Source organism: Mixophyes fleayi, chromosome 5 (assembly GCF_038048845.1).
Source record: "Mixophyes fleayi isolate aMixFle1 chromosome 5, aMixFle1.hap1, whole genome shotgun sequence".
Classification (NCBI taxonomy): Eukaryota; Metazoa; Chordata; class Amphibia; order Anura; family Limnodynastidae; genus Mixophyes; species Mixophyes fleayi.
The window spans coordinates 26617880-26689968 of NC_134406.1; the positions used below are offsets into that span (position 1 = coordinate 26617880).

Here is a 72089-nt window from a genome sequence, read left to right on the forward strand (position 1 = left end):
GTAAGCATTATCTAATTGAAAGAGGCCACTGTCATCAGGGAATACATTGCCATGAAGGGGTGTACTTGCTCTGCAACAATAGGTGGGTGGTATGTGTCAAAGTAACATTCACATGAATACCAGGACTCAAGGTTGCCAGCAGAACATTACCAGGAGCATCACACTGCCTCCGCCGGCTTGACTTCTTCCCGTGGTGCATCCTGGTGGCATCTCTTCCCTAGGTAAATGATGCACACACACACCCAGCTGTCCACATGATGTAAAAGAAAACGTGATTCTTCAGACCAGTCCACTTTCGTCAATTGCTCCATGGTCCAGTTCTGGCGCTCACATGCTTATTGCAGGTGCTTATGGTGGTGGTCAGGGGTCAGCATAGGCACTCATCGTCATCATTTATTTATATAGCGCCACTAATTGCGCAGCGCTGTACAGAGAACACATTCACACCAGTCCCTGCCTCATTGGAGCTTACAGTCTAAATTCCCTAACATACAAACTCAGACTTACAGAAACACAGACTAGGGTCAATTTGATAGCAGCCAATTAACCTACTATTATGTTTTTGGGCACTCTGACTGGTCTACGGCTACACAGCCACCAATAACTTTTTCAGCAGTTTGTGCTACAGTAGCTCTTCTGTTGGATTGGACCAGACGGGCTGGCCTTCGCTCCCCACGCCCATCAATGAGCCAATTCACTGGTTGTCCTTCCTTGGACCCCCTTGCTGCGTATCACGGCATACCAGGAACACCCAAACAAGATCTGCCATTTTAGAGATGCTCTGGCCCAATTGTCTAGCCATCACAATTTGGCCCTTGTCAAAGTCGTTCAGAGCCTTACACTTGCCCATTTTTTCTGCTTCCAATACATAAACTTGCTGCCTAATATATCCCACCCCTTGACATGCGCTTGTCAGTGGTTTTAATGTTGTGACTGATCAGTGTATATCATCTATGTAACATTTGTACAGAATGCTATTCTTTCTAAAGGGATTATGGTTATAGATGTATTTAAATTCCCAATTTCCTCTCAATAAATTGACAAAACTTCTTGCAAATATTGTTCAAATCGATGTACCATACATCTGTAAAAATTTCCTAAAAGATATAAAATAACGTGTTAAAATAATTAATATTAAGTATGAATTCTCAATGGTTCTCGCCAAGTTGGGGCTCCAAATCAAGGAATTCATGGCATGTTAGAACCTCTTTCTTGTGTTTTATAAAAGTGCATAATGATTGAACATCAAATGTAACCCAATAAATGTATCCTTTTCAAGTCATGATTTTATTTAAAATAGCCGTATCTTTAAGAAGTTAATTGTGTTACATTTTTTCAATAAAATGTCAACAAATTCCAATGCATGTGATGTCAGGGAATATATGTCAGCATAATAGTTTTACAAGGATGGTTCACAATTGAATTTTGTTTTTTGTTATGAGAACTGTTTCATTTTTAGTATTGCAGTTTGTGTATTCTCAAGTGGTTACAGGTTTTTTATTTTTATCAATATAAGAAAGTGTATAATGAGACATACTTATTCCCCCTTCTGAAGCTACTTATGCGTATAATAAGGTGAAATAAATAATTTTGATACTCCTATTTGGAGCTTCCATTTCAGATTTGGGGTATTTTGAGGACATGGCAATGACACAGACGTGTCGGTAGTTACACAGAAGACTTCAGGAGGTAAATAGTATATGGGGTAAAATGCGGTGGTCGTCAGTTTAGGTTAGGGTTAAGGTTAATCCTAACCCTAATACCCCTAACCCCTAAAATAATACATGACATAAATGACAGTGGGGTCCGTCCAACGCCGCTTTAAGACAAGTCGTGGTTTCTGATGACGTCATTTAGTAGAGTCAGCAACAGAGCGACTCGTCCCATCAAGTCATCTGCCTATTGGTAAGAAGTGTTTTTGCAGGTTGCTGTAGTATCCAATCGGACTCCTCATGTCGTTTTCTTCGGTGTCGGGGTAGTCAGTACCGTTAATAGGTACTACACCCATAAAATGTTGTACTTATCTTCCTCCAATCCAGAATATGTGGTTGATGAAAAGATGGATGAGATTATGCAATTGAAGGATACTTTTTGCTAGAGAATATAATTATACAAGTGTGATACCAGACTCCTGGTTTAAGTGGTTAGATCCTTCAACCTGGTTCTCAGCAATAGGAGACTGGTTTGTCCAGATAATGCACACCTTAGGAAAACTAATAATTTTAGTGTTTATAGTAATAATAGTAATATATGTAGTTGTAGGATGTGGAGCTAAGATTTTTAAATATATGATGACCAGATTTTCTGAAGGTAATTTGGACATCTACTAAAAGAGTATAGATGTTCCCAGGTTTGGAAATCTTTAGAGGGTGGAGCTGTTAAAGCAATTTTAAGGTTAGAAGATATTTTATATCTGAAGCTTATAACTAAGAGAATAATAAGTGAGTCATTACATAACTATTACATTAGATACAATGTATAATAAGGCATTTGTATTAGATCAATATAAATGTATCACCGTGTATTAGAATTAAGGATGACACTGCATATCCTATCAGCTGATATTTATAGCTTCAACACCACCTTGTTATCAATATTGTATGCTCTAACTTTTGTGCTGAGTTGTAATCCTACAGCCACTATAGGGACTGCCTTAAGTATCTGATCTGTATGGACATTTCGATATGGATAAGGGCTGACACAATGAAGAGTTTTCATTATGTTTATACTCCAATGAAGCAAGACGTCCCTTTTCTTTGAATCTGAAATGGAATCAGCCAATGAATATTGAGCATCAGAGTGTAGCTGATGACTGTGGACTATGAAAATGAAAGAATTGTCCTATAAGAGATGATATCTTGTGTTTTCTTAAAAATAGGAATGTGTGTTAGAATATCATGAATATGTAATTAGTTGTGTAACTTGTAACCCATAAATATCCAATGTCAAGGATGGAGTGTTTGGCTTTTGGACTGAAGAAGTAAGAGACGTGTACTCTCATTTGTTTTAAAATGACTGTTTTAATAGTTAAAATGTATCTCTTCTTGTGAAGTAAACTTTCACTGCTTCAGCCTTCTCTTATGTAGGTTTCGTTTCTTCCACCTCATTAACTTCCTCTTTTTTGTCTCCTTTAACTTGCCCACTTCTCTTTGTCTTTAATTTAATTGTTTCTTCAATCTGTTGTTTCTTTTCCCAAAATTTTCTTTTGAACCCATTTTCAGCCACTATGGAAATCTCTACTTTCTCTTTCACTGTGTCAGTGACTTTAACAGGGCTCCGCTTACTTTCTCTGCCAATGCCATCATCTGTATTACAGACCTTTCTTTCAATTGTGGTTTTCGGAGTAACTTAAAATATCAAATAGAAACTGTTAGTAAGAAGTAACAAACAGCCCCCATATATATTATTATTATTATTGTTATTATTATATTATTATTGTATATAATATTTATCGTTTTATGCTTGTATTATGGACACTGAAAAAGAATCATGAGAAAATATAAGTTCAGAATAGCAAAAAACATGGAAAATTCTAGGGCTAGTAATGGAAACTGTGGAAACCTTTGATTTCTTCATGCTTATGGTTTTTAATATAAAGCTCCGTCCTGATAGCAATTAATATAAAATGTAAAACATTTCCTCCTGTATTACTGATTTGGAAACACTGTTGGCCTGAATTAGAGTTGAACACAAGTCCATTTGCAGTGTATAAAAAGAAGTTTTTTCTGCACTGTGAATGTAACTTACACTTCCAACCACTTGTGCCTGGAGAGGTGGATCGGGGGCAGGCAGGCATACGTGGAGTACTGTAGGGGCAAGCATACGTAAGTCTAGCAGGCACCATGGAGATGCAGCCTCTAAGGAGGTCCAGAAGGCTCAGTGTAAAGATATGTGCTCAGGGTGATGACAGCACCAGCACATACAGTATCTTTACTCATTTCTGTTTATTAACCCTGTTTTCCTAAATGAAGCAGTTCACGCATGTTCAGTTTCAATTACAGAGCAACCGCTATCAACATTTTATATTGTTTACAATACAAAAGTCATTGACATTAATTATATTAACCAGAGAGAATAATGTGTATCAAATAGCCACAGTACGTTCTTCAAATTGTCCAATAAACATGAAATTAACAAAAAATATTTTTACTACAGTAATCTTCTCCCAATACATCCCAAAATATTAAGCAAATATCTCATTGTGTCCTAAATATTTATTATTATTTATCATATATCTGGAGATATTAGGCATAGATCTGATCATGCAGGTTGTATCCTCTGCTGCTGATTTATATCATGTAAAGTTTACAACTCCTCTCTAAATATATTTTCGATGCACAAAGAGACAGAATAATTCCCATTGAGGGTTAGGAAATGTTTCGGTTGGCCTTGTGTATATATACGCGTCTCCAACCGGACAGTGTAGCAGAAACATTTTAAAAAACTTCTTCATTGCAGCATGAACAACTTTTAGAGCATCCCTGTGCTGGCTTTACTTGGTTAAAAACTAAGGGCATTTAAAAAAAACAACAACACATGTTATAGCATGCATATGCAGCTGTCATCACTAGTAACCAGGATTTAGACTAGCCCTGTAGCTGGAGCAAGAGACACGGCAGAAAAAAAGTGCCTTTGAGATGCCCAAAGCTTGAATAAGATGTGGCTGTGTGCGCTCGAGTTTGGGACGCCCTTATTGTACATTGACTACGGGCAAACACTGTTCCCCATCCCGCTCCCTCCCAAAAATCGTAATCTGAAGTAAGTGTCCTTTGCGTACGAAGATGAATTGAACGTTGTTGCGTTTAGCTGTGTATGGTCTGGTTCTAGGCATTCGCGGATTATAAACACAAAATTGACATTTACGGTACTTGATGAATCAGGCCCACAAAGTAAAACCAGCCCCTGCCCAGTAAATATGAAACTGAAGAGATTTAGTTACACAGTTTCCAGTACAGCTTCCTAGTCTGCTCTGTTTCAGCAACAACATAATTGAGACCAGAGGAAATGTCTCTGACCTGTGGATAAAACATTGGCATACATAGCTAAATAAAAATTTAATTATTATTACCTGGATCAGGGGGTTTGTGGACAATAACGGATTGGAGTTCCCCCTCCGCAGCGGTGGGATTTTTTCCTTTGTCCTTTAAGCTGAATTAAAAAATAATGAGAAACTGTCAGTTGATAATAATGTACACAATAAGACAGGCAACTGATGTAGATTGTAATGTGTAGTAGATCACCAGGGCAGGAACATAAGCTAGCTCCTGTAAGATGTTAGTGAGCAGGACCGTTCCTTCCATGAGGTGAGGGGCGACCTTTGTCTTAGATGGCCTCCTGGCCTTCAACATGCTTCCTGTCACCACACTCATGCAGTGACCAGAGGGTGACTGGATGAATGGAGAATAAGAGGGGAGTCAGAGCACAAGCGTCTTAGGTGCTAGAATGCCCCTGTCAGAGAGCAGTGTATAGGGGCACAAGATACAGAGGGCATCATTATCATTTATTTATATAGCACCACTAATTCTGCAGAGCTGTACAGAGAACTCACATCAGTCCCTGCCCCATTGGAGCTTACAGTCTAAACACACACACACACACACACACACACACACACACTCACACTACTACAGTTCAGTTTCTCCCATAATAATGTGGCACAAGGAACAAAAGTCCAACACAGATTTGATTAACCAGTCTACACATGTTATGATTTTGTTTGGTCAATGTCATTATTTTGGCCAATCATTGCACTGAGTGTGGATTTGTCGTACGTTCAAAAGCGGTAGATATCCTGATGAATCAGACCCAGTGTTTTGCTGGTTGTTCAAACCACAACCAGATCTGCTCAATGAATTTCCATTTTAGAGGAGACCACACCCCCTTTTTCAATTATCTATCCCTATCTATTCATTAACTAAATTAGGACAGGCCCAGTAAAATCGGGATTGTTGTCAAGTATGCCTCTGTTTGCTTCATAAAAACAAAATAAAGTCACAGTGGTGTCTTTGTGAGATCCAGTGGGGAGATAGGGGGGGGGGGGGGGATGTCCGTGCGCCCAAAACGCAGCAGGGGAAAATGGCCCCTGTTCTCGTGTGCCGGGCACTCGTTTTACTGTAAAGAAAAAAGTGGAAAATTAAGGAGGGGCAGCTCCACAAGATGAGAGCACCAAGGGAACTGCCATCACCGCGGCTATACTCACGGAAGCGGGTCAACGACGGCGACTCTCCATCCCTTGCGTTCCAGAGGTTCTCACTCGCCAGGATCTTCCGAAAACCTCGTCTGACGACCAGTGCCTGTAAAACAAGGGAGACAAAGCCACACAGAACAATCCCTTCCCCAACACCCCAGGTACTCGCCCAATCCTGAGGGACCACTACGGGACCGTAGCTTTCTTTTCCTCAAATGGAATACTCACACGTTCTTGACCTTTCGAGTTCACTGGGACTCTGTCACTCCACAGGCCTTTGCCCGTGGCCCGATCCCCGGCTGTTAATCCCGCTTCGTCCTGGGGATCAGGACTTTAGGTGCCCTTCCGGATGGATAGAGGGGCTTTGTAAGCCACTCTCAGTAACTTACCCACTAAACTATCAAGGGACCAAGTGTCCCCTATGCTAGCCAGGGACCTAGCATCCTGCTAGACCAGGGCCAAATGCCCACTACCAACTATCAGGGCTTACTGCCCTGCTACTCTGTCAGGAGCCTAGCGCTCCACTAACTTAGAGGCGTGCACCTCTCTACACTGAAGGGCCTTGCGCCCTGCTAACCTCAAGTGCCTGGCACCCTTCTATGCTCTCATGGGCCTTGCGCTCTGCTAGCCTCAACGGCCTTGCGCCCTGCTACCCTCAAGGGCCTTGTGCCCTGCTACCACTGCTTATTGGGCCTTGTGCCCAAAAGCTACTGCTGCGGCTTTGTGCCCCCTACCTGCGCCACAGTCCTAATGCCTGAATTGCCCCCGGGCCTTGTGCCTGACCTAACTGAGGCTTATATACTCACCTGCTCCGCGCAGGAAACTCTGCTTGCCGCACCCTCCAGCCGATGACGCAGCTTCTTCAGTTTGGCGCTCTTCTCCCCGCGGTCTTCGTGGCGGGGGCGCTCTTAGCCCTTACAAGGGCTCCCCGCCGATTATTGCCCTGCCGGCTCCTTCCTGTGCCGCGTCATCTTTGCGTGGCAGGGTAGCTCACAGCCCTTACAAGGGCTCCCTGCCACTTCCGCTGGTGTCTCCGGCTTCTCCGCTGCTGGATATCCCACAACGTTCTCTTTCTTCTTCTCCACTGGCGAACTGAACTGGAGATGGCGGCGCCCGGTGGCTTAGATAGCCGCCGGCACGTCGACGTCATTGGCCATCGCCGTGAGCCAATCATAGCGCCAACACTTCAAATGGCCGGAGGCAAGTCAGGATTGGCTCGCCTCTCCGGCCACTCATTGGACAGCAGCATGAAGTGAGCCCTGACCACCGGGACCTGCAACGAACAAAGAAGAATACTCACCTCTGAAACTCCGGAATGGTGAGTAGCTTTCTTCTTCTTTCTTCATCCTCTTCATGGGCAGCTAATCCACTGGGCACTTCTCCACATCTTGTGTAAAGGGTGAAGTCATAGGCAGGCAAAAATAATGTGAAACCAGGTTTTGTTTATTCTCCTACATGGTCCAGGGTCACAGCAATCATGGCTGCAGGGGATGTGATCACTACGGGACCTAACATCCTTAGTGGGCCCAAAAGATTATACCATGATGTGCCTGTGCTACCATAGGCTGTCTTGCGATGTTGCTCTTTATATGATTAAAATGAAAATGTAGACACCCATGTGACCTGAACATTGCTCAGGTCATAAAATTCTCACAGATATTGTAATACGGTTATAGGAAGCTATTGTCACATCCTGGTAACTTGGGTGCATCAGGTATTATAGGAGAGTGAGCTTTGTAAGATAAAGATGTTGGGTGGAACACAGGGCACTTTCCTGGAAACATTAGAACACATGAGAGCCCTCTACATGATACCACAGGTCAGGATGTCCTTTACCCTTGTCTACTGTGAGCTGCACAGGCTTAAGGGGTACAAAAGGGAATATTGCTCTAAAATCACAATAATTGTATCTGTTATTGTATGTAAGTATTAGGAGATAAATGTATATTAATATTCTTGATTCTTTTATGTGACTTCAGTAAGATACTTCTAAGCAATATTGGGGGGCGGGGATCATTTACACATCTATGTGTATGTATGGTGTATACATTCCCTCATTCCTCTTTTTGGTCTCAGTAGGCATTATTTCACATCTATCACATTCATACCAATCCATTAATTATGGATAATGTGCGAATATTAATGTGCCTCTAATATTATATGTACCTACAGGCGTTCCATTGACAGTAGTGTCTGAGGCCTGATTACTGCCCCCTCCACAAAATAAAGGCCCAGTTGTGTCTCGTCCACAGGAAAAGGATGAAGACATAGTCAGTCCTCTCCAAGGTGGTGTAAATATATGGCTTTTTGTACCACTAGAAAGGCTCTGTAAACACTCACTATAATGGAAAGCCTTCAAACATCACTCTTCACCCCATGAGGTTTATTAGAATATCTTGTGCTGATAAAGGAAATCTTGCTGTGGCATTTGTGGCATAAGCTCACATGTAACCCCTTGCTGTCCCCATAATCATCCATTCCCTTTCATCATAAAGACCAAAATGTACTATACTCCCAAATGACTTCATCTTATCATACTAACCCATGGGGGTATCTTACAAACAGGGGTGACTGCACCTAGGAACTTTGTCCAGTTCGTAGATGAAACCATTGTTTGTTTCTCTTTGCCCTGATTGTCTCCCAAAGCCCTCCTGTCATTATGATTGATGTATGATAATCTCCCCATTGTGAACATGCTGTGATCTCAGAGAGAGCAGGCAAAAGGGAAGCAGTCACAAACTCTTAATTTGTTTTATAGCCTGACTAGAGCAATAACATAAATCTTAGTCTAGCAAATGTGTCTTGCTGTATTAGACACAATTAAAGTGCATCGCTCATCTATACATATTGGAGGCAGCCAATTTGTACATTGAACCTATATTTATGAGATGGGTGGGGTAGGTATTGACGATGACTACAATAACAATAACAACAAGGACACCAACCTAAAAATCGCAACAAGCATGAAGGTGACAGTCAATAAATATCTACTTACCAATATTTAGATAAACTGTCTTTCCGCCACACATTATATCCGTCAGCTGTCAATTGCGAAGAGATTATTCCGGCCACTGCTAACCCCGTCATTTACACTGGTCACAGTGCGATTTAGCGCTTTTAAGGCGGCAATGGGTGGACCCGACGCCTGTATAATGTATTCTAGCCCCGGGTCCTCCCACTGCCGCAGTGGCCGGAAAAATCTCTCTTCCCAATTGACAACTGACGTATATAATGTGTGCCGGAAAGACAGTTCATCTAAATATTCGTATGTAGATATTTATTGACTGTCGCCTTCATGCTCATCGGTGTCCTTGTTGTCGTTATTGTAGTCATCGTGAAAGTGACTACCACCGTATGAGAATGCAGCCTATCAATTCATTGGGAACCAATTACATCAAGGAGGCAATTCATGAATATTCATGAAGCAATGGCTCCTAGTGAATTGGTAGGCTGCATTCTTATGGGTATTTGTTAAGCCCAAAAAAATGGTTTCTTCCACTGTGTGTAGGTGACAAATGCACTTTGAGTAAAGAAGATATTTGAATTTAGCGTGTCTTAATATAATGTATAGACAATGTTAGTAACTTACTGGATACGTATGAAGAGCAAGACTAACACGGCCAGTACGATACAGATGAGGCAAGTTTGAGCCACCATAGCGTTCCTCAAGAATGACCAACCAGAAATCGCTGTTCAGGAAAGAAAGAGTATTACGGATGAGAGAAGCACATGATAAACTTTCAGATGTGTATGGTTGAAAATAAATATGGGAAGATGTAACATCTATAGAAACAATTCTTATCTGTAAGATTGGGATTTGTGTAAGTGGGGAGGTACCTACATATGCTGTGATATTGCAGCTGATATCGGACAATTGTCCTGATACCGCAGCATGTGTAGCCCGAAAACAGCTGAGATGCCAGATAATGATCCTAAGGGCCATGGTGGAAAATGTGAAGATGACTTCTCTTGACCTATTGTGTGTGGTCATTTTGACCACTGTAAGAAGTCTCAATGGCAATGGTTCAGTCACTTGATCCGCTCCGTGTATAAGAGAAGGACATGTACATAAGTATGGGTGCCACCTGTAGAGGTTTAGAAGGTCAAGCCAGTTGACTGTCAGAGGCAGCAACTGAAATTGCACTTTTATAATTTCATTCACAAACTACCATAAACATTTAGATTAAAATTGTATGCACTTTAGGAAACAAATAATCTCATTTTAAGACAACATGGTAAATACCACTATATAAGACTTGGTGCAAGACAAGAAATAAAACAATTACTGTACCTATATCACTGGATGCATTCATTAAGGGTTGCACATCAGAAGCCATTGTAGATGCTTTAAAAATAAACAGAAACATATATATATATATATCAAATGGTCACTTATATGGAACTACATGCGGATAAAACATAATACATAAACCAGCCCTGAAGAAAGATTTTAATGAGTAACAGCTACAGGGAAAGAGCCACTAATGAAGGAGAAAAGAAGGGTGATGGCAGATTGCAGAAATTTATTTGACAAATATAGACTTACCATTGGTTTGTAGGACCCCCATATTGGAAGTGTTCTCATCTGAAAATAAAAATGCATTGAATTTAAACACCATTAAGGTTGAAATTAATGCAGCGTATGGTTGGAAATATAAGTCGGCAGGACATTAAAGTGTCATTATTTATTTTTTCAACGATTTGCGTTTCCACCTCAGCCCACAGTCCCACAAGTAGTTGCACAGAACATTTACATAGGGGCAGTTCCACATTCCAAAGCAGAAACTTGGCGTGTCTCTTGTCATGTGCTCAGTGAGCAGACGATGGGCGTCTCCCCTGTCCTGTGCTCAGTGGGCACAAGATGTAATTGAGCAGGACAAAATAATACACAGTGTGTTGGAATTCTTGTAAAATGGCTTTTACTATCTGTAAATTTGATCCAGAGGACAAGCAGTGTATTTAAATTTTTATGTGTTTTCTAGCAGATTAAGGCACTTCCTAAATAAGGAAATACTACAGTGTTAGGTAGAGTAATAGGTGCATTTACACAACATGAAATGTGCTGCTCAACAAAATTTGCTTAGGAAGAGTAAAAACAAAAGTTGCTTGGGTAAAACAAAATCTGGCACAGCACGAAACTGCAAAAAACAGTGTGGTCACATGATTTACACATTTTGAATGGACTTGTGGCAGTGGAAGAGTTATAAAGAATGAATAGCAGAAGCTTCTATAAGAAGAGGAAGCTGGCCTGGGGCAGTGCAATGCATTTGTTGTCAGTCCAACTTCATTTACCAGATATATCTTACTATCTGCTTGTTGCTTTGTATAGGAAGTTGTGCTATTTTACTCATACTTGCTAACTCTCCCTGAATGTCAGGGAGACTCCCTGAACTAGGGGTGATCTCCGTCACTCCCTAAAGTGTCTGGCATTCTCCCTGATGCTGAGCCAGTACAAGACGTGGTTGGCTTCCCCATTTGTGGCATGATGACACAGTTCAGAAATTGTGTCCTATGTCCATGTATTGATGCCTATGGAGGTGGCCATTTTCATGGAGACTAATATTTAATAAAAGACTGACAGGTAAGACAACATGACTCAGGGGCAAATGCAGGATTTGTAGAGGGGGGTTTCCACACCACGCCACCAGTGGGCGTGACCAGCATGCATGGGGGCGTGGTTATAATTTTAGACAGTGCTTGGCTGCTCTCCAACTCTTCCTATCCCTAATATGCATGGGCAATGCAACATGCACTACTGTTAGGTGCACACAGCTCTCCCTTTTCAAGCAGAGCCATATGAAGCGGTGGCAGGGTCAAGCCACAGTGCCCCAGGCTTGGAGGGGGTTTCTGGACACTAGGAAAAATTGCGTCATCTTAGTGACAACCGTTTAGGGGGTGGGGCCAAAATTATGCTATTCGTAAAGCCCCGCCCCCGCACGCCCACCTCCCCCAGGATCTCCCTGAAACCAACGAGGAAAAGTTGGCAAGTATGATTTTACTTGACTTCAGTTGAGGTGTGCATGTGTGTCTATGGCTGCAGCTGTAGAGCAATCACAAATCTATCATAACCAACCTAGTCTTTTTTTAAAATAGAGATTACCAGCGATGATCACATTTATAGAAAAAAAAAATCATTGCTGAGGCGGGTGATTATGACTTAGCTACCCCAGGGATACTGGCCCAGTGCGGTAATAATAACTTACTGCTTATACGGACAGCACAGTGGTAATGGAAGCTCGGTTTTGGGCTGTCGGTTCCATTATGCCCCCCCAAAAATGGTTAAAATAAAGTTTTTTTTAAAAAAAACCCAGAAACATAAACATATAACTTACATATGTTGTATTATTTACCTAAATGAATGAAGTGTGTTTTCTATTTTACTAATTAAATATAATTTAAACATTACTGCAGTAAAACAATATTTGTGGAATAAAGCATATTTTAAATGCCTTTGCTCTGCTAACATGTTAATGAGATGGCATTACCAGAACAGGAATTTCTGCAGTACTTGTACCGCCGTGATACCAGATAAATAAGTCTGAGTCAGCGACACTTTACGCTGGCAAATAAACCCTATGATAGATAGGGCTGTTTTTACCAGCAATAGGGCTCTTTATCCTTTGATTAATAGGCCTCTAATTTTAAACAAATTGGTTTAGTAATAGTTACTAAAATAAATAAATACAAATAAATATCTGTTACCTTCCCCTGTTGGAATTGGGCGCGCTTCAGTCCAAAAGATGAGTAAAATCACCAATATGACCATTTTATGAAGTATAACGAACATTTTTGAAAACAGATTTGCTTTCTGCGTGATAACACTACCTCTTCCTCTAGTTATCTGACAATCACATCATGAGTCAGCTGCATAGTGCTCACTGATAACAATGTGATAAATTCTAGACTCTGTGATGTAATAATGACCTATAGTATGTAGCTGGCTAACTTGAATTAGGTTCAGTAGGTGTATTTTTTCTGTTTTAAAATGGCTATTCTACTTTCCATCCTCACTTATTGATATTGGATGGATGTTTTCTGAATATAGTGTATGGCCAAAGTCCTAATCTTCTATGTAACCTGGGATATCAAATGGCACACGATGGAGCATAGACTCCCAAAATAACGGATGAGCTCCCATAGTCCCAGGAGAGTCTGGTAATCTCACAGAAGCTGAGCCGGAGGAGTGGTGGGCGGAGCCAAAAATGGAGGAACCACTGGAGAGAAGAACTAGAGATGTAAACAGACCCCCATGTTTTGGTTTTGGTTTTTAATTCTAAAACCATCTTTGTGTTTTGGCTTTGTACAAAACACCTCATGTATTTTGGTTATGGTTTTGGATCTGGATTTATTTAAAAATTGTAAAAAAATAGGTAAAAATCATTTGATTTTGAGCTTTTTTTGTTCCTACATTACTATTTCTAGCATTAACATTGACTAACAGTCATTTACAGTCTATTTTATAATGATCACATCACAACTGTCCAAATTGTCACCAATTTTGGCCAAAGGCTGCAGCAAACAGGCTGACTAAAATTAGTGACAGAGCAGCATCACAAACACATGGCAATAAAAGATAAAATCACTATGAAACATAGAGGCACAGCTGTGTATATAAAGTATTTACATGCGGCTTTTAGGAAATATAATCAGACTTGTTAGAAGGAGGCTAAGATGGTAATCAGATGAGCAAAGGCACAATCTGAAGAGAAAATGGGCCAGTTAGTAGGTAAAGGGGGCAAAACGTTTTTTAGGTATATAAGTGAAAGGAGAAAAACAAAAGGAGTAATAATAAGACTAAAGAAAGAGAGTGAGGGTCTTGTTGAGGGAGACAAGGTAATAGCAGATCATCTTAATAATTATTTTTGCTCAGTGTTCACTACAGAAAGAGCGGGGAAGGGGCCACAGTTAAGTTGCAAATATGCTCACAAAATTGAGGTAGAAACAAGTACATTTATAGAGGAGAAAGTCCTAACAGATCTCAAAACTGAAAGTGGTTAAATGAATGGGGCCAGATGGGATTCATCCAAGGATACTAAAAGAGCTTAAGTGGGTGCTGGTAACACCATTAACAGAATTATTCAATCAGTCACTAGCTGCAGGAGTAATTCCAGAGGACTGGAAAAAAGTGAATGTATTCCCACTGCACAAAGGTGGAAGCAAGGAAGAGGCAGCAACTACAGACCAGTGAGTCTTACATCAGTAGGAGGGAAATTGATGCAAACACTCTTAAATGAAAGAGTTGTAGAATATCTCAAATCCAGTAACTTACAGGATCCCAAACAGCATGGATTTACTGGGGGGAGATCATGTCAAACAAATGTTATTGACTTTTTTGACTGGGTGACTAAAGTAATAGATCACGGGGGGACGTAAATGTAGCCTATCTAGTTATTAGTAAGGCTTTTGACAATGTCCCACATCGCAGACTGTCAAATAAACTGGAATTCCTGGGATTGGATTCTAATACAACAATGGCAACTAAAATGGTGCATGGTCTACAGCACAAAACTTACCCGGAAAGACTAAAAGATCTTAATATGTGTAATTTGGAGCAGAGAAGGAAAAGAGGGGACATGATAGAAACTTTCAAATATATCAAGGGTTTTAACAATCTACAGGAATGAAACATTCTTCAAAGGAAGAGAAGTATTAGAACACGAGGACATTCACTGACACTGGAGGGAAGTTGGTTCAGAGGAAATTTTAGGAAAATCTACTTCAATGAAAGGGTAATGGATAAGTGGAATAGCCTCCCATCAGAGGTGGTAGAGGCTAATACAGTGAGCAATTTAAACATGCTTGGGATAGATATAAGGATATCCTTACAAAGAACTAAGGATAAAATAGGCTAAAAAAATAGACAGATTAGATGGCCCAAGTTATTGTTATCTGTCGTCAAATTCTATGTTTCTATGTTACATAAATGCTCATTATAATCTCACCTCTGCAAAGAATTTTGTTGGCACAACTTTGCATGACCTCTCCGAATTATTCATGGTTATAATCAAAGTGCCTATAAAGTAATCTGTGGGCTTTTTTACGACCATATATCTATAAAACTATTTTTTTAGGTTGAATTTAATGTTCATGGAACAATTAGAAAGTTGACAAACTACTAAATATCTCTAAAATCTGTATGTTTCCCAGTCTATATGATAAAATAATCTATGTGTCGATCTACATGTTGATTTTACTGTCTTACACTACCAGGGGTGTAGGAACTAGAGGGGGGGGGGGGGCAGTTACCCCTCCTTGATTTATGCTGGGTGGGCAAATACTGTGTTTTGCCCCCATGAACACCTATACAAAAGCCTTCATGCTACTTTCTAAAGTCATAGTATCTTCTAAACTTGTTTAAATTGTAGACTTTCTTAGCATAACTTACAAATGTTCTTTAATATAGATTGCCTTAATAGAGATTTAATACAGATTGATTGATTGATTTATTTAAAAAACCTCTAAGTGTTCCGTTCATAAACATTTAGTAAATAACCTTTAATTTACCTTTACCATGAATTTCGTGCAGTTCGTCCAATAACAAACATGAGATATAGCAATTTAAATGTATAGCACATACCATAATCAGTGAGGCAGTGATTATAGATTTAAAAATACTCCCAATCAAATGAGATTAGGCTGTCAATGAATTCTGAATAAAAACTAGGTAAAGGACTATGAAAAATTAAAATATTTAAGATGAACGATTGAATTTATCAATCTTTCTAATGGCTATTGTAGTAATTGGTAGTTAATATTAATAATACTATTTATTTAATAATGTATAAATACATTTTTATAGTAAAATAAAAACTCAAACTGGGGTTAGCCAACCCTAGAAATACTGACAAAAATGAACATATGATTGCGAGTATCTGTATATCTACAGTCGCTGTTATTACTGTCATAAAACGAGATACCAAACATGAGAAAAATGGACTCCAACCCTATAGTAGTCCTTGGCCTTTTGCCCCCCATGAAGATTTTCTCTCTAGCCCCTGTGCACTACCCATGCACAGGGGCATGGGTAGTGAACACGTGCTACTATTTCTTCCCAGTCCAATATGTAAATTTGGGGAATTTTCTTCTCGAACTTTTGAAATTCATTCCAACAAGAAATTTCTTTATATTCGATTATCAGTTTTACCTTCAAATTCGGGGAACGGCGATGGGGGTGGCGTATGCGCCAACCTTTGCCAACCTATACCTTGGCCAATAGGAGAAAGAGATCGTTTTTGGCGAGAATTTACAAAAATATGCGAACCATATAATCACCTGGGCCCACTATATAGATGACCTCTTTATTTTGTGGAGGGGAAGTTAATTAGAATGTGAGGAATATATCAAGATCTTGAACGCCAACAAGAATAATTTGAAATTAACCTATGAAATGAGTTTAGAAAAAAAAATTATTTCTGGATATCACAATTAAGAAAGGAATAGGGGGTACTATTGAAACAGATCTTTTTCGTAAAGAGACAGCTACGAATAGCATTTTACATAATGAGAGTTTTCATTTTCCTCCAGTGGTCAACAATATCCCGAAAGGGGAATTCCTAAGAATTAGACAGAATTGCACCAATATGCATGACTTTCTAATAAGAGCTGAGGAACTTAAAGATAGACTACTGGAGAGGGGATATAGTAGGCGAAACATAAAAAAAGCCTTTTATAAGGCGAAAATTAGTGAACAAGATAATTTACTATATCCAACATCTCAGAGGACGGAATCAAACAAAATTCGCTTTATTGGTGATTTCTGTTATGAGTGGAAGGAGATTCACCAGATTCTACAAAAACATTGGTCTATTTTACTTAATGATAGAGGTTTAAGATCAGTCTTGGATGATAGGGTGAATCTAACATGGCGTAGAGCTACAAAAATTGAAAGATAGATTTGTGAAAAGTAATTTTTGTGATAAGAAAAAAATGTTACTTGGAATTAAAGGGTCATACAGATGTGGAGGCTGCAAAGCCTGTGATTATATGGTCAAAACAAAGGACTTTCAGGATAAGTTTGGGCACAATTATAAGATTGATCAATTTCTTAATTGTAATTCCAAGGGAGTCATCTATGCTCTTAAATGCCCATGCAATAAATATTATGTTGGCATGACCAGTAGAGCAATGAATTGTGATTACTTGAACATGTAGGGACAATAAGGAATGCAAAAACTGACAAGGAAAAATGTAAACAACTTACCTCTGTCGACAGATATTTCCTCAAAGAACATGGAGGCATAGCCCGTGGTTTGAAAGCCTTTGCTATTGAATTTTTTTTACTTAGGCATTAGGGGGGGGGGGGGGTGATGGAAACAAACTACTGCTTCAGAGAGAAAGCAGGAAGATCTTTTTACTTGACTCCCTAATACCAAATGGTCTTAATGAAAATACTAGTTATGCATGCTTTCTTGGCAAATTTTAAATATTAACTTTCAATTAATATATAAATCCTACTTAATTTCTTCATCTAATGCTACTTTTGGAAGTTTAAGCAAAGAGTATAATTATAAATTGGTATGATGGATGGACTCACAAATATATTAATATTAGCTCTACGTGGATCCCCTGTCATATTACACATAATTTCATACTCATATGGTTATGAGGGTAAATAATGGGGAGACCTTATTTCAAATGTTTTATTTCAATTATACCTATCTATGGATTCCTGATCAAATAATCAGTTACGCTTTTCTTTGGAAAGTGGTTTAGTTTATAGATATATTAAGGGAATTATCCTCCCGAAGACCCTTTGGAATATGTAGATATTATCTGTAATCACAATTAGATCTTTGTATGATGCTTAATATAGTACAATTTATATTAGAGAAATAAACTCTTTCTCTCATCTAGAATCGTTTGTTTTATTATTCTTATCTGCGGTACCTGCTGATTATATAAACAATAAGACGCACTCTCCAATAAATCAGGTTGGCTGAAAGATATGTCTATCAAAGTACAGCCATCTGATTGATTACTTACAATATAAAGAAACTCTCTAATCTAAACCAAATCACTGGCGCACCGTATGGGTTTAATTATTAGAATAGCTTACTTAAAAAGATACCCAATAACAATATGAACAAATGTGTAAATGCACTTATCAAATTCTGGCTAGTGACGCTGCTGTCAAGGCAATAGCAATAATCAGCGCAGGGACTAGTCAGATCAACGCAATGCTAAAAAGTATTAGCATTATTGAATGGAGTCTAAATTAACAGCCACGGATTTCTGGACTGCAGTAAAATCTACATATAATATGATTGCATCTAATACAGTTTTCTTGAAGCTCCCTCTTGTGGACAGATTGTAGAACTCAAGTGATCTTTTCTGAGTGTTGCAAAAAGACACAGATTAACAGCCCATGTTTTAATTGTGAGCAACCTATTATATTGGAGTTAGTACAAGACTGTCATCTGGACTCTATGCAACAAAACCCTAATGGGATATTAAACATTTGGACTATATTTATTGACTATATAGATATCTATTATCATGTATTATTACAGGCATTGGATTCAAAAAGAAAGTATTTTTATTGTATTATTATATGGATGTAATTGTTTGATAAATATGGATGTGATATCAAAGTCACATTATCAATTATTAATAAAATGTTTACTTTTTAGCATCGTGTTGATCTGACTAGTCTCTGCACGGTCTATTGCTATTTATTTTTGTTTACAATATAAAGACACTGTCGGTTCTTTCATTCGAGTTCCCTTGACAAAGCTGAACAAGTGAAACGTACGTCGTGTATTTGACATCACCGCTGATGCTCCTTAACAAGTATCATATACTCCTAAAATTTGCTTTATATGATAGCAGTTAGATACATTATGGGGCTGGAGGCTTAATCCCATACTTGCCAACTCTCCTGGAATGTCCGGGAGACTCCCGCATTTTGCGAGAGTCTCCCGGACTCCTGGGAGAGTGTGGCAATATCCTGGATCTGCTCACTTCACTAGGAAGTGCCCACTTCCTAGTGAAGTGGGCAGAATTAGCTCCCAAATGCCGCGATTCCCAGCGAATCGCGGCGTTTGGCCTCGCCCCTCGCTGTCAAATGACGCATTTGCATCATTACGTCATGGGGCGGGTCCAAAATGACGTGCATTTTGGAGCCCCGCCCCCATCACGCCCACCTCTCCCAGAAACCAACTTTGTCAAGTTGGTAAGTATGCTTAATCCTTAAGCATAAATATCGCTAGTGGTTTCCAGTCAACTTTATAGATAATTTCAGCAATCGCTATATATAACAATAGTTGAATCCAATACAGGGAGATGAATGGCTATTAAATATTCTTTAGGATTATATCAATGATAGGGGAATTGATACCTATGAAGCAGGAGACTAAATTATATATTCCCTGCTACATTGTGAGATATCTGGAGAATATACATATGTTTAATTCACAAGCTATTATACTGCTAATGATCCCAAGTGAATATTAAGGGTAGGCGATTGCTCCACATATAAAACGATATATCTCCAATAATACTGCAAGATTCCATCTTTGAGATTTCAATTTGTAACTACCGTGACAATACATGAATTTCGGTAGTAGTAATGTGAGCATTCTCGTTGTGGAATATATTATTAGATATTATTAATAGCCTATTCAAGGATCAAGACCATCTATATAATGATAGATTATGGAGCAACAAAGTAAAATGTAAAAGATAAATATAAATTGAACAATACAAATATTTTGATTATGAAGTGATTGAAGAAATCTTGCTCTCTGGTTCTCACTTTCGTGGTTGACTGTTTTAAACACTATTCTTTTTCTGTTGACGTGTGTATCTATGTTTTAATATTTCACTACATTAGACCAAGGGTTTGTATATATGCTTGGGGCATAATAATAATAACAAAATTATTTTAATGCATATTAATAAAGGTATAACCAGTGTATTTTAACATAATCTCTGTAATAGGATAGGAGTGCTTTAAGAATCCATTACTTTCTTTCTCTTTTTTACCTCTGTGATTGTTGTCTGTGTTTAGGAGGAGACAATTAAAATCCTTTGTTCTGCCACCACCAGTCAGTCGATTTCCAGTAATAGTTTTGCAATGTCTTTGTTACTGATTTTATAGTTATCTGATGTAATTGGAGGTTTCAACATAATATATTCACTGCAAGTTAGGCTGGGCACACACTACAGGTTTTTCAGCCGAATATCTGGCATATGACACGATATTGCATTAGTCTATACGCTCCAACGATGAGTGATTATTGTTCCAAAGCTCTTCGTATCATTTGATTTGATTTTAAAACTGGACCAAAAATCTTGTTTAATAATGGAACAATGTTGTTCCAATTCTGCAGTGTGTAGGCACTCACTACCGGCAGTGTCCAAAGACCTCTATGGAGTGTGCAGAGTCAGGATCTTTTCATCCGGTGGTTATGACTGATGTCATAAAGGTAAATCTTGTAAAACATGTATTGCTTTTATTCTTACCTGTAGGATTTTGAAATCGTTAACGATTGCCACTTTTTTCTTGTTCTGTGATCATCAACTTCAGTCATTGTTGTAAAGTCGGCCACAGATTTTCTGGGTCTTTTATGAAGCTGTTGTAATATTGAATTTGGATAAAACTAATGATAACCATAACGGTGTAGCTTGCTCCTCTAACCCTACATATGAAAACATAGCCGTAGACTCAGATTAATGAGATTCCTTCAAAGAAATAATCCCATTTAATCTCTACTTCATATTTTACTTTACTTAAGGTGCTAAACTTAATTCCACATCTTTTATAAGTCCAAATAGGTATATATACATATATATATACATACATACGTATAGACACACACACCTCTTACTTACTGAATATTTATGATCCACACAGGAAATCTGTTCTTCAAAATCATTCCTGATTTTGTCACAGTTGTCAAATCAGTATTTATATGTGATGCTTACACTTAGGGATCATTAGACCAGGTTTCCACAGAGTTTCATCTTCACATCTTATCATGGTCAAACAGGAATTTGTGCTTTCTTAAAGGCTGCCACTAGATGGACTCAGCGCACCACTTCAGGCGTTTTACAAATCTGAAACTAGTAAACGAGCGAATAGAAGCAACTGTACCCAGAAAAATGGTATACAGGTAAACATTTCAGCAAGGTACTTCTTGTTGTATGCAAGACAACCGTATTCTGTGTAGTTGAGTGTGAATTAGAGTGCAGAGACAAACACTGTAGAAACAGTTTGTGCCAACCCCTATTCTAAGTTAGTATCAGACCTTGGTGAGATGAAAAGGTTTGTCCTGGTGTCAGTGAATGGGAGGTTAAGCTGAACCCTCCCTGGGAGCTCCAGTCTCCTCTATGGACGCAGTAGGTCTGTGGCACTGTGTACCTGGGTGTGTTAGATTGTGGGAAGTGAGGGGTCAGCTGTAGTTGGACTGTGAGGGGTTAGCTGAGCTGTAGCTGTCGGACGGTGTACAGTGCTGCAGTAGTCCAGATGGCAGCTTCTCTGCCAGAAATAGGCCTTTGATGAGAAATGCTGCCACATAAGAGCTCCAGAGTGGGTTTGCTTTCTATTAAGAGCATGTCCTAGATTTGATTATTGATTTTGGCTCCACAAAAGGATCCCAGGGGCCTCCTAGGTGTCAGTAACACAGACGGGAACACAGGGTACAGTTTAGGGAAGGGGGGATATCCGACGTCTCCAGATTTAGGTGTAGGACTTGCTGAGCTCTAAGATTGCGTGTTGCAATGTCTTGCATTAAAGTTACTACCCCAATTTACAGGAGATTTACAGCAGGTAGACTTGCATAGTCTAGGACCCTGATCTGTGAGAGAAGACATGGACATCCATTTCCTTTGGGTTTCTAGAATAGATAACAGTGAAGGCTTTATTTTACTATTCCCAGAACTACACATTATTCTGGTGCTGTTAAAGGATATTTGTTAGAACTGTGTATCATACTGGGGTACCCCAATGGTCTTATTACAATATAAGAACATTTTAGAGAACCCTGAGAATCTGTCTTCACCCTTCATTCAACCAAATTTTAATAATGGAGTTTAAAATGTCCAAAATTGGTTGAAATCCTTTTCCCTGCCTCATACTCATACTTGCAAACTCTCCCGGAATGTTCGGGAAACTCCCGCATTTCTCGTAAATCTCCCGGACTCCCGGGAGAGTGTGGCAATCTCCCGGATCTGCCCACTTCCTAGTGAAGTGGGCAGAATTAGGTCCAAAATGCAGCGATTGACCGGGAATCGCTGCGTTTGGTCCTGCCCCCGCTGTAAAATGACGCGTTTTGCCAAAATTACGCGATTTTTGGAGCCCCGCCCCCTGCACGCCCACCTTCCCTTGGAGGCTCGCGGATCATATTTGCCATAAGTTGGCATGTATGCTCATACTTCACCAACATGCTGGGAACTCATCACCTGCCGCCTCCTACTCCAAGATGCTGGAAAGGTGGCTGTAGTGTCTGATGCTCCTCCCGATGTGTGCATTTGAGCCTGATCTTTATTTTGGCTCCCCTGATCACTGTTAAGCTGGGTACACACTACATAAAATTACTGCAGATTGGCTATCTGTAACGAATTTTACCAACGACTGAAAGTCCCGACGATCATGCAGATTTATGTGTACATATCTACAAGATTTACAACCTCTTCATCTGTCATAACCATCTGCTGAAAAGATTGTGACTCTGCACACTCCATAGCAGGGCCCGAATGGGACTAAAAATCAGCCCTGGCATTTAAAGCACACAGGCCAACCTCTGATCCACATAATATATATAATATATATATATATATATATATATATATATATAAATAATAATAATAATAATAATAATAATAATAATAATTACAGTACTTTTTGTAAAGCTCATTGTATCATATCAGAGAATCTATGAAAACCTGCTGCTGTCAAACAGAAGTATGCTTGAGGAGCAGCCCCTTTACGCCTCCTGTGGCTCGCCAGTTTATGTGGAACTACAAGTCACAGCATGCCCCACAATTGGCTGGCAGGTTATACTGAGACACCTAGTTCCACAGCAGCTGGAGAGCTACAGGGTTTTGGGGTATTTTACTATAGTCCTTTGTGGATCAGCCAGTTGCTGTCTATGTTACCTGCCCTGCGCTGGCCTTCTCCCAGAAATACCACCGTGGTCAGGCTGTTATACGGTGTCCCATGAGATACAGGGCCGCCAAGAGAAATTTGGGGTCCAGGTACAGTGAACTTTTGGAGCTCCCCCTCCATAGATGAGTGAGAAACAAACTGTGTGCCAGAAAAGGCAATGATCACATTGTGTTGGGGGTGTGGTCAGCATGGGGCATTGATACATAGATTATAACAAAATATTACATTTATTACACCCTCCCCCAGGCACAATATGACACCCCAGCCCACTGTACTTATCTATGCTTCTGGTGCTGCTGACATCCATCAGGGTGGGAACTTCCTGGGGAGTGGGCAGAAGCTCTTAGTCTCACAAGATTTGGCAATCTTAGAGCTCCTCGGCTTGCGCTGCGGGCCATGTCCTGTCCGGGGACCGGGAGCAGCTATCAGCTCCCTTCCCCAAACCAGAGCTCGATTAAGGCTCGGGGGGCCCAGTGTATTTAAGAGAGGGGGGCCCTATTATGTAACATGGTTATCATTTTAGACACATTTTAGACAAATACTGTGTGCACTACTGTATATTGTGAAGCTGGGCGTTGGCAGACTCTCCTGCTCTCTCCTATCTGTTCTTGTCACAATCACCACCTGTGGCTGCTGGTGTCTTTAGTTGCTGCTTGTCTGGATCCTGGAATGTTGAGGGCCCTATTTGGAAAAAAACTCCAACCGGCCTTGTAGTTAAATCAATAAAATCCACGTTTAATAATAAGGCCTCTCTTCAGCCTTAAAATTAAAATACTAGTATTCTCATTTGATAAATAGATCTATTTCCCTCCAACCAGCCCTGGCATTAAATTATTAGCATTAATGTTTAATAACTATAGCCATTTCCCACAACCATCCCTGGCATTAAATAATTCATATTCACATTTAATAAATACCTCTCCTTCTCAATCCCAGCCCCACATTCAATCAATAGCCCCAAACCGCCCAGCTTTAAATTAAAGGTCCCATCACTCCTTAAATTAAGTTGATCCTTAAATAAATTAAACTGCCCCACCAACAACCCACAAATAAAATAGCACACATTAAATAATTAGCCCCCACCTACACTCCATTAAATGAATAGTCTACCTCCCACCCATGTTATATTAAGACCCGTCACTCCCTTTCCTCACACATTACTGCATAATAACATACCCCCTTCTCTCACACATTATATTAACATATACTCCCCCCCCCTCTCTCACATGTACCCTGTGCGCTGTCTGAGATTCTTCTGTCTGCCTTTGGTGCTGCTCTGGCCACATGGGAGAGCCCCTGTCATGTGATGCTAATGTGATATCTGACCAAGTGGTTGTTTCTTGTGTGATCTGCACGATAACAGTATGAAATTACTGTAGCGTGTACCCAGCTTTAGTGTATTTTGTCTGATTGATGCTGTTTTTCAAGTTTTCTGAGCAAAAGGAAATAAACTATTAATTTAAACACCCTTTTTTTTAAAGCACTGTATCAAATTATGCACCGCTGCCTCGTGGGATACATTTCATCTGAATTACTGCTAATGTATTGTGACTAGTAACAAGCTACAAACAGCCACACGCTCGCTATCAGGCGACAGAATTCTAATGGACGTTAATGATCAGCAGCTGGATAGCTCCCATGCTTGCCGAAAATGCAGCCTATTGGTATAAGACATTAAGATATACAACCACTGGCACCTAGCACTTTCAGGTTATCATCTTGCTACAGCATAATAATAAGCATTACTCATTGTTCCTGTGAGTTGTAACTTGGTGCGGACTTGATGATCCACTTTATTATATAGTGAAAGTTCGGCACTAGAATCTGACTTTTCAGTGCCAAGTGATTAAAGCCGGTGCATGGCCCTTATCTAAGCTGCCAGGATATAACCAAAGCCGCAGTCACTGCATCTTCCTCTGTGAGTCCTTTGCTGAGAGTCTTAGAACACAAACAGTTCTATTTCCAAGACTTGTCATTAACTGACACACGTCACTGGATTGCTTGCATTACCCTTATTCCAGTTCATGTGATATGCCCAGGCAGTAGCTTACAGCACATGACGGTCATTTACGACATATAGGTTACATACACAAGTGTGGCATCATTGATGCTATGAAGAATATACTGAAAGCTTTAGAGACGCTGACAGACAGGAGGTTGTATCCCATGATGGAACAAACAAAGAATATCACTCATCTATCCCTCAATAATCCCCCTGGAATATTACTCATATTACTCGTTCTCTCTCATTGTTCATTATGACATACTTGCACCCACTATGCGTAATACCGAGAGATTACATGTGTCATAGTATCAAAGTATTATTTTATTTCTATCGTAAGCTTTGTTTAAAGGATAAATCCCCATTTTGTGCATTTTATTTTTTTAACTGATGTAAACACAAAATGGCATTTATTTTTAATGGAACTCCCTGACTAGCTGCTGTATTTGGTTACATATGCTGTCTAATAGTGTGTATCTAACATATCCTTGTATCACAAATTCTGCTGTGTTCAAATTTTAACAATATATGTACTCTGCACACTGTTGTCTACCACTGCCTATGGGCCTACTTGCTTGAAAAAACAATACAAAAGGAAATGATATCCTATTATGTTATTTTTGTCTGGAAGTCTGTGAAGAGGCTTGAGAGTGTCAAAGGCACAGATAAGGAGACAGAGGGACAGAGACTGGCACAGAAAGAGCAAGGGAAGAAAGTGGCACAGTCAGGAGAAGGGGAGACAGATGGAGACAGGCAGTAAAAGAAGATACACTGGCACAGAAGGTGTAAGGAGAGGTTGGCGCAGACAAGGGAAGGGCAGAGAAGCTGTCACATACAGAGGAAGGACAGAGAGACTGGAACAGATGAGAGAAAGGCAGAGAGGCTGGTGCATACGAGGAGGATAGAGAGTCTGTCGCATAAAGGGGAGGGCAGAGGAGCTGGTGCAGGCAGAGGTAGGGCAGAGAGGTTGGCACACAAGGAGGAAGGGCAGAGAGGCTGGCATAGATGGAGGAAGGGAAGAGAGGCTGGCATAGATGGAGGAAGGGAAGAGAGGCTGGCACAAATGGGGAAAAGGCAGAGAGACTGGTGCATACAAGAAGGGCAGAGAGGCTGGCGCAGAAAGGGGGAGGACAGAGGGGCTGGTGCAGGCAGAGGTAGGGCTGAGTGGCTGGTGCACATGAGGGAAGGGCAGAGAGGCTAGCATAGATGAGGATGGGGAGAGAGGCTGGCACATATGAGGAGGGCAGAAAGGCTGGCGCATACGAGGAGGGAAGATGGGTGTGACAGACCCAGGCCTTATATTGGGAATATCGTGCCAACCCGGTCTGTCATCAGTGGGCTAATTGAACAACCGTGGTCCACTCTGTTATTAAATGCCACTCGGTGGCCAGATCTGTTATTGCTGTGGTGTCCGGAGAGGGAGGGGGGAGGCAGCTCACAGGAAGTGTGAAACAGCTGTGGACCCTGTGACTTAAAAAAAAGAGTGGAGGGTCAGGACCTTATCTAAAATCAGAAGGTGGACTCTGCCTGTTTGCTAACTATTGTTCCAGCAACTCTTCAATACAGTCTCAATGGCACCATCACCGCAGGTGAGAGACCACTGATGTCATGTTCTACTTCCACCCCTGTTACCACCCAAACCCTTGACACCACCAATCACAAAATGACAATGAGCAGGGGGTTGGCCAGGATCGGGTGTCTTGTGAGATGGGAAAAAAAGGAGATGTCTGGGAGGGGAGTTGTTCTTGGAGAATCTTGAGAGAGCAAGGACTTGGACTGATTGAGAGTAACTGTATTCTCTCATGGCCAGAAAGGATTGCTTGAAGCAGGAGCTTCCTGACAGTGTATCTCTAGGACTGATTCTGTCACGACTTCATCGGGAGAGACTCGCAGATTCTGGGGAATTGGTGAGCCTACATCGGTAGGGAGACTAATATCCAGGGTCCCACCAAGCTGGTGAAGAGTTGGCCGAGTGGCTGGGATCAGCAAGATACACCGACCCACCTTACGGATCAGAAACCCTGGCCCACTTGGATTGTCAGCTGTGGACTTTATTACCAGGAGTTTGGGCTTGCTAGGACTATGCTTGGAGGTAATCTGCTGAGGACTTTGTTGGGGAGTTTTTACTTGCACTGGTGATTTTCTGACACTTGTTATATTTGGTGAGGGAACAAGTTTCTCCTTGGGGAGCACTGTTGTATTTTACTAAGTGTGTGCACTTTGTTTAATAAAAGAGATTATTATCTCTTTCCTGTCTCCTTACATGTGAACCTAGAGGACCGGGTATCTAGTGAGCCTTGGTTCCAATCCCGGTTTCCTCACAATGGGCTTTTGTAGACAGAGAGGATGGTGCACGTGAGGGAAAGGCAGAGAGGCTGGTATATATGGGTGAAGGGCAGTGAGGCTGGCACAAACGGGAAGAGCAGGGAGGCTGGCACAAACGGGGGAAGGGTAGAAAGGATAGAGGAAGGGCAGATATAATGGCAGATATAATGGCAGAGACAGCAGTGATGGTAAGAAAGACTATACATACAGAAAAGCATGATACACCATAGAAAAGTAAAATGTGTTTATCAAGACATACTTACCTTCAATCCCAGGCTGTCAGCTCCATGTGCAGAGGCAAGGCAGAGAGGTGCTCAGCACCACAGTCCAGAAAGTAGTACAGGTGGGGGTCAGGGTACAACCCTGCAAAAGCTGATGAAGCTGCCCCCACTACACAGCACCTCCCAAACCCAGCATGTCACCCTCCAGTCGGCTGACAGAGTGGGCGCACCAAGAGCAGAGGGGACTCTGAGCAGCAAGCGGACCAATCATAGACCAGCAATGTCCTGACACTCTGAACTCCAACCAATCACGGAGAGAATCGCCTGACATTGCTAAGTGGGGGGGGTTCATACCCAAAAGCTGGGTGCCCTAGGCAGCTTCCTAATGGTAGCACCGGGACTGATTGTAAATGACTTTATATATTCAATGTATGGGTGTGCAGTATGTATGCGCTTATTTATACTGGGTATGTGTATATGCACACATATATAAAAGGTAAAGTTTGCTCTTTGCAGTACCTATATTTTTTGGCTCTTTGTCTCCGACTGGTTGGCCACCCCTGCTCTAGCACTTCTCTTTTTCTAATATATACTCTACAGTTTCTCTTTTCATTTAAAAGTCCTGCCCTGTCTTTCCTATATACATATTGATTGTATAGCGTAAACAGTTTGGTCCATTTTGTGCAGTTTGAACCCGGACCACATGATTTGACATGAGGCTGCTTCTGACCATGTTTGTAGGATACCTGCCTTGACATTGGTTCATGACCTTACTTACATCATCTACTTACTCATTCTGTTTGTTTATTTATGAACCATTATAACCCTAAGTTTTTTACTTCACCCCTGATATTTCTCCATGTTTATTTTATTCTATATCTGAAACCATTGCTTTGCGTCTTGGTCAGTGCTTTGAACTTCGTGGTCATGTTTTTGTTGCAGCTGTATGGACTAGTACGATAGGAAAGGGAGTCTCTTTATGTCTAAGGTGGACCCCCGGTTTTTGGTATCTTATGTGACCACTATATCTCTGCATTTCTGTATTGAGTAGGATAAATGAGAGCTTTCATAGCACATGTATAGCATAATGCTAATTCATCGCAAAGTCCTATTGGACTTTTTCTGTATAATCCCATTGATGAACATTGTCATGGTGAGATACTGGGGGTTAGTATACCAAGAACAAATAGGCTCCTATGGCTCCTCATAAAATGTATGTTTCAGTGATGTCTTGTTTCATAGGGGTCTGAAATGTGCCATGCTGGGTACTCTGGGAACCCCAGCGAAGTCCCCCCTCTAGTGTGAACTCTTTTTCCTATTTACCGGCAGCTTATTGTTGCCGGTGAATGGAGGAAATGCTATGCACATGCACATTCATGGGTGAGGGATCCAGCGAGAGGTTTCAGCTGGATCCCAAAAAATGACAGGTAACCCCATCCTGAGATAGGCGTTACCTTTCTGTGAAATACAAAGCTTTGAAAGCTTGATGCATTACAGAACTTCACAGTCCCCATATTAATCTATAAGGACTGCTGTTTTCTATGTTTTAATGGCTGATCACACTTTCATACATCGACCCCATAGCAAGTAGGATGGGTGTTTGAAAAGTTAATTAATGATAAATATTGCATAGTTCACTAAATGTATTGTAACAAAACAATGACTGTTTATCTTAATTATAGCTCTCTCTAAAGTGCATAAACATTTCTTCCCTCCTACTTCTTATCTAAATAGTATTTATTGTATAAAAGGCTGTTGCCTAAGAACATATGTGTCATTTACTGAATATAGAGTCACAGACGCTGGTTGCAGTATTGAGTTATTTGTAAAAGCTCTGTATAAGCTCTTTGCAATAGACATATGTTGAGTCATTATGGCTACTTGTATTTGAAATAGTAAATCATTTTAAAAGCTTAAATTTATAAATTGATATTCATCCCAGGGTTCCCTGGTTAGTGTCTGAGCCACGGCTGTGTAACACTGCAGAGAGGTGTGTGAGTGTGAGTACCAATGATTGGCTGCAGTCACAGACACTGCAACTTCTGATTGGTGCCCCTGCTCACACACCCCTTCCTCAGTCATATTAAAGTGGTCATGAAAATGTTCAAGACTTTACGTGGTAATGGAGCTTTAAGTTGATAGATGGTAGTGTAAAAATCTGCCCATGTTCTGCTTAAAATGTCTCTGACAACTCTTATTTAATCACCTTGATTTCCAGCATCATATCTCATGCTGCAGAAGACTATCAGTTCACCAATATCTGGGCAGCTCTTCCCATCATTAAGGGCAAAAAATGTGCTCATCCTGTAATGAATTTTGCAGCACTAATTCATGATTCTGTCCATAGATTACACAAAAATAGGTTTATGGCATTGCAAAGCAGGAAGAATGGAAGTAACATCTTTTGAGGTTTATAAATGACCCACAGTCACATATGCGAATCACATATTTGTAAAAAAAGAAGTGATCATAGTTATGAAGATTAATTTATTTTATGCATCATAAAATGTGATTAAGTTGCAACAGAGAGGCTCGGATTTGTGGAAATGCCATATAGGCCTGTGCCTGAAGACCTGTAGTGGCAGCAGGGGGCCCCTTGTCTCGTCATCTTCAGAAAACATTGTTTCTAGTTTTTTTTTTCTCCATTGTGTTGCATTTGCCACATTTTCAGCGAATCGGGAAGGCTACAATGATCTTTGTAAAACAATGCAAGAAAAAATGCAAAAAGTATAGGCAGCACGGTGGCTCAGTGGTTAGCACTTCTACCTCACAGCACTGGGGTCATGAGTTTGATTCCCGACCATGGCCTTATCTGTGTGAAGTTTGAATGTTCTTCCCGTGTTTGCGTGGGTTTCCTCCGGGTGCTCAGGTTTTCTTCCACAGTCAAAAACATACTAGTAGGTTAATTGCCTGCTATGAAATTGACCTTAGTCTTTCTCGGTCTGTGTGTATGTTATGGAATTTAGACTGTAAGCTCCAATGGGGCAGGGAATGATGTGAGTTTTCTGTACAGCGCTGCAGAATTAGTGGCTCTATACAAATAGCTGATGATGATATCAAAAGCATTTGTTGTTAGTAGCATTTTTACTAGTATTAACAAAATAGACTACTATAGACTGGAGGTGTGTGAAGATGGAGGTTGTCCCAAATTGGACAACCCATTTAAATGATGTCTATTAAATTCCCAAAATTCACTGTCATTTGTTCCCTTAGTTTACTAAGTAGCACCTTCCTCTATTCACTACTGCTTTTCATAAAATCTTTATTCATACAGACTTTTTTAATTAAATATCGGAAAAAGCAAACTGTAAACAGGTCCATCATTGCTCTTAGCATCTAGCATATTCCAGCAGCAGCTCTTACACTTTGCAAATAGTGCCTACTTTAATGTGATATTTTCACTCTGACATTTTCAGTGCTTAATTTCAAATTACCATAATGTTAATCTTTATTTTTAACTTGTTTGTGACTTTTTGCAGCTTGTATGCTAAATGCGGCATTTCAAGAACTTTAAAACTTTAATTTTACTACAATTTGCTATTCAACAACAAAAACAGACATAGATTGACCTTTTCATAGTCCCAAACTTCCCTTTTTTTCTACAATATTTAATGCTGCTAATCTTCTCCCTACCATATATTTGTTATTACAGAAGCTTGTGCCAAAATGTGCTCCTTTTATTCCTCTGTTAGAGCAGAGGAGTCTTGATGAGCAGCATCTCTGTTCAGCATTATTGAGCATTTCATAATATTCATCCTTTTGAATCTATTTGCTGTCACTGAAGGGAGCCTGGTCAGCCTGTGGAGGGATGTGACCAAACCGCACAATGTGAGACTACTGCTTAACAACTGTGCTTAGGGAGTATTGTTATGCATACATTATGGGCAGTCAGAGATATAGGGGTAAATGTATGAAGCTGCGAGGTTACGGCAGGGTTATTTAGTATAAACTGCAAAATGACAGCTAGAATCTGATTGGTTGCTATAGGCAACATCTCCACTCCTCAAACCTGCCTGAAATTTGCAGCTTGATACATTTAGCCTATAGCAGTGTTGGCTAACCTGTGACACTCCAGGTGTTTGGGAAACTACAAGTCCCAGCATACCCTTCCAGCAATAAGCTGCTATATATTGGCAAAGCATGCTGGGACTTGTAGTTTCTCAACACCTAGGGGTAAATGTATCAAGCTGAGAGTTTTCCGGCGGGTTTGAAAAACCAATCAGATTCTAGCTGTCATTTATTTAGCACATTCAACAAAATGACAGCTAGAATCTGATTAGTTGCTATAGGCAACATCTCCACTTTTCAAACCTGCTGGAAAACTCTCAGCTTGATACATTTACCCCCTAGAGTGTCACAGGTTAGCCAACACTGGCCTATAGTGTTTAAACAATATAATTTATTTCACTGATATATATATATATATATAAATTAATTCACATGTCCCGGCATGCCATAATAGCCACTGACATGGCATATTAGAACATGTATTTCCTCCACACCTGGATTATATATGCTAAATACAGAATTCCTGTTTCCATCATGCATCCACAGTATTTTTATTTACAAGAGGATGCTGGGACACAGGCATTTTATTAATTTATTGGTTTTGTGTGCAAGAGTGGTGCATGGACCACTCATATATGACAAGGTGAGGGAACTGTAGGGATATGTAACATTGGTCCTCTCCACCTTCACCCACCATTCTCCCCTTGTCACGTGTCCCCGAACCACCCTTCACAATATCCCTACCTGCTCCGTTGTCCAGTGGTGGAGGGATCTGGTCTTCACCGCAGTTCCCACCCGTTGCTCCATGTGTGAAGTAACTCTATAGAGAGCACCAGTGATGACTGATGTCACCAATGCTCTGCACAATCAAAGGAGAAACAGGAGGGGAGCCAGCTAGACCATCAGGGAGTAGAAGTGTTGTATATGCAGAGCATAGTTTTTGTTGCAGAGCAATATCTGCGTTTTGTATCAGAGCAGTGCTATGTTTTCTATATGCAGTGCATAGTTTATTAGCAGAACAAGCAATGTGTGCTTTATAGATTTAAATCTCAGCTGAATGCAGGAAAATACAGAGAACCAGGAATATGACATTACATTTTTATTTCTCATTCAGCTTTTAATGAAAAGACAACAGTTGTGCCCTATCAAAAGTGCAGTTGTGCATTATCACGGAATTCACAGGAACGGTGGGGATTCTTTGCAATTTGCCCGATTTAGCTCCACCCACTAGAGGGACCCCTATAAAGAGGTTTGGGCTTCGCTGCTAACACCCCAAAGGTTGTGCTCTCTGGATGAGTATCAGACTGATAGGTGAAGATGCTGTTGGGTTTCAGCTACCAGGATTAGCTGAGAAGCATATAGTACTGGGTACCAGGTTCTGATGAATAGGAATGGATACGGGATACCAGGAATAGCTGAGAAGCATACAGCATCGGGTACCAGGTTCTGATGAATAGGAATGGATATGGGATACCAGGATTAGCTGAGAAGCATACAGCGTTGGATACCAGAATCTGCTGAATAGGAATGGATATGGGATACCAGGAATAGCTGAGAAGCATACAGCATTGGATACCAGGATTTGATGAATATGAATGGATACAGGATACCATGAATAGCTGAGAAGCATACAGCGTTGGATACCAGAATCTGCTGAATAGGAATGGATACGGGATACCAGGAATAGCTGAGAAGCATACAGCATTGGATACCAGGATTTGATGAATATGAATGGATACAGGATACCATGAATAGCTAAGCATACAGCGTTGGATACCAGGATTTGATGAATAGGAAAGGATACAGGATTCCAAAGGAATACACTGGAGCCAAACAATTCAGCAGCTTAGCAGACTTCAGGACATGAAGATCTGGCACCATGCTGCCATAATAGGTGCCTTAAATAGTCTGGAGGATATGGGGGAGTCAAAGGTAATCAGCCAATGGCTGAATAGGGAAATCTATAATGCAAGATGGCGACGGCCATCGGAAGATCGCAGTGTCGGAGCTGCAGAAGGGAAGCCCAATGAAGGAGGCCAGGCCTGCGCACAGGATCCTGTTAAGTCAGCCGGAGGGTCTGGAGTGTGACATGTATCAATTGTACCAGGTCCTGGTGCAGCCGGCCACTTTGGAGGTGGTCCAAGAGAATCAGTTGCAGCTGGTGTCTGTACAGTCAGTCCAAGAGCATCAGTTGCAGCTGGTGTCTGTACAGTCAGTCCAAGAACATCAGTTGCAGCTGGTGTCTGTACAGTCAGTCCAAGAGCATCAGTTGCAGCTAGTGCCTGTACAGTCAGTCCAAGAGCATCAGTTGCAGCTGGTGACTGTACAGTCAGTCCAAGAGCATCAGTTGCAGCTGGTGACTGTACAGTCAGTCCAAGAGCATCAGTTGCAGCTGGTGTCTGTACAGTCAGTCCAAGAGCATCAGTTGCAGCTGGTGACTGTACAGTCAGTCCAAGAGCATCAGTTGCAGCTGGTGACTGTACAGTCAGTCCAAGAGAATCAGTTGCAGCTGGTGACTGTACAGTCAGTCCAAGAGCATCAGTTGCAGCTGGTGACTGTACAGTCAGTCCAAGAGCATCAGTTGCAGCTGGTGTCTGTACAGTCAGTCCAAGAGCATCAGTTGCAGCTGGTGACTGTACAGTCAGTCCAAGAGAATCAGTTGCAGCTGGTGACTGTACAGTCAGTCCAAGAGCATCAGTTGCAGCTGGTGACTGTACAGTCAGTCCAAGAGCATCAGTTGCAGCTGGTGACTGTACAGTCAGTCCAAGAGCATCAGTTGCAGCTGGTGACTGTACAGTCAGTCCAAGAGCATCAGTTGCAGCTGGTGTCTGTACAGTCAGTCCAAGAGCATCAGTTGCAGCTGGTGACTGTACAGTCAGTCCAAGAGAATCAGTTGCAGCTGGTGACTGTACAGTCAGTCCAAGAGCATCAGTTGCAGCTGGTGACTGTACAGTCAGTCCAAGAGCATCAGTTGCAGCTGGTGACTGTACAGTCAGTCCAAGAACATCAGTTGCAGCTGGTGTCTGTACAGTCAGTCCAAGAGCATCAGTTGCAGCTGGTGTCTGTACAGTCAGTCCAAGAGCATCAGTTGCAGCAGTTGAATTTACAGCTGGTCCTAGTGCATTGATTATCCAGACAAAATGGATAAACAAAATGTAATCAACAAATTAGACAATGCATCAAATATGAGTGGAAAATATATTTGTATGCAGGCCTTAATTCATAAGAAGAACATGTTAGCTAAATATATTCCACGCTATGGATATTCCAAAAACCTTATTGAATAAAGTGCTGTAAAATGTGTTTTTAGTTGTTTACTTTGTTCAAAAGTTGTGGTATAGAGATTGGTGTTGCCTGGGGTGAATTGGGTGCCCATGACATACCTGAAAATAATGCAAACCATCAAATAAAAACTAGTTATGTGTGAGGGTGAACTAAATGGAATAAAAAATACATAAGAAGGGGAGACAGGAATTTGTGTATATAAAAATCTCCATTCATCTCTAGATATGACCCCCTCTATTAATGCATTATCCAGCAAATATTTATACTGGTATGTGTACATTTCTGTAGGATTAGTAACCAATCTTTTATAAAACAGAACAATATCAAGTTGCCTTAATGTTTCAGTTTTATACTCAGTTTTATAATATCCTGGATAACCACTGCTTCACCTTTGTTGGCTTGTTTAATTATAATTGACATGTAAAACATTAACACTTTAAAGGCCAATCATTCAACCTTTGAAAGATTGGTAGATCTACCTTCTTGTGTTAAGCACAACTGTTTGAAATCATCTATTGTAAGTTATAGTCTATATTAGAGGTCTTCAAATGCATTGGGAATAATTCGGATTATGACTTAAAATTCTGTTTTCTCATTTGTCTGCATGTTAAGGTAAAAAAAAAAACAATATTGCAGTTCTCAGAATTCATCTCAACATGGCTCTCATTATATAGTTCATTAACTATCAATAAACTTAGTTGGTCTTTATTATCCAATATCACAGGAACAAAAGTCTATTTCATATTTTTTCATTTCTTTTTTTGCAAAAACAAAATATTTTGCAACATAATGACCTTGTTTATTTAGTTCTACAAATAGTTAAAAAATGTTTGGTTTAGATGTTGGGACATTTTGAATCCCTTTGTTTAGAAGACAAATTTGCAAGGTTGACAGTTGCTTGGTAGACAGGTTGAAGATACCTCTACTTAATTCAGATGCATCTTTCTTGTTAATATTCTTCCCTCATCCAATTCTTCTGTACTTTGATCACTTGTCTGTTTTGGAGTCCCTACACACTGAAAGGGATTTGGATGTCTGAAATTATTCACTAATTTCTCTTGATTCTCCTAAGAAATATTCTCCTGATCTATTGTTAGATTTTCTTTTTTAACTTCAATAGTATTTTTATTATTAATTTTTCAGGCATTTACAGGGCGCCAATTTTTTGGAACCCAGATCAAATCTGCCAATGGGAAATGCGGGTTAAGAGCTTTCTCCAGGTCTATCCATGGTTTTTGGTGCATCGTAAGGGACCAGTCACGAAGCTGAGAAAGTAAGCAAGCCGCATGGTATCTGTACAAGTCTGGTAACGCCAAACCTCCCTGTTGTTTAGGCAACTACATCCGAGCGCTGGCTATTCGTGGAGGTTTGTGCTTCCAAATGTATAATATCATAACCAAATGCAATTTATCTAATAAAGATTTGGGGATACAAACAGGAATAGTACGGAATAAATACATCATTTTTGGGAGCAACATCATCTTGAAGGCTGCGATCCTTCCCAACCAGGAGACCTCGCAGCAGACCCAGGATTTACTTAAAGTTGAAAGTTGGAGGGTTAAAGTTGAAAAATTAAGATTAATCGTATTTTCCAGTGAAGAAGTGATTTGAATACCCAAATATTTCAGTGCCGACATCTTCCATGAGTAATGAAAAGATGTTTTATGGAGTTGCACCTTTTCATGGGGAATATTTATTGTAAGAGCTTCTGATTTAGTGGAGTTTAGCTTATAATATGAAGCTCGGCTATATGTATCTAAAATATTATGAAGGGTCGGCAGCGAAGTCCCCGGGTCAGTTACAAAAAGCAAAACGTCATCGGCAAATAGACATATTTTATGCAAGGTATTTTTAACAATGGCACCAGAAAACAGATGTGAGGATCTAATGGATATGGCCAGAGGTTCCACTGCCAAGACAAATATCAACGGGGATAAGGGAAAACCCTGTCGAGTTCCGTTTGTGATCGTGAAACTATCCGACAGGAATCCGTTACTAAACACTCTAGCCGGTGGGTGGGAATATAAGGCCCAAATAGCCCTCAAGAAGTCGCCATGGAATCCAAACCGGAGAAGGACCCCCTCCATGTAGCCCCAATGTAATCTATCAAATGCCTTCTCGGCATCGAGGGAGAGGACTAACAGCTCAGACTGGGCCTCTGACAACCATTCTATAATATTGAGCACTCTTCTTGTATTATTCGAGGCCTGCCGCCCCTGAACAAATCCCACCTGGTCCGGATGGATCAAATTCGGGAGAAGTCCGTTAAGCCTATTTGCTATCAGTTTAGCATATATTTTAATATCAGAATTCAGAAGGGCGATTGGCTTATAATTGAGACATGATGCTGGGTCCTTCCCCGGTTTGGGTATAGCGACGCTTCGAGATTCTAACATTTCAGAGGGAAATGACCCATGTGTTGTCCCTGTGTTAAATAGTTGCTCTAATATTGGGAGGAGATCCTCCTGGAACATAACATAAAAGCCATTGATATAACCATCAGGGCCAGGGGCTTTGTCTCTTGGTAGGTTTTTAATAACTGTTTGTATTTCAGCTTAGGACCAGGGGGCAGATAGGGATTCTGCAGTCTCCGGGTCTACTTTAGGGATATGCAAGCTACTTTAAAAACCATCTATGTCTGCCTGAGACGGCTGTTAGATTTTCTTTTTGCTCTAGCACTTTGATTTATAGAGTCATTTTCCCAAATAGTCTTCTATTCATTCTGTGGATGGGTCTCTGTGATGTAGCATTTCTTCTAAATTTGGGTTTATATTTATGAATATTGGAAGATAGATTTATTCAGGATAGAATTAATTAGTATGATATTTATAGTATTGTGCTTCTATGATTATCTTTAGGGAAAAATCTCTCACGTATATGAATATATTTGAGCTTTCTCACAGTCTTCAATATCTCTTATTGTCCTCTTTTTGCTCTCCAGATTTTTTTGTATCTATCAACTTTAGAAATAATGATTTTATCATTTTATTTTAAAATGTTAGAATTGTAATAAGGCTCCAGATTAGATTTTAATTCTTCAATTTCTGCTTCTATTAATTTTACTGTCTAACTAGGAGTGTTTTAAAAATTCCCTTGGAATAATATTTTTGTCAATATATTTCTGTAAGTTGATTCCGTCCCACTTCGCATTAAGTGAATGATCTAATTTATTAAATTCTCTAGATAGATCCATTTTATCTTTAGACATATCAATGGGTTTTACATTGCCAATACAACCAACATAAGATTGTCTCCTTATGATTCTTGCTTCAAAACATAACAGGTACTTATTGTAGCAGACTGCGGAAGAAAGATCAACACTAGGTGGCGCTCACAAACAATTATACGTACGTTCAACAGCTTTACCTGGAGGCTCCCAAACACAATGAGAAATCAATGGAAATAGTGCTTGAGAATGAGTATGAATAATATTGGCAAAAAAGCAGCCTATACAGTCATTAAAGAAATGCTGGTACGTGCTTATGGCTGCTTGCTGGTGCTTGTAGAACTACAAATGCCAGCATACCCAGGGAGCTAAGACCCACTGGATCCTGTAGTTCCCCACACTGAACCAATAAAAAAATAAACACACAGACACCATAGAAAAAATCCTTTACTGGACATTTTTTAAAAAAAGTCTTTTGTTCCGATCTTCATTCCACTCCTAAATCCATCTGCATCTTCTTCTCTTCCAAGGGTTAAAATACTATAACACCCTGCTGGATGAGAGAGAACATTCTCTGAGCAGACTGCAAAGCAAATTAAAGCAAAGGGCTTATCCACAAGTAGCCAATCAGAGCAGCTTGCCTCTGAATAGTGAAACAAACCGTGGGCTATGAATGAACTTCACTGAGTGTTGTGCTGTCCTGGTTGGGGCTGACTTACATTATGACAGGAGGACCCCTGTTGCAGGTTTGTTTATTTTACTAGTAAAGAGACGTGCTGATTGTCATCATCAGCACATATCTTTACACCACGGCTCAGATACGCAGCCTAACAGGTGCGGCCTCCTCTGAATATGTCGCATCTCCAGGGTTTGCTCCACTTACAGGTTCAATCCCTTGTGCTGACACACCCCTGATCCCAGACGTAGGGTTCTTCAAGTGCTACTTGCGCAAAACTGGAAATTGCATGTGGTTGTACTGCACATGCACAGTGAAACAAGTCAGAATTATGTCCAGATTATAATGAGGCTGAAAAGGGTATTCAACAGAGACTTCTGCGTTTTATTAATATTTTAGAAGCAGTTTTAATTAGTCTTTTTCAGGTAGCAGCTCGGTACTACATATCATCATCATCATTTATTTATATAGCACCAACATATTCTGTAGCTATAGCTCCCAACATTCAGAATCTCAAAATCGGGACAACAAAAGCCACGCTCCGCCCAATTACACCCACACTCTGTCCACAAATGGGCATATTTGGTTAAAAAACCACCCACTTTCCCAATAAGCCCCGTCCCTTTTGTGTGCTGCGTTTTGGGAACGTCTCGCCGAAACAAGGACGGTTGATAGGTATTGTACAGGGGAATTCTGTGTGTCTTTTCTATTTGCATGTAACCCCAACGTTAAGAGCACCTGTTGCTACCTATAAACTGAGCAACTTGCCAGTTGAATTCTAACTAAAATTTAGACAAACTTGTAACTCAATTTCTCCTCTTATCATCTGATATTATGGTGTCACTAATTCCTAATGTTCTGCTCTTGTTCTTTTGTCAGACAAGTAAATTATTTGTACTTTTTTTTTAGATTTAAATTGCATCTAAATGTTTTCTTATTAATCTGTTTGTATCCTACATCACTGTGTAGACAAGCAGCAATCTGCATGTATTCATTTGTGGTGGAAGTCAATATCACAGGACTGATAATCTGCTGAGAGATATATTCCCTGGGTAGCTACATTAACGTGATTATACAAATTGCAGAAAACTCCATCTCTGTTTATAAACCTCGTGAGCAATTTTTGGGCCATTTTACCCAAATGAATTGCAGAGGTGTTAAAGGCTAACTCCATTATGTTCAACAAGTTATACTACATGTTATTTACTTGCTAAATGTTACCCCCAATTCAGCTGACCCCCCTGTACCGTTCTCCTCAGGGCTATTTTAAATTAATATTGCATTATTAATACCCCTCATTTGCATAAATTGGAAGCTCAGGGAGAAGTTTAAATAACACCTCTGCCTGTCTGAAGCAAACAAGTGGCAGCACGGTGGCTAAGTGGTTAGCACTTCTACCTTACAGCACTGGGGTCATGAGTTCAATTCCCAATCATGGCCTTATCTGTAAGGAGTTTGTATGTTCTCCCTGTGTTTGGGCTGCTCCTCCGCATTTGTAAATGATTGTGCTCTATGAAGTGCATACTAAAAATGTTTCCCTCCACTGTGCAGAGGACAAGCGCACTTTAATCCAACAACTTCTATTATCAGTCCTCCAAATCCTTTACTATATCTCATCGCCAAATGCAGGTAATGAGGGCAAAGTACACAGTGGAGGGTGGATTAAAAGAAAAACATCATTTAAATATTCTTTAATGTGCAGCATCATTTCATTACAAAACAAACTATGGAAATGGAGTTAGAGGGGTGGAGAGGTCTGATGCCGTCGTTTACAGTAAGAGCACATCTCATTCAGATGGTTTAAAGCGCTACGGAATCTGCTGGCGCTATATGAATAAATGTTGATGATGGTTATGTTTCCGAAACTGCTCTGTTATCTCCAAACACTCCCTACTCTGCTCCCTTATAAAGATATTATACAATTTATTCAGGAAGTTTATTTGGGCAGGTAAGAGACCACGTAGTGGAATGATAGAATTTCAATGAAAATAAATCAAATGAAGGGATCAATTTTCCAGACATTAGAACTCATAATCATGCCTCGCTATCTCAGGGATTGGATTCAGAATTGTGATATTTATACTCCCAAATATCTGGAAAGTGAATTTTTAAATAACTTAGATCTGGATAGTCTTTTACACCTGCATAATCAGGAGATTACCCAGGAAATGCGGGACAATTCTTCCTCATGGACTACCAGGAAAATCTGGCATATCATTCGCCATAAGGCAGGTCTCAACAGATATAAATGGGTTTATCTACCGTTCCTGAGGAATCCTGATTTTCAGTACGGTGCGGTGGTCTACCCCTTCTCCATACGGAACGTAGGGGGAATTAGAACAATTGATTGCCGGATACACAAGACAGATAGACTCCCTTTAATGTTTACTGAAGCTGTATCCAGATTTCCCAATGTTGAAGCTTTTCCGTTCTTTCAAGCTCAGCATTCTATATGCTTCGTGCTTAGGACATTCTCTGAATTGGATTGGGACAATCTGGTGGACAGGCTTCGGAGCTCCCCAAATCCTAAAACTAAAGCTTGGCTGCAAGTCTGATATGGAGCTTTAAGAGATTTGGTTAATTATATCCCATTCACCCCTGACTGGGCTATATTTAGTATCATTCCCCAAAAAATTACTATGGGTAGCAGAAAACTGTTATTAGCTATTAGTGTGGTAGCGCGTAAAACTATATTACACACCTGGGGCTAGATTTACTTAACTGCGGGTTTAAAAAAGTGGAGATGTTGCCTATAGCAACCAATCAGATACTAGCTGTCATTTATTTAGTGCATTCTACAAAATGACAGCTAGTATCTGACTGGTTGCCATAGGCAACATCTCCACTTTTTCAAACCCGCAGTTTAGTAAATATATCCCTGGACACAACAGGTTTCTCCCCCTGTGAAATTGTTTAAAGAAAAGCGTTTCTTTCCTCTTTAGAATGTAATGGGTGGAAGTGTCACTAGATAAGGAGGTAAAAGCGGAATACTTTTACTAACATGGGAAAGTTATATTGTTCCCATACCATTAACGACGAGGAAACCGCTTGATGAGTGTCTTAAGTTTACTTCTTGGTATAACTAGCTAGCAAAGGATCCGCCTATTCTTTTATAATAGTTCCTTTGTTCAGATCATGAATGTGTGTATTAATCCTCCATTTGCCTCCAGCCGTGGGAGATGTAGGAATGCTAATGTGTAGATTGAGGAGTATTGTTTATTGGATTATTTTATGAACATTTTTGTATCTATGATAAGTTGTTTATAGGACTCACTTTTCCACGAAAGTTTGACTCAACTGTGTCTTTAATTTTCAGTCTTCCATGATGGCTTAACTTATCTATGTTAATACTTTTACTATGCTTAAATTTATATTTTTCATTCCTTTACACCATTGTGAATCACAAAATTGATACCGTGATTTTTGTATGTACTAAATGCTTCTAATAAAAATATTGTTAAAAAAAGAAAGAAAAAGAAAACAATCATACTTATTTTTGGGGAGTATATATCATTTTTATTTTGTTTAGATGTCTCTCCTGTATTGTCCATGGAGAACTGTTAGCCGCGTGCTAAATCATTTCATGGATATCGCTAGAAGAGGTTTCACTCACAGCCTATTAAAGCTGTACAATGTGACATATTAATAAGATATATAGATAGACCATAACATAAAGTAGTTTCTAGGCAGTGCCCCTTCCAAATCATTCAGCTGACAAACAGCATGATTAAAGGTGTAAAAAGACTGAAAAAAATTAGAATCCTGCTGTTGTTGACTAAATGCTGTGGCGAAGATTGCTACAGTGCCTGCTCATTATTATTATTATAATTTATTTATAAGGTTCCACAAAAATCTTCAGTGACGTACAGTGGGGAAATAGAGCATATAAAGAAAGACGTACCAACAAGCAAAGTAATGGATGCACAGGTGGACGAGGTGGGAGAAGAGAAGAAGGAGGGGCCCTGGTTGTGAGAGCTTACAATCTACTGTGGAGGGTCGAGAGAAAAGCTTCCCATGGCCATAATGGAAAACCCAATTGCACCAATTTTTAATAAAAATTACCAATAAGCTCTGTGTATGTATCATGTATTAAAGGTGGATATATCTTTTAAAACACTTCCAACAAAATATTTTGATTGTTGGTTTTGACTGTGATTGGCTGGGAGAAATGTAGAAAGAGGGGGGTCATTCAGTGCTGCAAAGGCCGACACATGATTGGTTGTGAAAGGCTAAATATGAATCATATGTCCCCCTCTCTGGCACTGAATGCTCTTTCCCAGAATGATTACTGTCAAAGGCAACAAACACCATTTAAAGTTGGTGGAATAAGTTAAGTTAATTGAGATTCACTGTCTGCTGCTCTGAGAAAATAAACCCTGTCATTGTGATAGGAGGTACAGAAAGTGCTCTCATATTATAACAATGTACTTGACATTCTTTAGAGACCTCAGCCAATAACACATATTGCAGTAATTTCTGAGCTGTTTTACAAAATCGCATTATCATATGTAAAGCATAAACACCCACTCAATGTTCTTCTAGCATAATATTTCCTTCATTTCATAAAAGCACTTGGCTTTAAAGTGATTGGAAAAATATAAATGTACCTGTCTTATTTAGTAGGTTCAACTATACCTTTCGATCAATAGACACGCTTAAACATGCATCTTAATTGTGCCGATTGTTCAGCTGGAGTGTGCCTCCCGGTCTCTAGTTACCTTTCAAGGAAAAATATGAATAAATCATTTTCGGGGAAAAGTCGCATTTCACGCAGCCTCTGACAACATTGTGGCATGACACAGTGAAATAAATTCTGCTTTTCCTCTGTCAACTGTGGAATTTATGAACAGCAGAGGAAATTGTAGAATATATAAGGAGAGGTAAGTGATCAGGACAGGACAGTGAGGGGCAACATGAAGTAGCTGGAGTCCGGCACAGAGCACTCCCCCCTCCTTCTATGGTATGCCGCTTGGCCTCCCTACACTCTGCAAAGGAGGCCACGTGACACGGCAGCCCCCTTTCTAACAGTGGAATACAAATAAAACAGTGGAACACAAATAAAACATTTTTTTACATAATAACTGTCTCGACTCAGGGTTCACAATCAATTATATAACAGGGAAAGTGCAGGTGTAGCCTTGGAAAGAAATTACTTTACCTGGTTAACACATGATTGTGTTTGCTTTTGTAATATGCGTCCGAAATTGAATGCTGGCATGATGTCTGAGCATGCAAACATGGCCGTCTTTGCAAAGTACTATCAACTGTATAATGTGCATAGTGATATGTAGGTGGACCTAGGCCACGTTTTTTTTTTCGTGGTGCCCCCACGATCTACGTGGTGGAACTCTGTAGGGGTTAAAGCCAAGTAAGTGCAGGGGATGTGGAGAGGCGTGATGGCGGTATGGAAAGATGGGGGTTTAATGGTTTGTAGGTGGGACTGATGGTTTAGGGCCACTCATATTACTAAAGGAAGGATGAATAGATTAGTAATACAGGCTAGACCAATAAGTGCTACATTCATACCACATTCATCTTGTTTAGGGGACGAAAGCTTCTGAGCTACACAGTTGGGAGCATTTATGAAAACTATTGCAAAGGAAAAACAGTTTTATTGTCCATGTAAAGTAGATGATTACTGTAATTTGCTAAACTGAAGTACAAGAAACATAGTGAAATGATTTTTTATGAAAGTGCAAAAGTGAAATATAGGAGTGTGAATGCTGTTCTGTGACATCACATGCCTACTTTTGAGCAATGTTTTTCCATGTGTGTGTGCATCAACTTGCCAGCCCAGATGACATCATCTGGGGGGTACAAAAGTTTGCACCGTCTGGTGGAGTCAGTTGGTCAAGTGCAGGCGTTAAGGCAATTAAGCTTGAGCCTAACCATCAACCAAAACTTTGTAGCAATAGAATTTGAGACAAGTTTTAACAGAGACTTATCTGTGTGGAGTTTGTATGTTCTCCCCGTGTTTGTGTGGGTTTCCTCCTGGTGCTCTGGTTTCCTCCCACACTCCAAAAAAATACTGGCAGGTTAATTGGCTTCTATCAAAATTGCCCTAGTCTGTCTGTCTGTATATGTGTGTCTATGTTAGGGAATTTAGATTGTAAGCTCCAATGGGGCAGGGACTGATGTGAATGAGTTCTCTGTACAGCGCTGCGGAATTAGTGACGCTATATAAATAACTGATGATAATGATGACTGTTCAGGAGACACACCAATGTCAACCTTCGCAGGACTGGTTTCCCCCCTTTGTGTTGGACATATGTGTGTGTAATAAATATGTGTATCAGCATACATACTACTGGCATGCACACCATAGCAGATATCAGATATTATAACAAAAAAGATCACATGCAGATGGGGAGCTTTATTTAAGAGGTAATAGGTAGGTCCTGCCTTCTTATCTGCAGTTTATGATAAAAAAAAAAGATATTCTATCCTGGAAGCTTCACCCTGTCTACCTCAGTACTCTTCCTAGGGTTCCTCATTGTTCACTAGTATCCATTTCACTATTTCCCTTGTGTTATTTTAACTGTGCACATTCCAATCCTTTACTCTCTCTCTTTCTCTCTCTGTATATATATAGGATTTGGTGTAAAAACTGCACACACAGTATGAATCACAAGGTGGTGCATGACTAGTATAATATAGTAAAATCCATGCAGAAGTCCAACTGGAAGTCAGCACACTCAAATCCAATGTGAATATTTCAGAAATATATACAGCTACTGCATATCTCTACATGTAGCTATCTGGTCAGCTCTACTAATGTATAGATGAATAAATCTCGTTTTTTGCTAACATTTTTATAATAGCAACATCTTCATCAAGTAGCTGGGCAAGGCAGAAGCTCACCACTGTCTGCGCTATATTCTGAGCAGTAACAATGTGCCTCATCAATATAACATTAAGGGGCGTATTCAATTGTTAGCGTTAACGCTAACAAACGCGCGTTCAAAAAATCTTACCATTAACACGGTAATTACTCGCGGAATTTCAGCTCGCCTGAAATTCTGCGAGTAAACTACCGTATTAACGGTTTTCGCGCGCAATATTACCGTATAAACGGTAATATTTTTTGAGCGCTCGTTTTTCAGCGTTAACGCTAACAATTGAATACCGGTATTCAATTGTTCCTCCGGGTGCCGCCGGAACGAGCGCATTAAAACTATTACCGTTTATACGGTAATTACTCGCTCAATTTCAGCTCGCAGCTCCCTGAGCAGCGAGCTGAAATTGAGCGAGTAATTACCGTATGAACGGTAATTACGCGCAATATTACCGTATAAACGGTAATAGCTTTAACGCGCTCGTTCCGGCGGCGCCCGGAGCAACAATTGAATACCCCCCATATGGATGAAAGAGAGCAGGTTTTTATCTTGCAATACAGTGAGAACGTGATCCTTATAGCACAGCACAGAAACTGCTGGACAGCTCCAGTTCTCTTTCAAACATGACTGCACCTGCTGTTGTCAACCCCTCTAGCAGTAGCTTCCTATCTCCTGTTTATCAGATCAGTGAGTCTAGTTCTGTATGTACCGTACTATTTGTATCTTCTCTTGTTTCTTTTTTTGCTGTTTGAACGTAAGAACATCACGTGAACGATTTACTACAAATACAATTTTATTTTTCACTTGGAAGTAGTTTGTAAACTCTTTTAATACTTATTGGGACTTTTTAGTAGGGTACTCACCTTATTCAGTTATATGGATTTTTTTAAAACTACTGCACTATCATACGTTTATGTCTCAGTGCTTTGCAGTGCTCCCTAAAGCGTTGGAGTATTCCAGCGATTCACTTTCACACTAAATACTGTGACGAAAGAATTTACATTGATGTGAGCACTTGTTGTTTATATATTATTTTGTCTTTATTTGATTTATGTGTGGGGATTTTGGTGGGGATTTTTTAACATAACCCTCCCCCTCCCCTATTTTCTCCAGCCACCTCTCCCCTCCATTTTCTGTAGTCCCAAGTGATGCAGCATTGGCCATCTTGTATGAGGGCAGAATTAATGGGCCAGATGGAGGTCTCCAATGGTTGGAAGCATGAAGTGTCAATATAAAACTAAATATTAAATGACATCATCTGGACGGTACATGACTAGCTTTGGAAGCGTATGTTCAGAGAAATTCCTTCAGTAATCGTAGACTGTGAACGATATCTTCTGGTTCCCATGAGTTATCTTTCAGGACTGGAGCGGTTTCCCTGAAAATTTTCTATACAATAAATTATTCTTGGAGAGAATCCAGAGGCGGGAAGTCCAACTTAGGAAAGGATTTGGAATATATGGTTTCAGCAGAGCCACCTGGGAAAACCCGCATAGTCTTTGGGAGTTAAAGCTGAAAATCTACCAGACTCACGTGTACTGTTACATTCATGATCCATTTTGGAAGAAGTACATTGAGTTAAAGTTTAAAGTCACACTTAATACCTATAATTGAAATTAAATTTCTGGGTCCCCCTTCACATAAATACAGAAGAAAAATATATTACATTTTTCCAGCCCCCTCACGCCACGATTTCCATAGCCCCTCTCTCCCTCCGTTTCCTGTTTTAATGTAATTACCTTCTCATCTTCTTAGCTTCTCCACTTCTTGGAGCTTCTTGGCTCCTTTCCACAAACAGCGTCATGATGTCACAACAGCGTCAGGAGGACTGCATAGAGTCTCTCTCTCTCTGTCTGTGTGTGTGTGTTAGTAAATTTAGACTGTAAGCTCCAATGCACGGACTGATGTGAATGAGTTCTCTGTACAGCGCTGCGGAATCAGTGGCTCTATATAAATAAATAGTGATGATGATGATGATAGAGTCAGCACCGCCTTTGTCAACCGCTAAGGACAGCAGCATTGGGAAATAGCACACAGCCAAACTAGCAATGTCTCATTCAGAGACATTGTCAGTGTGGGTGCCCGGTCACAGAGCCGCCCTCCGTAGCCCAGAGCCCTAGGCAGCTGCCTAATGGAGAAGCTGGCCCCTGCATGTCAGTCATGACTATAAGCTGGCACTGGCACTGCCCTGTAGCTGGTGCAAGAGATACAACTGAAACCTTGTGCAAAGCTCACAGATTGCTGTTCTCCTCTGCACAGCTGTTTGTTTATGTACATCTGATAGAGTGCAGGTTAGATCTGTCAGAGCACTCTCTGAGCTGGTGTTGTTGTCTCCAGCACAGCTGACTGTCTCCAGCACAGCTGACTGAGTGCTGCCCGCTCCCTCATAGCTTGGATGCTCCTGACAGGAGGCTGGCAGCTCCCCCATTTCCGGTCCAGTCACATGAGAATCCTGGCTGCACAGAAGCAATCCAGCTGCATGACTAAGAGGAGCAGCAAGCAGCTGCTGCTCTAGTGCTCCCAGGTCTGTGGAAGAGTCACTGTGGGCATTGTCACTGAGGGCATTGTCACTGAGCACCTGCTGCCCTGCAAGTGTCTGCACCTCGTTACTACTGATATATAACAACGCAGTGATTTGGCTGTCAGCCTTAGGACCGCGCACATTGTGTAGATAGCTGCAGTACCCTGACAGAGTAGCACTGATCCCCCTCAGCACATCGCCTGTCTGCTGCTTTGTGTGACTGCACACACACATACACACACACACACACACACACAGCATGCCATGATCACGCCTCATGTGTTGCCTGTGACTAGAGTGAGATCAGCCTAGCCAGAGACTGGGGTAAGACAAGAGGGGGGTGGGGGGGGAGGTGCTGCTGCTGAATGGCAAGGCGAGCAAGCTCATTAGTCAGGACAATAACATCCATATAACTCAGGAGACAAAAGGCTAGCAGTCCTGTCTGGAGATGGCTTCCTTGAACCTAGGACTGAGCCTGTCCAGGAAGAAGAATGTCTCCAGGAATGCAGCAGTGGAGAGGAAAAACCTGATCACAGTCTGCAGGTAACACAACTGTGCATGTAATGTAACACACAAGTTGTCCTGGCTTCAGGTCTGAAAGTATCTATGATTGTGCAGCCTCTATATTGGATAATTCTAAACCAGCCCTCACAGAGGATAGGTGTCTGGATGTGTATATTATATTGTTTGGCATGTGCACCTAGCTCTGCAGTACAGTCTACATGGGAGGTCAGCTATAGGATTCTTAGACAGAACTGTTACCCATTGTTAGTTGTACAGTTACCAGTATGGCATGTAACACAATGCAGCCTTATCATACGGAAAATAAAAGTTTATGTACATACCAAAGCCATCCTAATGACACAGGCTTCTGTTTTTATGCCAATTAAACATCCATTATCATTCTGTTGTATGCACTAACATTCAGTAGGTCTCCGACAATCTAACTGTTAAATGATTTGCTTTGGTGCATTGAGACAATATTTGTAGTATTTCTGTATTTTAAACTGAGCAGTAGATTTGTGGTAAGATGTGATGGTGAAATTTAGTGACACTTCCTTCTGTTCCTGCAATCTATGCTGTATGACTTGCAGAGTCTGCTTGTATTTTTATTGCACAATAGCTATACAGCACCCTATGTTTTCTGGTACTGTACAATGTATGCTTAATGTATACTGTACATCTGTGGTGGGCAACCTGTAGCGTGCCAGCTGGTGTGAAACTACTAGTCTCAGCATGCACTGCCTAAGCCTGCTGTGCCAAATAGACCCATAAAACATATCTTCTGTCACTAAATAATAATACATATTTTGTTTTCCTTCCTGAATGTAACTTGAGCATTTCCACCTGCGCACAAAGCAGACTGTTAGTGTTGTCAGTGAAGCATTTTTTTTTCCATCTTAATTTGGGTGTTACTTTACATGTTTTGATTTATTGTTAAACTATAATATACCATCAATTTCTGACTTAACCGTATCTTTTTACTTTTAACAATTGTTTTATGTCTCAAATGTTTATAATGAGCATGTTTAACTTAGTCCTGTTATCCTGGCCTTAATAATGAGCCTTGTCTGGGACCGATGTGTCAAATTTCCTGTCACATAACAATGAAGCTACTCTAATTGCAGGGAGTCATGGAGAGATACATAGCTCTATATAATTTATCCCAGGGCTAAATTATATAGAGCTATGTATAAAAGAAAATATGATCAGCATTATCAATGTTGGGGATTGGTGCAGAGACAACCTGTCATGTAACCAGCACTTAACAAAAGTTAGTCTGTACAAGGGGGCTGCTTGGAGAAACTTTGCATGTCCGTTCATGTCCCCAAACGACCTGATCATGTTGACAACCTACCTTAAGTGCAAGATGGAGGGAATCACATCATTACCATTTATTTATATAGCGCCACTAATTCCGGAGCGCTGTACAGAGAACTCATTCACATCAGTCCTTGCCCCCATTTGAGCTTAGTCTAAATTTCCTAACACACAGACAGAGAGACTAGGGTACATTTTGATAGCAGCCAATTAACCTACTAGTATGTTTTTGGAGTGTGGGTGGAAACCAGAGCACCCGGAGGAAACCCACGCAAACACTGGGAGAACATACAAACTCCACACAGATAAGGCCATGATCAGGAATCAAACTCATGACCCCAGTGCTGTCAGAGCAGAAGTGCTAACCATTTAGACACCGTGCTGCCCTGACTGGTTCTGGAAGTCAGGAACACTGCTTATGGTATACACTGCCTAGACAATTGTGGAAAACGTTACTGATATGAAAGGGCACAGGTGGTATGATTTTGCTGGTATATGTCAGCACCAGTGCTGGTCTAATGTTGGGCACTCGAAGGGTACTATGCAGATCTATTGGTGTTTGTACTGTATACTGCGCAGCAAACACTGTTCCTTAAACTATTGATGGTTTCAAACCCTTGTCCCTGACGTCTACTATCGCTGCTATGCCACCTGTAAGAATTCACTTCTCAACGTACTGTTGCATAAAATCATTTATATATTTGTTTTAAATTCTGTGAATTGCTTGTCATTTTAACTTTACACAATTTACTAAAGCATTATATTTCGGTGGTAGTTTCAGTGACATATTGCGTAGTAAAGGTGTACGTTTTACCCCATGTATATTTGCAACCAAGGCCTACGTTTGGAAAAACTAAATAGATAAATATTTTAAGCTGTTTGGGAATTGGAAGTGAAGACGGATTCTCTGTGGTAAAAGTTACACCCACCAGTCATTAAACATCAAGTTGAGCATAAAAATGTAAAAAATAAATTTATCATTCCGTGTAAAGATCATTGGCTCGATGTATTCAATAGTCAGAAAATGTGTCCATTAAAGAATTCAGATGTTCAGAAAGCTAGTGATGAAAATAAAGTTTTAGGATTGCCCCTGGTTTCTTCTAAGAAGATGTTCCACAGACTAAAACAATATGAATGTGTAAAGCAGCAATTGAAACAGGACTTAGGCAGATATCTGGAGCATATTGTAAACAAGTAATTTGTAACTTATTAGTATAATATTGGTGCTCTATAAACAATGGATACTAACGTATGGGGTAATATACCCCATATATGTCAATTATAAGTCGCCAAGGAGATACTTGACCATGTAAAGACTCAAGGCTGTAAGCCAGGTACTATTAAACAGATCTCTTAGGTGAATTCAGATATTGTGTTATTCCATATATTACATATATTGACATTACTTGTGTATTATATAATGGTTAAGGATGGTAATGTAAAAATAGGCACAATGAGGGCATGAATATTACATGTTTATGGTTTCAGGAACATAAGCATACGGCATTCATATACACTGGTGTTTGCATGCATTCCTCAACCGCATCCCATTACATTTGCAATGCACTCCCATTGAGAAAATGCAACTTTTTAACTTTGTTGATGTTTGTTGGACGCAATGAAACGGAGCAGGAAATGTTCAGAAATTGCAAATCAAGCTAAAGTCATGTAAAAATATGGACTGTCATTTGGCACAACGATTTTTTATTTCCAAACCTGTTTACATGCACTTTAAGTGTAGATATTTAACACTGCTGTGTGCATAACCTAAGATTGGTCACACAGACCTGTGTCCTCATTTATAATCTGAGTAAATCCCTCCCACTTTATCATTTGTTTGAGACCTATCCCTAGTAAATGTATAAGAATTTACCTTACATGAACACTAAACCCAAAACAAACAAACAAAAATAGAAAAGGCTATCAATAAAATCCCCTAAATAAATAAGTAAAACATTTAGGATCTTATCAAAAAGCTTAGTGAAAAACACTGCAGTCAGCTCCTTGAGTGTGGAATGACTGACAACAGAGGACAATAACTTGCACTCTGCTGCACAGCAAGCATAATTACAATGTCAAACATCTCAAGCTTGGTTATGATATGGAAACTTCATATACAGTATTGCGTGGGTGTGTGTGAAATAAATATATATATATATATATATATATATATATATATATATATTATGCGTTAGAACTAACAACATACTCTGATCGCTCCATTTTTGTATTTTACATCCTTTTTAAACATTACTTCACTCGTGACAACATCAAGTGTTAAACTTCCTGATTTCAGAATAGACATTCCTAACCCATCAGAGTATGTGGATTTTCTGTGAACGCAGAGCAAAAACTGGAGAGAATTTTAAATACATTTTCCTCTAAAGATCATAATTATAACCATATCTTGTGGGTTGGTCTTTGAGGTTCAGGTGCAGTCTGATATAAGTACTATCAGTATGTGAGTTTTCAGTTGTTTTTGCAATAGCGGGGGTTCACCTTCCACCTTGTGTTGGATTTATTTGAAAGTGTTGTGTGTTTTTCATCACCATTATATTTGTAGGATACTTGGTGACCAAGGAATGTGTTATGGCAGCCTCACTATATACTGGGTTATTTTCAAATATATCAACTCCAACCCTCTCTTCCAGCTGGTTATAGCAGCTGTTTAGCAGGTCTAATGGCCAGAAAGTTATTTACACCATTGAAATTTTTTGAGAATGTTTTGTTTTTGTTTTTTTCTCAATTCTTATCCCATTTGTTAATAATTTTTATTATTATTATTATTATTATTATTATTATTATTATTATCTTTTGTCTTCTGGTTTACAAATAACATTTGAATTTATTTTCTGCTTCCCTGAAGGTTTGGTATTTTGCATAGTGTAGCAACATTATTTAAACAAAATAATAAATTGCCCTCTTACTGGCAGGTTTTGTTGTGTAGAATAGGGACGCTAGGGATGTAAGAGACTAAACTAAGTTTTCTCTCATGTTTCCTTTTTAAGGACAGCTTGAAGTACTAGGGGTAGATTTATCAAATCTAAAATAGGAAAAGTGGAGATGATGTTGCCCATAGCAACCAATCAGATTCTAGCTATCATTTTATAGAATGTACTAAATAAATGATAGCTAGAACCTGATTGGTTGCTACGGGCAACCACTCCACTTTTTTTTTAAGGTTTGATAAATCTACCCCCTAGAACTTGTAAGGGTTGAGCACCTACATTGCTGTAAATGATGGATTCTGGCTATCACAGATATTGAATGTTAGAGGTTTAAAACAAGGAGCTGATCACTGTGATGACTAAAACCACAGGGTCTCTAACGTTTTCACTTGCCTATTATATTTTATAACTACTGAAAACTATTGGAACAACTTATTCTATTTTTTTCCATTTTTTTATTATATAAATATATATTTAGGTTTATAAGCCAAAAATAAAATATCTGTGCAGTGGAGCAATGTAATGTTGATGTACTTTAAGCCAAGCATTTTGTAATTTCTCATTTTAGGTGCAAACGGTCAAGAAAATATTTCCTTTTCATTTAAAATATATATGATATTACCCATTGAAAGCTTGTTTTGGTAAAATGTCTTAGGATTAGCTGATCTTGAAGAGTTCCCAGCTGTATGTATTATGCTCAATACCTGACACTCTTTAAAATAAAGTGGGACTGTACGGTAGATATGATCGGGATAAATATACTAAACTATTGCTGGAAAATCCATTTGTACAAGTCAATATTCCTGTGGAGTTAAAATCCTGGTTTGATGTAACACGATCAATTCTTGTGTTTAACCTTTTATGTTTTGTACGGCCATTTACAAAAGTGCAAATATTCTAGTCATGCCTGTTTTCCATGAATATATTGTTTACAGTGAAGTTATGAATGCAAAAGCTTGAATGGCAGATTATGGTGTTCCTTGCTAAAGGTAGATTAGGCACATTGCATGTCAGTATCTCGGCAGGCAAAAAAAAAAAAAGATTTAATTTTGTGCGACTAGATTATTTAAATTCACTGCAAGGGATGGAGAGAGCATTTAGGAGGCTGTTTCCATTTTCACACTGGTCCACTCAGAATCTCTGTGTGCAAAAAAAAGCCTGGAATTGGATGTGTCATCATCGGGAGACATCCTGACACAAATGAGACACCATTACCATCTACCAAGTGTTAAAAAAACATTTATATCATTTCTAAAAACATTCGGGCACAAAAAGGTGCCATATGTCATAAAGACTGCGCGATGTTCACTCACTATTGTGATTCATTTAGGACATTAGTCAGGGTAAACTTGTTGTGTTTTAGGAGAAAAATGGAACAGTTGAAATGAATGGAGTTGTAGTAAGCTTGACTTTGACGTGGCGTTTTCTTGCTTTTCAACATCTGCATTTCCATTCAGGCCCGCAATTCAGCAAAAGTAAACATGGACTGTTTTTTATTTGGCGGGGGGCAGTTCCCAAATACAGGAATTGGGGTGTGTATTTATTAGTGCTCTAGGTGATTAATAAGGTGCATTTGGACTCTTGTAAATTACTATAGTATATATTTTCTCAAACCATGATTGCGTCTACAAATTAGGTAGATGACTAATGAAACTATAATGAATATAAAACCCTCGTTTACAAAGGATTTCCATAAAACGTCTGAATGTTTATACGTGAGTCACGCTCCTAAATTCACTGGGGCCTTAAAACCTTTAGCGCCAATGGCTTTTTGTGCTGAGTATTTCAATGCCCAATGTTTATATGTGAAATGACACTAATGAGGGTTGTATTCCTGTACCAAATGAAATAAAATACATTCTTATAGGAACCATTTGTACACATCAAGTGTAGATGAGCTGTTGGATGCATTTTATATATTATAATCAATGATTCGTGGCAAGTATCTCAATGTTATAAGCTCTTGTGAAACATGTCTGTAATCTAATAACATATAATATTATATATCCACTTTTGCATAGCACACTCTTTATCCTGCACATCCACCACCTTTAGACTTACCTGAAAAGATTTCAACTGCTGATAATAATCTGGGGTCCTGGTGCTACAGTTTCTTGCGCCCCTGCATGGTCTAGGAGGAATCCTAGGTGGGGTGCGATCCCAAGGTCCAATATGAAGCTGATAGTCCGCACGTTCATTTTGCCTACCCTTTAATGTGGCTCATCCGGGCTCCCCATGAGCTACCATCACTGGGCCCCTGATTAAAGCTGCACTACCACCCAGCCATGTTTACTAGAGGTCCTCTGTCCCTTACACAGTTGCAGCTGAAAACTATGGACACATGGTGAGAGTGATGACAAGCTGCAATTGGGGCAGAGCCCCAGGAATAATGGTGCCCCAGGGCACCAGCAAGTGGGCAGGACACTTTGGTTACAAAAACAGTTTATAAGCAGCCTTAAACGGAATGGCGACCTTCATCTTTCGCTCCAACTTGTAGATTTAAGGAAATGAGTCGTGTATGGAAATGTTTTATATGAGCACGTTATGTTCTTAAATAAACTGGTGAACTTCATCTATTTATAGCCTGTCTGAGGCATGAGAAGATATTCGGTGACACATCAGAGATATTTCAGGGAAAATGTTAGATAAAATAATAAACTCCAACCACTTGGCGTTGAGAATTTGTTACAATTTCTGCAACATTGGTGATTTGTTTTTTTCCCCCTTTGGCAAACTAGCTAAACTATCTTCTTGGACGCCACATGTTCCGATTTTGCAATCTGTCAGACACAGATATAGAGAGCCTTATTTTCTTGAAATCTTCTAGTGCTAAGATGGTTTTGATCAAGTAAGATAAAAAAACAAAACAAAAAAACGGTGATTCATAAGATACTATGAGCAAGCACGTTGCTAAAAATTGGCTTGGTGTTTAAAAAATAAATAGGGGTATTTATAAAAAAAAATTGGACATGGAAGACAGAATTGTTTTTGGACCTAAGGCTAGAATTTAATAAATATGAAGACTCTGGAAGAAGGGCATCCAATTTTAGTGGTAGCTAAGTTTAGCTGTTATTAACATGTCTTGTGTATTGATCAACATAATTTAGTTTAGATGTCGTTCTTGCTACTAAGGTATTGGCAGCAAATTTTTATTTTTTTTTAAGAGTCCTCACAAGTCTGCATTATCAATGCAGAGAAAGCCATATCACATAATAATATGAGCAGCATTAAAGTATTGATCTTGTTCTTTGAAAAACCCTTAATTTATTTTTATTTTATTTTTTTAAAAGTATTGATGTTGCAGTAGATTGACATTACAATCTAATCGCAGACTAACCTGCTACACATATAGTTTGAATGCACTGTGCTCACTCGGAGCCACTAGGAAGTCACTTGAAAGAGGGAAAATTACTCTGGTCAGGAAAATGTCACTCCTTTGGGGGTCACTTGTTGCCAATTTCGGTTATAGGTTATTAAAAAAGATAATCTTAGAATTATTAGAATATATATAAAAAAAAATAATCAGGTTTTCAGAACTTTATTGATTCTGGGTCTCTGTATAAAAGATTCATTACTATGTGCAATTTATTGGCATCTTTTTAAAAGTAGTTAGAAATAATTAGATTGCAAGCAGGTGATTTTCCTTCGATTTGGATCTGAACTCATCTGTCCGTAGCGGTGGAGCACTGCGTGTAGTGGACTGCCGGTGTGTTGTTAAGGACCTGTGGTCCGTAGGGGATGGGTGTGATGTTCCGAGCATGGTCTGTACAGATGGGTAGTTAGTGCCTGGTTTTTCAGTGTTGAGGGTTTGAGAGGTAATAGTGTGAGTCAAGAAACGAGTGCTATTAAGGTTAAACATCCGGTGTAAAACAAGATGGTGTTTAAGAATTTTGTTGAGAGGTGAAATGCATGTATTGTGGTATTGATACTGTCACATGTAAGTGGTTGGGGCAGTAGGACAGGTGGGAGTGGAGGTGTTAGATAGGGGTGAAGAGGAAGGGGGGGGGATCTAAGGGTGAGGTAACAGGAAGAGATAGACTGTGGGGGTTTCTTTTGGAGGATGTGAGGGGTGGGTTTGTGATATACTGGTAGGTAGGGTAAGATATGTGCTGTAATTAGGTTGTTAGGGCAGATAATTGGGGTAAGGAGAAATCCAGTAATGTAGGTGGTGAAAAGTGTGAGTTTATTAGAACTAGATGGAATTAATGTAGTATAGGACAGGGTGAGAATGGTTAGAAGTGGGTGAGAATGTCCGTTTTGTGATTTGGAATTAAGTGAAGTATGTTACAGGCATAAAAAATAAAATCCATGGAAGGAAGGATTAGTGAAACAGTAGATATAAAGGTAAGACAGTAAATAACAATCATCCTCCAGTATCACCTCTACGCTGATGATACACAAATCTATATCTCTTCCCCTGACCTCTCCTTCTGTACTATCCCCTGTTAGACTGAAAGACATTTGGTTTCTCCACATGGATGTCCCAACGCTACCTAAAGCTCAACATATCCAAAACAGAGCTTCCCTTATGCCCTCTAATCTCCCTCACTGTCGGAAACGCCAGATTTCCTGAGTCTCCTAAGCCTACTGTCTTGGTGTCACACTTGACTCCCCCCCTCTGCTTTATTTCTCACATCCAGACTCTCTCCCAGTCCTTTCGACTTCACCTTAAAAAAAATATGCCCTTTTCTTCCTCAACATGCTACCAAAACTCTTGTTTATTCTCTCATCCTCTCCCGTCTTGACTATTGCAACCTCCTGCTATCTGGCATTCCTGACACCCATATATCCACATTTCAATCCATCCTAAATGCTGCTGCAAGACTGATCTTCCTCTTTCACTGCTCCACATCTGCTGCACCACTTTGCAAATCCCTACACTGGTTTCCTGTGTCCTCCAGAATCAAATTCAAATTACTCACCCTTACCTATAAAGCCCTCAACAACACCACCCCTTCATACATCTCAAATCTCATATCAAAATACTCTCCCTCTCGCCCTTTTAGATCTACCTCTGACCTGTGCCTTGCCTCATTTCCGGTAACCACCTTTCACCCGCGCTTAATCAGGCTTTATCACCGCCTTCAAATCTTTAGATGTTCTCTGAAAACCCACCTCTTTTTTTAAAGCTTACCTTATCACTGATGATACTACTTACACTAATACTCCCTCATAGCTGTCTCAATCTCTGCTAAGTCACACTCGCTCCAATGTAAGCTCTCTAATGAGCAGGGTCCTCCATACCCTTTGTTTTCATGTCTGCATTTATTTTGTATGTCCTTGTTTTATGTATGCCCTGTGATCCCGACTTTATGGCACTGCAGAACACTGTGGTGACTTACAAATCTACAATATTAATAATAATAATAATAATAATAATAATAAGAATAATAATAGATCTAGGAATTAGTTATTCAACATAGATAGGTGGATAAATAGATAAGTAAATCATTAAATTCCACACTGGAGTGTAGTTAGGTCCCGAATACGCTTCACCACTATGTGTGGCTTCCTCAATGGCTTCTGTGTCCATTCTGTTTCCTCTATACTTAATATTATTAGAAAGTTTATGGCTTATGGCGTTGTAGCCAACCTCCCTGGACATGGCCACAAGAGAAAACATGATTGAATGTTGCAGCGCAGGATTTTTCAAATGGAGGAGAAAACATCTCTATCAACTGCCAAAAAGATTCATGCGGACCTTAAGGCACAAGGTACAACCATTTTAAGACACACCATCCACCTCCAACTCAATGAAAAGGGTTATTTGCTAATAGGGCCCCATTGCTGGGAGAAAGTAGGCCCTACTGGAATTTGCCAAAACACACTTGAACAAGCCAAATTCCTTCTGGGAAAATGTCCTGTGGACAGATGAGACCAAATTCTAGCTTTTTGGAAAAGTACATCGGGCCTCATTCATTAAGGTAAGTTAAACAAGTAAGGCAAAAACCATGTTGCATTGGAGGGGGTGGTAAATTTATAATGTGATGGCAGATTTATAGTTGGGTAGGACATGTCCTAGATCAACTTTAAATTTCAGTGCACAAATAAGCTATCAAGTATAAAATAAATGCAAAACAATAAACTCATGTGCACCCCTTGCATTGCCACATGGTTTTGTCCAGAAAACTTGAGTAAGAAAACTTACTCAATTTTTTGCTTATCTTTCCTTAATGAATCAAGCCCATCATCCCTCTGTTTACAGAAAGCAAAGTGAAGGTTCCAAAGAAAAGAACATCTCTACAATCAAACATGGAGGAGGTTTAATGATTTTTGGGGGATTGCTGTGCTGCATCTGCCACTGGGTGCCTTGAACATTTGAATGGCATCATGAAATCTGGAGGTTTTTCAGTCCATTTTGGAGCGCAATGATGAACCCAGAATGCTGGGTCACCGTCGAAGTTCATGGGTCTTCCAGCAGGACATACACCCAAAACAACTTCAAAAAGCACACAGGAAGGGTTCAAGACAAGAAGCTGGATGGTTCTAAAGCGGCCAGGATTGAGTTTAGATCTAAATTTCATACATCACCTGTTGAGAGATCTGGGAGTAAATGTATCAATGTCCGGATTCTTCAACTCCGGCGAGATCAGCGCCTTCAGCGCTTAAATTTAAAGTGGCGCTGCCTTGTAAAGGGAAGTTTCCCTTTACAAGGCAGCGCCGCTTTAAATTTAAGCGCTGAAAACGCTGATCTCGCCGGAGTTGAAGAATCCGGACATTGATACATTTACCCCCTGAAAACAGCAGTTGGCTGAAGGTGACCTTCAAATCTGGGAGAACTGGAGCAGAGACAAGTAGACGGAACCGCTAGTAGAGAAGTGCAGGAAGCTCATCCATGGATATAGGTTGATTGTTCTATAACAACTGTTGTGCTGCTACATATTAAGCCCTAAGGTGTCTATAATTTTGTCGGTGACATTTTTTTTTTCATTTTCTGATTAAAAAGGATATACAGTATTAAACTCAGAATCAAAAACAAAGGTTCTGTAATATTAACAGAGAAATAATCGGGGGGAGACCAAATAATGTTTTAGGGAAATTGTGAGTTATTTGAAAAAATGTGCAGGGGTGCCAGTATTGTTTACGACTGTATGTTTGTATTTTTATAGATTTATTGTATCCCAATGTCCAGTTGTAAATTAATTCCTAACCATCTAATACCTCTATGTGATATGAGGATGTGTACAGGTTTTTTTAAAAAATGTTTCCATCATACACTTGACTCCAGCAAATAACCTAAATTTAGAGTTGTATATGCATCACAATAGAGATGACCATTTGTAGCAACTAATCTCTCTAGAGCTTCACTCGGACCCATACACCTGTAGTACAGGTCCTGTACCGAGGTACTCACTCAATGGTATCTCCACCCAAACCCCTATCTAATCAATCTACTGAATTATCTCAATTTCACTTTCCTTCCACCTTTACTTATCACACATTGTTTTATCCATTTTATCTCATTGAAAGCATTCTAAATTCTGAGTTCCAGGGACTACACTTAAGGGAGGAATAGTTCAATTATTTTTTTAATTGGGATAGTTTCTTTTAGTCTCTTGAAGTATACTGCTGCTAATCTATTGGAGTCTGAGTCACGCCACCAAATCTAAAATAAAAGCTGCTCCAAGACAGAAAGTTAGAAGCACTTCTGTTTTTGTGTTTTTATTGCTTTTTAATAACATCTTGTAATAATGCCCTTCATTAGTATACAGTATTTACTAGCAAACCAAATTATGACCACCGCCACCACCCACAACATGCATAAACCTTCCTTTTGAAAGACCCTTCCTTCACAAACTGCACAGTCTGGCTTGTGCCAGCAAGTGGTGGGGTAGAACATACAGGGGTAAGGTGGCCTCTAAGTGGACAACCTCTTTAACCTTTATACTGATCAAGCTGTAAAGAAAAACCTGAGTCTAGATGTTTGGCTGTATCATGCCGAAAGGAGGGGAAGCTTAAACAGTCTAAATGCCTTAATGAAAAAAACCTTTCCTATGCTAAATCGAATGGTTACAGAAACCAGGAGCTGCAAGGTGCTCTGCACACCAAACACTAAGAAATAATCTACGAAATTAAGCAGTGCTAATTGATTATTGGGACCAGTCGATAGAACTGTATTGAGAGTGGATTAAAATGTAATATATATAAAATAGCAACAGTTACTTAAAAGGATAACAAATCTATCAATTAAGTATTAAAAAAGTATAAATTCACTATGCAATAGACAATAATTATATAAAACATATGAAGTCATTAAATGAATGGTGTAGATGGGTAGAAACACAAAATCATAATTGCTACTGCTATGTTTACACAAATTGTGATTGGTATTCTAGGCCATATCTTCAGAAATAGGAGCAGATTAAAGATATCATACACTCGCTACATCCTATACTCTTCCTAGGATTCCTTATTGTTTATTCGCATCCTTGCACATTTTCCTAGTGCTATTTAGTCCAGATCTACTCCAGTCTTTCATTACTCAGATTAAATCAATTTTTTTGTGTGTGTATTCTGTTTTTATTGAAGAATAGGGGGGGTTCTTCCAGCTGATGAAACATAGTACAAGACTAAAGTCACTTAAGTACATCGCAGTCCATCAACCAATAGTAAATGAACAAGCTGTAAAGCCAAACCATACACGGCAGACAGGAAGTAGAGAAAGTGAGTGGGAAGGAGCGAGAAGAAGAGTGTGTGGGGGAGCGGGTGAGGAAAGGGGGATGCGTGGACTCCTCACAATAGTATAGCAGCCTTTCGAGGGAGGGAACGCCAAATGGTAATGCATACAGTATGCCTGTCCACCAGAGTGTCCACCCAGACGGTCCCCCAGGGACAAGCACCTATCCACAATCCATGAGGAAGCCGTAAGCCACATTGTCATATATTAAGTTAATTTCTTTTGGTTAGATAAGGTGATGCAATACATGAGCCTATAAAGATCTATCTGGCTAAACCACTCCCACACGCCAGGAGAAGCAAGGGCCCGCCAATGAACTGGAGTGACCGCTGTCTCAGCATTGGCAAAGTAAAGTTTTTTTTTATATTGGGAAATGGGAACGTCTAGGAGGTTGAACAGCCAGAAATCAGGGCCATAATTTCCTCTGCGACTGCTCTCGCCTTATGCCAAAATAGTGCTGTTAGAAGGCATGACCACCAAATGTGAAGGGGGATCCTGTCTATGAACCACATCTCCAGCACGGCACCGAAACATCTGGGTGAATCTTACATAGTTGGGAGAGACATCTGTACCAGTGAGTGAGAACCTTGTACTACGTCTCCACAACAGAAAGGAATGCTCTAGGTGTAACAACAGTGTACTGGAATGCTCTAGGCTAATATTGGTCAGAGGTAGGCCTCCCAAGTTCTCTGTCCCATGCATCGGCATAGCCAGGTAAGGTGGGGCAAAGGTTTGCAATGAGTAAAATGGTATATGGTAGAAATAGTGTGTTTTGATTCTGTGAAGACGCAGGAAAGCAAACCCAGACAGGATCCTACTCGATCCCTCCATAACAGCTTTTGACTGAAGATAATGTCTGTCCTGCACGTACCAGAACTCTGATAGAAGTAGACCCAGTCTTTCTTGTAGGAGAGAGAAGGTGCATACTTGTCGCTGGCCACCAGCTAACCACTCCTAAGCACCTTATCAGCAGACCATGCCTTGAAAGCTCCTAGGGGTACATGTATTAAATATCGCTTTCTGCAAGTCGCCGTAAATCGGCGACTTTAAATTTCCCCAGCAAATTCGCCGATTTCCAGTGACTTGTACAAATCGGTGCTTCATACATATATATATCACCTAGTGTCAGTCAGAGGTGGGTTTGCAGTCATTGGGAAACAGTGGAGATAAAGTAAATTTCAAAGTTCGCAGCCTGGCCCAGCATTGAAGTGTGGGGTCGATAGTGGGTTGCGAGAAATGTGAACATTTGGGCACCCAAAGAATTATGGTAGTAGGAGTGCCCATCGCCTGATCCTCAATATTAAACCACTGCTTGGAAGGCGCTGCCCTAGTCCATTCCATGACCCTCTTCAGGAGAATAGCTTGATAGTATTTATCGAAGAGGGGTAACTGAAGGGCCTCCTGTGTCTTCCGCCTATATAAAATATCATGGTAAAACTTGGGGGGCTTATCAGTCCATACAAATTCGCAGACCGGCTTTTGAAGATCGAGGAAATACCTGGGGGGATGTGAATTGGGAGGGTTTGGAGTGGATATAACATCTTCGGTAAAAGGATCATTTTAATTATATTAATTCTCTCCAGATAATGGAGAGCTGAAAGAACGGCAGTGAAAAATTTCTGCTCGAAACCTGGGAACCGGAGGGGGAAATTGATTCTATACAAGGTAAAGGTCCCTGGGGAGCAAATAAATACTTAATCTGAGAGGGGTTCCCTGGTGAGGGGAAAGGAACCTCAGAGACCCTATAAGAGATGTGGCGGGATTGAAGGATTCAGAACCTAAGATTTTAGTAGAGTTAATTTTGAAGTTGGACAGTGTGCCAAGCTTCTCAAACTCAAGCATTAAATTAGGCAATGAAATCGTAGGGTTTGTAATCTAGGGTTTGCCAGCAAGACGTCCACAAACAGGGCTAATTTGTGAATTTTGCGAAAAGTATTAAGCGCAGGGAGGGGTCCTTATTGTCTTTAGGGATGATTGTCATGTGGGCTTTGAGGGATTGCCGGGAGAAGCTGGATTTGTCGGAAATCTTATTTAAGGCCCCCAGAAGCAGGGTTGGCCAAACATATTATAATAGCCAATCGTGTACCCATTAGGCCCAGGGCTTTTGCCAGTCGGCGTGGAGGAAATGGCCTGTTCTAGTTCTTTTAGGGTGAAAGGTTGGTCCAGCGTCTCCCTGACAGACTCAGTAACCTTGTGGGAATTGCATATCTGGAGGTAATCACTAATCTGTTCCCGTTTAGAGGCAGGGGTCACTAGGGCGGGGGATCCCACAATATTATATAACCGGGAGTAGAAGGTATGAAACACTGAAGCTATCTCACAAGTCAAATGGCTTTCCTTCTCACTAGCATCTTTTACAGAATGGATGAAAGAGGCAGCTCATTGGACGCCCGAGCTAACAGCTTCCCCGGTTTGTTCCCCCGCATTGGAATTATGTGTGTGCAATGATCAAAGGCCAATTTTATAAAATCCACCTTATAACCATGCTAAAGTTACTGTATCAAAACTGTATTTACTATAGAAAACGCACAAAGTACAGATATAGACGTATAAAACAAAATCCTTTACTTAAACCGTAATGTTACAACATATATCTTCAATAACAATCTTGCACACATATAAAACAGTTCAACATGGATGATAAAATATCTGTGTGTAGGTACAATAACTTCCATTATTAATCTCTTTCTGTGTCACCCATACGTTTTCTTTCTTCATGTGTATTTGTCCTTCTATGTAACATTCCCATATGTAGCATTCTTTCCATTATCAATCCCAGTGTCCCCCTCAAATCCACCATCAAAAAGGGGAAGGGACAGGGGAGAAGAGGAGGAAGATACTTGTTAACTATAGTGTTAGCGCCGTATCCTGAGAGAGTGACCGGAACACCAGGCCTGGGCTTTATAAAGCAAAGTCCAGAAGTCCAATTATCCACTGTGTTTGTGCCTGGTTACACAATAGAATTGTGGCAGCGCATTCACTGGTCAAATGCGCACTGTGCTGGCACATATGCAAACCATGTGCGACACCAACAATGGCGCAGGTCATCGAGGATTATCGTGTAACCTTGTAAATATTTACCCACAACCCACCTACAATGACCTCTTCACGGGGCATGTAGTGTAGCTCATTTTACAGACTACTAGACAAATCTATGGATATAAGAAGCAGACCAGCTCTATGTTCCCGGTCATTAATACCATACTTGCCTGCTCTTTAAACAACTTCTCCGGGAGATCCTGGAGTAGAAGTCATGTGACGGGGTGGGAGGGGGCGTGGCGACACCAATGCGTCACCGTAGCCCTGCCCCCTGGTTAGGAAAAGCCAAAATTCACGGCATATCATAGCAGGGGGCGTGGCTTAGTGACACAAAATCACGTCATTAGACTCCACCTCATCACCTCCGGTTATACGCCTACTCTTCGGAATTCGTGAGCCTCCTGGAAATTCCGGGAGTGTAGGCAAGTATGATTAATACCAATAGAATACTAATTATATTATATAATCTATATCAGTTGGCAACAAAATACTATATATAAGTGTAGCACTGGCGACATGAGGAGGCCGCACATGCGCTTTAGATTCCTCCCCTGCAGGCAGAGAACAGCATCTCCCAGCATGCAGTGGGGAAGAGAAGCTGGTGAAGAAGTCGTCAAAAAACACAAACCGCAGTTGAAGATTCTAGTGTGATAAGTACCAATGTTTCTTATATTGTTCATACGATTGGACTGAGCCATGTTATTAGCCAGGAAGGAAACGGGTGGGGAGGCCTGAAGAATATTCTATTATGCACTTTTGGTGGACTGAAATATAATAATAATAAGGGTGAAGTGCAGGGACAGTCAGCTAGGGGAAAGAGACTGAGTTTAAACCGTGAGAAACTGCACTAACTTTGGCATTATCTGTGAGAGAGACATATAACTGCATGGCGAGAAGCTAGATTTCATTAAAGTGTCTTTATGCTTACACCTAAGAGGAATAGAGAGCACAGCGTGGTTGTACATTGTGTTTTGCAATTGTGTGGAATTGGAATAACAGACAAGGAAGCGTGGGTTGTCAAATTGCCTGGAAGAAGAAAGTAACTGTTCATTGGAAGAGCGTAATATTGTATATTTCCACTGTGTAGAGACTGCATACCCATATACCTCTGCTTAATATCCAAACAAACTTGTATGCTATGTGTTTACAAATTTAAAGCAGCTGTCTTAGAGTTTAGTGTATATTGTTATTGATAGTTATTGTTGTTTGAGAGATATTGAAAGATAGTTATTATAAGGTACAGAGGTACCTCTTGGGTACATCAGGCTAGTGAGAACTGTGTAGATTATATATGAATTACTAATAGGTATTGTTTCAAATTATCTGTGATGATTTGTTTGAACCAAAGTAATCTATTTTTGAGTTAAAATCTACTTAAAAAAACGAAAAAAAAGCCTACAGTACTTAGACCAAGGTGGAGGCTCTGCGAGAAACTGAACACAAGGTAAAGAGTCCATTTGCAGACAGGACACACAAAGACTAGTGCACACACCCTAGCCGATGAAAAGGAGGTGTTACATATATATGTCCCAAGAAAATGAAAGGGGCAGCTTATCCAAATGGTAGAACTAGATACTTGTAGAATAAACTCCACATATAATTTACTGCTTATCCATGTCCGGTGGAAAATTGTTAAGAATTAAAGAAGCATGGAAAGTCCAGCTGGAAAATTGTTGATAATTGTAGAATCCCGTGAAATTTGGTCAGAAACGCATTAATAATCTTGCTTGATTATGGAAAATATATATTTCACAGCTTGATATTAAAGAGCCACAGGAGAAATGGCTTCTATGGGGAAATCACTAAGTTAGTAAAATGTATATAGTAAGTGGTAATGCAGCTTTAAGACAATGATGGAGAAATAGCGGAATACAGAAACCTGTGTACATGTGACATTCAGTTTTAATGTAACCAGGAAAATTCTTATTGAGGCTTTAAAAAAAGCTGCACTCAAGATCTTCAACAATAGGATTATGAATCAAAGAAGAGGAAACAGAAAAGTCCCATATTCATACATTCCTAGTGAATCCATTCCATAGTACAATGTATATACTGGGTGGTAGTGCACTTTTAGGAGATGATCTTAGCTGACTGCTGAATAATGTTTATATTTCCAGGTGTCGCACTGGAGTAGTGCATGAATATGTGAGATTGGCTGAGCTGTATCATGAGTGGGTTTACGGATGTTTGTGTAGTGCCAGTCAGCTTTTATAAGCTCTAAACAAATAAACCTTCATCTCACAGGTAAGATGCAGAGAGAGGCACAACATGCAGTCTGTTACTCTGCCAACATAATCTTTCTCCTGCTGAAATGTGCCATAGTAAAACACATAATATTGTCAGGATGTTCATCTTAACTTAGATCTGAAGAACGGAGGAGGGTGTGTGTGTGTGTGTTGCTCTGTGTGTTGAATATGGATTGTATGGGGATGCGTTGTATTTGATTATAACTTTTTTCATCTTTTCCCAGCTGCTGGAAGAATACAGCAAGGTATACAGCAAATAAGTATAGTACATGTCATTAACGTTTTCTGAAATACTTATTTTACTCATATTTGCCTACTCTCCCGGAATTCCCGGGAGGCTCCCGAATTTCAGGGACTCCTGGAAGAGTAGACAAAGCTGCCGCATTTGCCGAAATTCACGGCAGTGAATGGGTGGGGGGCTTAATCGTGTCATTAAGTTCCGCCCCCTCCATTGCCGTGAATTTTGGCTTTTTATAGTGGGGGCGAGGAGAAATCTTAAAAGTTGGCATATATGATTTTACTTTAGGTGCACCAATAACTTACTGCAGCAAGGCGTGTTGATTGTTTCACTTGGTAAGCTCTCTGTTTTGGAAATGTCTCATTCACTGTTACCTGTAGCAGCCCAGGTAGGATAAGTTAACTCAGGCTGTCTATACCCATCTTTGTACAATGAGATGAGAGTCAGCAAGATTTTAATAAATGTTCCTCTGTAACGGTTAGATATACTGGGCATGTTCTTGGTATTCTTTATTTGCTACCAGAACTGTCATCTGGTCTCACAATTTTACTCCTCAGATTCAGTTTTCATTAGATATCCTCCCACCCACGACTACTTTGGCTGTGTTGGAAAGTCTCCATACTCTTAGATTGCTCCTGGCCCTCTGGTGGATAGTGCAGCCATTGGTAAAGAATGGTCGGCACTACAAGCGAGTCAGGGCTGAGAGCTGCCTAATAAGTATTTTGTACTTATTAGTACTTATTATTGTACTTATTTGTACTTATTAGAAGAATATGATAAATGAGACCTGTGGGTCTCCCGTCATTAGTAGGGAAATTAATGGGAAAATAATTGTTGACTGTTTTGGAGCCAAGCAACGTTTTCGATCTGTTGCTGTCACACAATCTCATTGCTTTTTTATATATATATATATATATTTCAGTGACCAAAGTGATAGATCGAGGTGGTCAGATAGTATAACTTAGTTAGATTTTAGTTGGGCATATTATATGGTTTTCAACAATAAATGTTGCGAAATATACTGAAATTGCATGTGTTTGTTTCAAAGATAGTGGAATGATTAAATGTTTGACTAAAGGTTAAGGGAACATATTTTGTAATCACTCGTTACCAGCCCTTCATTGGAGCCAGTGGAGTACATTATGGTCTACATGGGGCTGTGTGTCTTTTTGCAGTTGATGCAAATATTCGTAACAAGGTTGGTAAGACAAACGCATAGTGATTTAGGGAAATGGAGGAATGGACAAAAGTTTGGAATCTTAAATTTACTTCATAAAAAATTTAATGTAGGAGACACATATTCAAAAACAGAATAAATGGTTATGTGATTTGAGTTAGTTTTAGATGATATGAAGGTAAGCAAGTAGTGGGAACAGCCAGTAGAACATATGGTTGTATAGGAATTGGTGTTCGTGCCAATGTTTAGGTCACAGGAAATATCATCATCATCATCATCATCATCATCATCATCATCAGTTATTTATATAGCGCCAACATATTCCGTAGCGCTTTACAATTGGGGACAAATGTAATAAACTAATAAACAAACTGGGTAAAACAGACAAAGAGGTGAGAAGGCCCTGCTCGCAAGCTTACAATCTATGTCTCATGTGCTATGTACAGTTCTAGAGGTCCCATCACCAAAAATAAATTAATAAAATTAGAAAGATTTCAGAGATACACCACTAAAATTGTGCATTATCTGCATATCTGCAAGACGTCAAGAGCTAAGGGCCTGATTCATTAAGGATCTTAACTTAAGAAACTTCTTATATAAGTCTCGTGGAAAAAACCATGTTACAATGCAAGGGGTGCAAATTAGTATTCTGTTTTGCACATAAGTTAAATACTGCCTGTTTTTTCATGTAGCACACAAATATCAACTTTAAATTTCAGTGTACAAATAAGCTATCAAGTATTTGTGTGCTACATGAAAAAACAGGCAGTATTTAACGTATGTGCAAAACAGAATACTAATTTGCACCCCTTGCATTGTAACATGGTTTTGTCCAGGAGACTGAAATAAGAAGTTTCTCAAGTTAGGGCCTGATTCGTTAAGGATCTTAAGTGTGTACAACTTAGAGGAGAGAGAGAACAGGGGTGATATGATGAAAACATTCAAATAGATCATAAATAGCAGGAGGATTTCTAGACCAAGGGGCCATTTGGAAATGGAGAGATCACACACCTAAATACATACAAAACAAAAAACACACAAGGGCAAACTAGATGCATGTGTAGACTTTTTTCTGCTGTCAATTACTGTGTTTCTTTTCATGTATTATTTTTCAAATGGCTTTACTTATTTTCTGTGCTCCCAAAATACAATTTTTTGTGCTTTTCAAATCTATTAGAAAAGCTGAAACGTTGCCCAATGTATGCTGACATTGTACATTTCTCTGCAGCTATAGCTGCTTCATTTCTTAACAGTGCTTGTGTCAGTACAGAGCTTCCAGGATAATTAGACTATCTCCAGTCAACAAAGACGTGCTGGGAATTCATAGGTACTAATATCTCAAGTTTCGTGTTGATTTTTTTTTTTGTTTATTGCATTTTGTAAACGACCTACTCTAGAATTTCAAAAAAGGGGATTCTCTCCTTTTTATAAGTTATTCTTAGGGGGGTATTAAATTGTTAGCGAGATCCCCGGAAAAACGAGCGCTCAAAATATATTCGCGTTAATACGGTAATATGCGCGTAAATACCGTTAATACGGTAGTTTACTCGCTGAATTTCATCTCGCAGCTCAGGGAGCTGCGAGATGAAATTCAGCGAGTATTTACCGTATTAACGCTAATATTTTTAGAGCGTTCGTTTTCCGGGGATCTCGCTAACAATTGAATACCCCCCTTAGTCATTTGTTTTCCATCTCTGCTTTTTCTATGGACTGCTTCTAAATGAATACTAAGTTTTGCTGTTATTTTCCCTCTATTCCTTTCTAATGGCTGGAGTCAAGTGACTATTTCAGGTCTCTGTAGATGTACCAGAGGGTGTAACACATAGAAGCATATTCAGTAGTATTCGAGCCCGTGATTACGCGCAGCTGCACGGGTCTCCGTACCACCGTAATGACACTTTATACGTGCAGCTGTGCCTAATCGCTGGCGCGAATCCTAATTGAATATGCCCCATAAAATGCTTTCTGCATTCCACTATCTCGCTCCACGTCTCAAATGGTCTGTCCAAGACACTTTTTCCAGTGTATCCCAAATTATTAGTCTGAAGCAAGAGAAATATAGATGTACAAAACTCTCTCACTTTCAACCATTTTACATTGGACCCAGTGATTTTCCTATTGAATTAATTTCAGGAATCATTCATCCCTTATGATACCTGCTCATGCCCATTCACAACTTACCGAATGTTAAATCAAACATGTCTAAAATACTACAAGTGGCATTTCTGTCATATTGAAGTCACTGTAACAGTCTATCCTGCACATTCACTAGTTTGGAAATTTAAGCAATGACCACTGTTTTATAAGTGGCTTTGAGGAGCGTTTCTAACAGGTAATGCCACAGAGGTCTGACGTAAATATACCATAAATCAGATGTGCAGAACCGTTTCATCCGGTTCTGCTGATGGGATGTGCAGTATATTGGAACCACTTCACTTGGGGTCCCAGAACAATGGCACACTGACACTTGGGGTCATAGAGCATTGGTGCTAAACCTTATTTTTAAGCTAAGTTATATTCTGATCTTGCTTTCCAAAAGACCAGTGAGATAAATTTGAATAGTATCACGGTATGTGACTTCTAGTGGCCCTAACAGCAACTGATATCACTGCTCATGCTCAGGGCCAGTGCTATCGGGCGAACCTAGGCGGTTGCCTAAGGTGCCAGAGGTTAGAAGGGGCCTAAAACGCAATGATTTTATTGCCCCCATAGGGATTTGCAGCTTCTGAGTTGAAGGAGTAACAGCCAGCAGCTTTCTACATGCTCTATTATCATCATTATTATTATTATTCCAGACACTGTAGCGCCGGATACAGAAGACTGTGTTGAGCTAGGAGTGTTGCTCTTGGGTATGATATTATAACCCAACACCAGAGAACTCCGTGTGGGGAGGCGCTGTATCTAGCCCATACAACCAGCGCTGCTTATACCAGTATACTCTATATGATACCAGGTTTCCCTGTGTTGCATTATGCCTTATATGTAGTGTTCTATACATGATATCACACGTAGTGATCTCCTCTGCCATTACTGCTGTGCTAACATTTATACAGACTGGGTGTTCCATTATCACATTTTCCACTGGGGCCTCCCAAAGCCATATAAACAGTTTGAATTTACAAATGTTTTTGGTATAAGTTCTACTTGGCCAGATGCTTGCTGTCCTGTTGAATGATGTGTCTAACTATGTGCTACAATTCTGTTCTTGATTCACCTAATTAGCTGCTGTGTTTCTTACTGCAGATGACTAAATATTAATTATTTACAGACCATTACGCCAATCTGTGCACACCATGGTGTGCACAGATTGGCGTAAACGTGTGAAATGCTACTGTTTACAAATACAGAATTAACGTCTTTCTTTTAAGTTATTTGCACATTGATCTTTAGCTTTTACTCGTATTTATGTTTGTAGCTTGCACTAAAACACATGGATGGTGTACACGTTTACTAGATGTCAAAACTGTTTTTTCATTTACATTTTGTTAGAATTCTTGTCTTCCATATATACAACCTGTACTGTATGTTGTTTTATATAACCATGCATGCTGTAATTTTCTGGCATCGACCTGAAAAGATAATGACCATACAACGATTATAAGAGTGAAC

The 72089-nt window shown here is 40.0% G+C and overlaps 2 protein-coding genes across 4 annotated transcripts in view; one reads left to right on the top strand and one right to left on the bottom strand.

Annotated features, from left to right (window-relative positions):
* Window positions 1-3000: 3000 nt before the first annotated feature.
* LOC142157622 (uncharacterized) lies at window positions 3001-13360 on the bottom strand. 2 transcript variants are annotated; one of them, XM_075211219.1, is made up of 6 exons: window positions 12890-13360; window positions 10734-10772; window positions 10479-10532; window positions 9777-9876; window positions 5069-5148; window positions 3001-3347 (listed from the first exon to the last, which is right to left on the bottom strand). In XM_075211219.1, exons 1-6 carry the CDS (start codon window positions 12972-12974, stop codon window positions 3079-3081), a joined length of 627 nt encoding a protein of 208 aa, XP_075067320.1. In that variant the 5' UTR covers window positions 12975-13360; the 3' UTR covers window positions 3001-3078. The 2 variants fall into 2 exon arrangements, with proteins under 2 accessions (XP_075067320.1, XP_075067321.1); XM_075211220.1 differs by lacking the exon at window positions 12890-13360 and adding an exon at window positions 11545-11653.
* Window positions 13361-48243: 34883 nt separating this feature from the next.
* The window catches only part of RUNDC3B (RUN domain containing 3B), a 149654-nt gene continuing 125808 nt past the window's right edge, over window positions 48244-72089 (top strand). Inside the window, exon 1 of one of the 2 annotated variants that reach the window (XM_075211889.1) lies at window positions 48244-48877. In XM_075211889.1, coding sequence (XP_075067990.1) covers window positions 48783-48877 — 95 coding nt within the window. In that variant the 5' untranslated portion in view covers window positions 48244-48782. The remainder of the gene's footprint in view (window positions 48878-72089) is intronic. The other variant, XM_075211890.1, reaches the window with a different exon arrangement.

Excerpts from the sequence above, each read along its gene's own strand:
- LOC142157622 (XM_075211219.1), bottom strand. The coding sequence starts at position 12,974 with ATGTTCGTTATACTTCATAAAATGGTCATATTGGTGATTTTACTCATC. Across the intron at positions 9,877-10,478 it reads GAATGCATCCAGTGATATAG|CGATTTCTGGTTGGTCATTC; the intron begins GTACAGTAATTG and ends TTTCCTGAACAG. Across the intron at positions 5,149-9,776 it reads TTGCTCTTCATACGTATCCA|CTTAAAGGACAAAGGAAAAA; the intron begins GTAAGTTACTAA and ends TTTTTAATTCAG.